Raw genomic sequence first — 70335 nt, 5'->3', positions numbered from 1 at the left:
TAATATCAATTAAGGAAAAAAACCAAATATTTTGCTTTTAAAAAAACAAAGGCTGGGGGTAGGGGGAAATACTTGGAAAGTTAACATTCACAGTGTAGATGTGAATTAGTAGTTTCGTGTAACATTCCTTGTTTAGTTTGAAAAACCAAACCCATTTGGTACCTCAAAAAAAACCTTAATAATGGAAATTGACTTAATCTGCCTTATTTTTTAAAAATCAATTACTGCTGCCCCTCTGGATCCTCTACCTCTACAGAGGAGTTGGGATGGGGTTTTTATTTCTTCTTCTCTTAGTAATTTTGCAGCATTTTGATTGTTTTTGTGGTTCTTTCCATTGACGTTGTAGTCATTGTGTATTTTGTTTTCTAGTTCTTACCTCACTCATGTAAATCTTTCTATGCTTCTGTTTTCATCTATTCCATTATATTCCATTATATTCATGTTCTTTGCTACCACAAAAAGTACTGCTGCTCCTTTGGGCTTTAAGACTAGTGTTAGAATATTTGGGTCAATGAGTATCTGTCCTGCCCATTGTTTGAGTGAGAAATGAAGATAAAAGTGATCTTACTGTTAAAGTGAAGATAAGAGATCCAACTCTGATCTCACTCTGAACGGGATTCTCCAGGTAGCCATCAAAATGTCCAGTTTTATTTCATACTTCAGAAGATGTTTTAGTCAGTGTGAGTATTTTGTACACAAATGCAGAATTTCCGATTAGTTATTTACATGGTAAATAATGACATGTTTATGTTTCTTTCCATTTGAAGGTTTCCCAAATGTGGGCAAAAGCAGCCTAATCAATAGTTTAAAACAAGCATATGTGTGTCCTACTGGACCAGCCATGGGTCTTACAAGGTAAGTGTCTGAAGAGCGTGAGAGATACTGGGGATTTTCCACGAAGTTGCAGCTTTTTTGGTGTGTTCTTTTAAACTGGACATGATTAAGGGCGTCCCAATTTTTCATTCCAGAGTTTTAGTTAAAGGGAGATTTCCTCATGGCTTTGGGAGAACCTGTACTCCTTTGTCAGTTTTTCTGGTTACAGAAACACCAGAAGGCATGCTATATTTTCCCTATAAATGAGGTTTCGTTTTCTGTGTGAAAATATTTATGGGTTTCAAATGTCATCCACACATGAAGCATGTGATGACAGACTGGATCTGATGTTCTGTGTTGAACTTATTCAATCCAACCCTGAGCTTCATGTTTGCTTAGCTTCTCTTTATCTCTTAATTCTTTGAAGGTTTTAAAGTTTTTGCCCATTGATGTTCTTCTTTAGATGTATGCAAACTGTCCATCTTGACAAGAGGATCACCATGCTGGATAGTCCAAGTGTTATTGCATCTCCTTCTAACTCTGCAGTTGCTCTTGCTTTGAGAAGTGCCACAAATGCTGACAAAAGAGAACTGCTTGATTCAGTAACTGCAGTCGTGGAACACTGTAACAAACAGCAGGTAATAGAGGCTTTTCCAGTTTTTCTTGCATCTTCATGAGGCTCTGCTTTTATTCAGAGTTCTTGAATAGTAATATAATGCAGCCGGAGATAGATGTTCTTGGAACCACTTGATTGAAGACAGAGTTGGTTTGTTTACTAGATGAGAATTTATTCAGTAATTTTGTTGTTTTTTTTCTCCTGACACTGAAAAGGCTCTCTTCATTTGTAAGGAAATGAATAACAGGGCTGTTTGACAGTCCTGTGTAACCAGATAGTGCAGTTCCTATCCAGTCATTTCCTTTTGTCTTGCATACCTGCATATCTAATGATATTGTACTTGGTTGGTTTTAACAACATTGCCACCATATAACTTGACAAAACTTAAGCTGAATCAGATAGAGATGACTCACTTTCTTGTTTCAGCTAATGTTACGATACAACATCCCAAGCTATAGAGATTCTCAAGAATTCCTGACTCTGCTAGCACAGAAGAAAGGGATGGTGCAGAAAGGTGGCCTACCCAAAGTGGAGGAGGCGGCTAAACTGTTCTGGTCTCATTGGACTGGGTAAAGGCTTTATTCCCACTATTGAAAATATTTTTAGTGTTGTATTGGATTAGCTATTAATTTTTAATCTTTTTTTCCATACTAGCCCCAAAATGAGTTACTATTGTCAGGCTCCTCCATCATTGACTCTTTCTCCGCATCTTACTGAGAGTATTATAGGAGATATGCAGCAGGGTCTTAATCTAGAGGAGCTAGAAAAACACAACCTGGATGCCATTAAAGGTTAGTAAGAACCTATGTTTTCTTGTGTTTTTGTTTTGTTTTGTTTTTAGATTTCATGCTAATCTGTTAAAGATTAATTAGATTTCTTTTCCTAGCCATCAGGTGTCCCAGGTTGTCAAGTAGCCTGCTATTTGAATGTTCCGGTCTGACTGATGGTATAACAGAAGAGAGGGACCTGCCTGAGGAATCTCTGAGACAGGAAGAGGAGGAGGATTTTCTATGTGAAGAGGAAGAGGATGAGGACAGGGATGATGAAAATGTTGATGTAAGATTGGTTTTAGAAGTCCTTCAGGTTTTAAGCAATCAGTAGAAACCCACTCAAGTATTTCTAAGATCCTTCAATGTCACCTTTGGAATTTTAAGATTCCAAAGAAAAGGGAATCTAGCTTTGTTATGTATCTTACATGGAATGAGAGAAGATGCATGAAAGATATTGTAGCTGTGGGCAGTGATGGGAAGATTTGTCTTTGCCACTTATCCACTGGGACACCCAAATAAGAGCCCTTGGTCCCTTCCATTTGCAAAATGAAGAAACTAGATTATAGAGTACCAGAAGAAGCTATCTAGTTTAGGAGTTTTTAGCCTAGGGTATTTGGATACATCTCAGGGCATCCATGAACTTGGATGAGGGGAAAAAATATTTTTCTGATCTATAACTGAAATTGAACGTTTTGTTAACTTAATAAGCATAGGCAACAAAGGTATTCTGAAAAGGGGTCCTCACCTCAGCCTTCACCAGACTGCAAAAACTTTTGATTTTTAGTTTACTCTCAATATGATGTACTATACTGAGATCATCAAATCATTACTCAAAGACCTCCATACCCCGATACTTTTTTCCAAGGTGGCCTATCTTCTTTTGGAGATGGTTCTTGCTTCTGTTTCTCCATTTCTTTTAGAAGAAATACTTGAATATAGCTGTTTGGGTGTTCCCTAAGCAAGCCTTAACTTTGTCAGACCAAGCCTCCCAGTTCCTAAAGCCGTGATCTCAAGGTCTTTCCCTTTTCTGGTTGGTCTCTTACTGTCAACACTCTCTTAAGACATGGCACCATCGCTGGAGAGGTAGGAGGACTGCCTCCAGCTAGGCTGTCACCTTTTTAAACAACACTTGTTCTGGCAGCAAAGTTGGCGTTTACTTTGGGGACAGTTTTACCACTTGTTGATTCATTGAGTTTCCTCCACTTAACTTTTTGAATTGTGGAAATTATACAGACAGATCAAATAATTATTAGCTGTTCTACTCTAGGTAGAAAAATTCTACTCTAGGTGATGTCTAGATAATTGAAATTCTCAATCATATTTCTGTCTAAAACTTGTGTACCTCAAACTTCTCTCTAACCTTTTGAACAAAGTGCCTTTCTGGAGTCATAATCATCTTAATCTTTTTAAAATTTCTCCCCTTCCCAGTATTACAAGCTCCACTGAGAAGGATCAATTGAACCTTTACTATGTATTTCCTCACAGGAAAGGAGCAGGTTAGGAGCCAAAAGATTTAAAGTTGAAGAACCAATGGAAGAAGAGCTCCAACCAGGTATGTCGAGAGCTAATGGGTCCTACATTTTGGAATACCAGGATTTGGTAGACATTTTCACCATGGTGTTCTCTCTCTTTATGAAGGTAAAGAGTTTGGTGCTGGAGCAAAAGAAAAGTCTTTTCATGTGGATAAGATGATGCAAGAAGATGATGACACTTACAATTTTAATACAGATTATGTATAATGAAACCTAGTCCCTTATGAATTTCCTGAATTGTTGTTAACTTGATTGCTGAATTATCTCGATACAAGATATTATGTATTACTGCAGCAAAACTGGATATGGCATGACAAACATGTACAGTAATTATTTGTAAATATGTAAAACTTTTGGACAGATGTGTAGCAGATGGGATGTCTTTTTTTTTTCTCCCAAAAATGAACTAATGAAAGACGGTACTTGTCATAAAATACTTTGTCACTGCTGACTTATTTATTTGTGTCATTTGGGCTTCATAATGGTATCCTGAGGCATTATCCCCATTTTACAAATCGAGAAATTGGAGTTCAGTTTAAGTGACTTGTCTAAGACAAAAGGAATAGATAATTTGTAGATAATAACCATGTTTCTGAATTTTATTTTTAGAACAAGATGAAAAACCATCTTTAAATAATGATTTAATATTGGGGAATTCTAACTAAGTCAACAAAAGTAGGAGGCATAACTTTTTGAACAGAAACAAGAAACCATAACTGTAGTGTATTCTAAAAAGTAACTTATAAAGAATGTAAACATGCTTCAAGTGGGTTTCATGCAAAAGTAAAGTGTCATATACAAAGCCACAGGTTACAGGAACAGAACAAAAACAGGGTCTAACTAACTGCAAGATGGCTCATCAGTCCTAGGAAGAGAAGGTACACCATTCACTTCTGCTGGTCAAATTCTCTCTGTGGTAGCAACAAGAATTAACTATTAAAATACTTTTTCTCAAGTAAGGCAGGTGTAAATTGGCTTTCATCTTATAGTTGAGAGAACTTACAAGAGACTTCATGATAGTTGAGTCTAAGTTCATTTTCCAATGTTGGACACAGAGAAGTTCTCAATTTCACATGGAAGACATTTTCCCAACTAGTATCATCCTTTAGTGTTTCCTGAGAAAATAATAGTAGTCTGTTTTCTACTTTATTGTGCATTTGCAATTTCTCCACGTCTTCTAATTAGGCTGAATTTTCCCGTTGGATCTGGAATATACCATTTTTCCCAAACATCAGCATAAGAAGCAGTTCTTCCCCATGGCTTAAAGTGTCCATTCCAGTGGAGTAGTTTCGCAGCCTTCACAAACTGAGGTGAATATCGCTTTCCAGCACTAGAGCCTTCCATTAACAAAACAAAAACACACACATACACATATCAACAATTGCTAGTAACTAAAAATTTAGGCTTGAGTGTCATGGGTTCTAAAATTTGTAAACATGATTACTTACCAAGGTGTCGGACATTCCACATGGGGTCAATATTTGAATGTTGTTTATAAAACACTATGAGTAAGGGGGGTGTTGTAATGCTGCCTGCCAGTGTTCTACTGTATAATTCTTCTCTAGAGGGACAAAAAAAAAGCCATTAAGGTAGTGTAAGCCCCAGATGCTGAATTAATTTAAATGCTCACTCTTAATAACTGTCTCTACACTTACTCTACATTAAGTTTCATCCACTTTTCCAGTTGATAAGTAATGTTTTGTTGTTTCCATTCTGTTAAATTTGCTACAAAAACCCCAGGATTAAAAGAGCAGGTGCTAGCTTTCATGGCAAGATTTCGAATCCTTTTTTTCTTATAGTCCAAAAATCCAATATAATTATACTGTGAACAGAATTAAAATGCAGCTTGTTTAAACAGAACAATGAACAGGGGTTTTTTTGTGTTAAATCACTGATCCAATCAACAAAAGGAACAAGATGATAATCGATGGCTACATTGTTGAAATATTATACAGTCCAACCTCATTTAACAATCCTGAAAATGTGTAACATGAAATTCTGTAATAAGAGGAAAGAAATGGCTCCCTAGGCAATTACTGATGCTCTTAGACATAAAATAATGAAAAAGGACGGAAATAGACTGAGAATGAACCTGAGTGAAAGACTTTCACAATGGTGATGGTGGTAGTTTCTGAAGTCTGGAGAGCAGCAAAATGAAAAAGGAAATCGAACACTGCTTTTAAGGCTTTGGTGACTGCCATTTTGATGACATTGATCTCAATAATTAAAACTATCTTTAGTTACTGTTTAGATTATATTTTGATGGGTGATTCACCTGATTCCCTGCTCCATGGACAATAACTTTGGCAGAAGTTGAATCGCAGTCTTCTGAAAAAGCAGCTGCATGCCCAGGCTTTAAAGGTGTATTATAAAGGGCAAGAATATCACCTGGAAGAGTAAAAAGATGCCTCAGAAGAGGCCCTGAATGCATCCAGTTTTCATTTCCACCCATAGTTAACAATTAAGTGTCCTAAAGATTTAAAATGAAATTTCAGACAAATTCAGTTAGATGGATTAAAAGAGCATGAGGGGGGGACTTACCTTGTACTATTACATCATCATCCATATATATTGCCTTTTCTGCATTCGGAACCAAGTTAGGTAGGTAGAATCTTGCGAAGGTTAGCTGTTAAAAGAAATGTATAAATATTGATAATAGCATTTTAAAGATGGGGTGCTAGTTTTCTAGGGCTCGATGAACATGTCGAAAAGATTTTTCTGCACTGGTACAGGGCTGGTCCCAGGAAGTTGCCCCATGTCACAGTTGTGACAAGATCTTTATTTTTATGTCTGTGTGTACACATGTACATGACAGCCTTTAGCAACTCTAATGTTAAGAGTTTTGTACTGCCTTGAAAAGTTCCAAGCATCCCTGTGTCATGTGAACCCCACAAGTTACTATTGTGTACTAGCTTCAGGCCTCTCCTAGATACAAATGATGGATAGTACTCACTGGCTTCACGGAGTCCACCTGTTTAGGATCCACCTTTACTTTCCCTTCCACAAGTTGAGGGTCAAAATCCACAATTTTGTATTTGATGTTTTTCAGAGAGCCACTATTGAGCCAGGATCTGACCATGGTAAAGCACCAAATGTCATGTCAGTCTTAGTATGTAAATGATCATGTTTCAATAAAAATCAGACAGATGTGTCCTGTTCTTTAGCAACAGTACCAAACATTTCAGTGTGCATTCTAATGGACCTGTGCAGGGGACAGTATTCCACCCACCCACCCGTAGTCTAGAGTCCTGAAGAAGTACCAGGAGCTCCCTTGTAGAAAGTATTCTTAAAAGGGAGGGAGGCATCATGGTAAAAGGGAAAGGGCACTAATTCTTGAGTTAGGACCTGATTTCAAATCCCATCTCTGATGCTTGCTACCTTGTGTGACCTATCCCTCACTTTTCTGTAAACGAGACTGGACTAGATGGCCTTTGGGGATCCTGCCATGATGCCATGAAATGCTGATTCTTCCTGTAAACACATGCAAGTCTGAGTCTAAAATGTGACAAGCCCCATGGGGAAATTCTAGTCAGCAAACTGAGACCTAAGACAAGGACACACTGGAGTTGAGAAAAACAGGGTTCCTCTAGTCCCACTCTCTCACTAACTTCCCAAGTGAATTTGATCAAGTAGCTTCCCCTTTCTAGGTCTCACTTCTAAAATGAGGGGCTCAGCTTTTATCTGAAAATGAAAAAAGAACTGGGGGAAGAGGGGAGTGTGTTTGCTACATTTGTGGCATGTAAATGTTAATGGACCATTACTGTGAGAAAAGGCAAATATGTGAATGCAGAGAAGCATCTTAAGACTTACATTGTTTATATAAAATAAATGAACATTTTTTTAAAAAACAATGATGCAAAGTGAAATAAGCTGAGCAAGGAAACTACCTACAACAATATAAGTGGAAAGAACAATCAAAACAATTCAGAATAAATGTAAAGTCTCAGAGAACCGATTTGGCCCCAAAGAAAAGCTATAAGAAGATGCCTCTTGCTATTTGTAGAGAGATGGAAGGGGGTGGGGAGTAGTGGTCTCATGGGTATGGAACGTTACATATGGTAAATGTTGTCGATGTATTAGTTTTACTGAAGGTTATTTTTAATGTAAGGATTGACTCAGAGAGGAAATGGAACAGAGAAGTTGAGGCAATATAAAAACAAAGTAAAAATCTTGGGGTGGAAGCAGAAAGAAAATAGAAGTATTAACTACCAATTTCTTCTTATATATTCAACAAACTGCCTCCTAATTATGCTCTCTGGCCCAGGAAAAAGTGGGTGTAAAAGCATCTACAATCCTCAAAGTGTCTTCCTACATTTATAATTAGTTTATAGCACACCCTGGGTATTTAGTACATGCAATTTTAATAGTCTTAAAGCTGTATTTGTTCCTGGGCTGGATTGGAGGGGGAGGGGAAAGAAGCAGGGATAGGAGTCAACACTTCAAAATATCACTAAAGACTGCCTAAGATACCGTGTCATGAGTGAGAGGTGAGAATCCTGCTACCAGGCTAGTTGTGACACTGGGCGGGCCAGGCATTCCATTTCCTTATTTGGTAATATATCCTATCACTGTGTGACATTCACTGTATTATGGTGAGGAAAGAATAGAAAGAGTTAGCTTTAGAGGAAGAGAGACACATTTCCCAATTCAAATGAGCTTTTAGTTTTCTTTTTACTAAGAATTTTTCTTTAGGAGATCGCTCTTGTCATTTATATTTTTTTTATTTTTATTTGTATTTTTTTGCCTTTTGGAAGGCAAATGGGGTTAAGTGACTTGTCCAAGGTCACACGGCTAGTCTTTCTGTTAAGTATCTGAGGCTGGATTTGAACTCAGGTCCTCCTGACTCCAGGGCCGTGCTCTATTCACTACGCCACCTAGTAGCCCCTAGCTCTTGTCATTTAGGGCCTCAGGTAAGGACTCCTAATGCCTTATGCCTGCACACATGAGGTGGCATGGCCTTCCAGGCCTTCCCATTCCTCTTCTTAAGCATAGTATTTAGGACTGAGACAGGAACTTACCTGAGATGATCTGCAGTATCATTCAAAGTAACGATGTAGAAAACCACATTGGAGCGGGTATTATGGTAAATACTATTCATCACTGCAATTGTGCCCCCAAGTCTGTCTTCAGAGGCTGCAATGACTACAGGAATCTCCTCTTCACTCCTATAGATCAAACTTTCAGGAGCATTAGGCACAAAGGCTAGTGGCTGAAATCCCACAAGATTTGGATCTGTAGAGGACAGAAAGGCAAGGGTAAAGGGAAGCAAGTATGGTTAATACCGTTGGATACAAAACCCAAGAAATGGAGAGGTGTGGAAGACAGAGGGAACAGGAATGGTTAATATGCCATAAATCCTCTCTGCAAGTTGCTAAGGTAGTCTTGTTTGTTTTTTGCTCTGGCTTTGTATTCTAAAGCACTGATCATCTATCTAAGCCTCAGCAGACTTGAAAAACAATTCACAAGCTAATAGAGATTGTCCTGAGGGGTATCTGTGGAAATAAGATTTGAGGAACAATCCTATACTTATTAATATACATGTAGTGCTTTACGATCTGCAAATGAGATTAGGTAACACCCCCATTTTAAAGATGAGCAAACCAAAGTTGTGAAATATGAGAGCACCTCTCTCCTTTTTTTCCAAAGTCTATGAGATCTATAAGCATAAAAGTTTCTTCTTCCTTTCCCCTCCCTCTCTCCTGTAGAAGTAACTTGGCATGTAGTAAGTAAAAGATCATAGAACTATATTTATCATCTTTTAACCCATCATATCAATGGAAGAGACTGGCAATCTGAGTTGTGATTTACTTTAGAAGACCAATAAGTCACTGTACCTGAGACTTCCCTTTTCAACAAATCACTCAGACCAAGGAAGTTATGATGTAAAACTAGTAAAAAGAGAGTGACAGCAAGGACTAGGATGATGATGTTCACTAAAACAAAAAAAGAAAAAAAAAGAGTTAAATGTCTTTTTTGCTATTTAGCCAGTTTCAAAAAGAAACAACTTGGAGAAAGAATGTACCTTTACGGAATGACATTTTTCCTTTCAGCCTTAAAGTCACTTCTTAAACCTGCAAGAAAAAAATACCAAAATGATTATGTGCACCTAGCCCTAACAGTTCAATTTTCTGGTGGCATTTCCATGAAGTTCGGCAGTAAAGATCCCAACCCATGGTATTTCTCTAAGTAATCTAGTGTCCAAGTATGAGCTTGAAGTACTGCTCCAGTGGTAAAGTCAACCAAAAAATAAAAGCATGCTTATTATCAAGCAATTTACAATATTCTTTGGTACTATATTGTATTTACCTTAAAATTCTGAGTCGTCTACTTTATAGTGGCGCTGAAGTACAATTCTGTTATATGTCTTACCAACCTTCACAAAACTGATCCAACTAAATTGGTATCAGTGGCTATGCTAGTAATTCTGGCCTAGGTTTTGTTAGAGCAATAAAAAAAACAAACAAAAAAAACCCATCGTTGAAGGAAAGGAGATCACCTTAAGAATCAAACAAAAAATTACGGAGGGAGTAGGAGAAGATGCAGTAGAGGAAAGCAAATTCAAAAACAGTCCAGGTACTAATATACCTAGATTCACCAAGGACGATATGATGCCTCCTCCTTATTAACTGAAGGTGACACTGCTGGGACCAGCTTATCATATGGCTGAAGATGGAGGTTCTGGATTCCCTTCAATGTTGAGTGCTAAGTACCTACTTTATGCCAGGCTCAGCTGGAGATGTGAATATGAACAACATGCATTGGTGGAGCTCGTAACTTAGATGCTGGGAGATAAGCTGCTCACAAACAACAATTAGGGTGATATGTGATAAACACAAGAAAACAAGCAAAAGACGGGGAGTGAGGAGCTCACTTGTCCTTTACCAAGCGATTACAAAATCTTGGGGCATTTTTCCCTATCTTATTGTTCCTGCTTACTATTCTTCTTCCGCCTCATAACCGAGGGGTATCCCGGGGCTCTACCCTGTGTACCCTCTTCTGTCTATCCTCATGATTTAATCCTTCCCACATATTCAACTCATATTTTATGCGGATGATTCTGGCCCACTTCTCGCTCCTAAACTCTATCCCACCTCTCCAACTACTTGCTGGACATTTCCCACCTGAATATTTCCTGGGTATCTCCAACTGAACATACACAAACCAGTCAGTCAGTCAGTCAAAAACTCTTTATTATGCACCTGCTCTGTGCCAGAGCCTGTGATGAGTGCTGGGGACATTAAAGAACAACAAAAAGCAGAGGAGCTCACAATCTAATGGAAGAGACAACCCATAAACAAGACATATGCAGGATAAGCTGGCAACAGTAAATGGGGAAGGCACTAGAATTAAGAGGGACAGGAAAGGCTTCGGTAGAAGGTGGGATTTTATCTGGGACTTGAAGCAACTAGGAGGTGGAGATAAGGAGGGAAAGGGCAGTCCAGGCATGGGAAACAGTCAGCAAAAATGCCTGGAGTCAAGAGATGGGATGCCTTGTTCAGAAACAAGGAGGCAAGTGTCACTAGATCATGGGAGAAAGGTATAGAATACTGGAAATCGGGGGGTGGGGTGGGGTGGGGTGAGAAGGTAAGTTATGAAGGTTATTTGATCCTGGAGGTAACAAGTTGTTGGTGTTTATTGAGTAGAGGGGTGATAGGGTCAAACCTGTACTTTAGGAGGTTTACAGCTGAGTGGAAGATGGATTGCAATGTGGAAAGACTTGTGGCAGATGACCCAACCAGCAGGCTACTGCAACTGTCAGACAAAAGGTGCCAAGGGCTTGCACCAGAGTGGTGGCAGTGGTGTGAGGGGAGAGAAGAGGGCACATGGGAGAGATAGCATGAAGGTAAAACAGGCTTTGGGGAGTAAGAAACAGTGAGAAGTCAAGGATGGACACCTAGGTTGTGAGCCTGAATGACTGGGAGGATGGTGGTGCCCTTGGCGGTAACAGAAAAAGTTGGAAGGGGAAGGTTTTAGACTTGTTGAGTTTACGATTTCTATAGGATGTACAACTCTATACTAGAGATCAGCAGAGGGGTTATGACTGAATATGTAAAACTGACAATCAACAACAGAGATAACTGATTCCATGGGAGTAGATGAGATCACTAAACTGAAAGTGTGAGAAGGTAGGAGAACCAGGAGAGAGTAGTGTCATGAAAACAGAGAATAGCGTCTTAAGAAGAAGAAGGTAATGGCCAGTGCCAAAGGCTAGAGAGAAGTCAAGAAAGATGAGCAGTAAGAAAGAGACAAACTCGTTATCTTCCCCCTAAACCGTTCCTTCCTAATTTCTCTATTTCTGTGAAGGGCATCACCATTTCCAGTCACCCAGGTTCATAACTTAGTCCTTTAAGTCTCATACTCCACAGCCAATCAGTTTCCAAGACTTGATTCCATCTCCTTGATGTCTCTCATCTCTAACCCTTTTTCTACTCATATCATAAGTACCTGGACTATTGCAACAAACCCATAACTGGTTTCCTTATATCCTGTCTCTTCCCTCTCCAATTTATCCTATACACAGCTGCCAAACTGTCATTTCTAAAGCACAAGTTGGACTATGCCATTCCCTTGCTGAAGAAACTTCAGTAACTCCCACTGCTTCTAAGATAAAATACAAACTCCTTTAGTGTGGTATTTAAAGTCCTTCAGTCTGTTTCCAGCCTATCTCTCTATTCTAAAAAATTATTCTCCCTCAATCTACATTCCAATTAAACTGGCCCACTTAATGTTCCTTGTACATAATACCCCTTCTCCTGTGTCTGAGGCTCTTTACATGTCTGACACCCCTCATGCCTGCAACGCTCTCTTCTCCCATCTCTAGTGCCTGAAAACACTAGCTCCTCTCAAAGCTCAATTCAGGTGCCACCTCATTCAAAAGGCTTTCCCTCTTTCATCTCTCTGTCTCTGAACACACACACACTTTTATTTTATTTTCAGTTCCAGGTTCTCTCCCTTCCTCAGCCCCCTTCCTCATCCCACTGAGAAGGCAAGAAACACAAAAACCCATTACAAATATGAAGTCACGCAAAACTAATTTCTATATTAGTCATGTTCTGGGGAAAAAAATGAAAGAAAAAGGAAAAAAATATCCTTCAATATGTACTACGAGTCCATAAGTTCTCTCTCTGGAGGTGGATAGCATGTTTAAGTCCTTTGGAATTGCAGTGGATCATTCTGTTGATCAGTCACTAAGTCTGTTACAGCTGATTGTCTTCACAGTATTGCTGTTACTGTGTGGGTATTCTTTTGGTTCTACTCACTTCAACTTTACATCAGTTCATATGTCTTCCCAGGTTTCTTTAAAATACCTTCATCATTTCTTACAGCATAATAGTAATTTATTCAGTCATTCTCAACTGATGTGCAGGCTCTCAGTTTCCAATTCTTTGCCACCACCACAAAAAAAAAAGCTGCTATAATTTTTTTTATACATGTCCTTAGAAAACAAATACTTTCAAAGGGACTTGGCAGCTACAGGGATTTGCCACTGATTCCTCTACAGGTAGCACATGCTTTTTGACTAGAAGAATAACTTAAAAAACAGCCTCTATTGCTATGAAACAAAAATGCTTGTCATGTACAGAACAATACAAAAACTGTATTGGAGTACCTAAGATTTGACAAAGGTAATTTTTACTGATGAAACTCACTTTTCATTCAGGCTTATATCAAAATCACTGTCAGAAGTGCTGGTGAGCCTGAAAGATCTGGGCATCTTCATGAGACTAAGACATTAGACCCCAAAAATATTCTGGAGATTTTTCACTTTCAGTGGGCCTGGAAGTCTTTTCCCCATTGAGATAATGATGAACTCTGATAAACATAAAGGTATACTAAGAAGCAGAACTGTTCCAAAATTACACAAATTCCCAAATGGAATATGGGAACAAATCCTACAAGTTGTGAAAGGTTAATTTATCTGAGGTGGAGATAAGCATGTTTCTTTGGCTTGCAAAATCCCCTGATTTAACCTCCCGTGAAAATTAATGAGACTTGACAAAAAAAGTATCATTCATAAAACATACATGTAATATGTAATGTGATGAAAGTGTATTTTTATGATGAAGAATTAAAAGAATGCATGGTAAAATCTTGTGAACTCAATGTCAAATCCTGTAAAACAAGAGACTGTGGCAAAAAAAATCCAGCAAATCAAGCATTTTTAATGTAAAAGTCATGTTTGTTGTATATCAATAATTTAACTATTTTGCTATATCCCAAATAATCTGCATACAATTAAATGCTAAACCTAAATTTAAAGACCATATGCACAGCATAATTGTCAGGATTTTTAAACTTTGTATGAACTTTCATTTGAAGAGAAATCTTCACAAAAATGCTATACTTATCTTTAATCACGGAGATAATGCCACAGTCTCAAAGGCTATCCCAGCAGAACACAAGTTCTCACTGGAAAGATACTGAGCAGTATCAACATTGAACTAAATGCTACATGATGTAATTCAATAGGTACAAACATCAAGTTTCCTAATAGTGAATCTGACTGAACCCAAATGTAAGATAAGGGAACCTCATCTGAAAAAATATTTGGGGATTTTAGTGGACTCGAAACTTAATGAATCAACAATGTGATGTTGCAGAGGAAAAAGCTAATTCAATCTAAGGCTGAATTAAAAGAGGAAAACTGAGGAAAACTCAGTGAACATTTACTGAGTACCTATCACCTGAAATTTGTTACATAGCAAAATTCCATTGCTAGGAAAGATATGGCTTTTCAAGAAACTTGAGCAAATCAGTATCTTTTTTCCAATTCGACATTTCAATGAAGCATTATAAATTCCTGCTCTGTATATTTAATTTTGTAATATAATGTAGGATAGGCTATGCAAAGAGGCAATTCTATGGTAACAGTTCACATTTATATAATGAACATAAGCGGTACAAACACTATTATCCTTCAATCCAAGAAATGAACTCAGATGCGATTGCAGGGTTATGCCACCTGCAGATAGATGTCAGATATGGCACTCACCAATGCTTTCTTTCACACCACAGTTTTCTTTTCCTTCAACACAGAGATGCCATCAGGGCAAGCTGAGAATACGCTATTTACAATGATATGTGGTCCCTCAGTATTGTTTCTTTAAGAACTTTAAGCGACTCACCTGTTTACAGGTGATGGTCCTGAAGGATGGAGATTTCCTGAAGCTGTCAGGCAGTTATCTGTAGAAGGCCAAGAAAGAACACTTGGCTGTGACGGGAGGACTCGTCTGTCTGAGGTCTGGGGCTTCCCTCCTGTGTGTCAAGAGGATGAAGGTCCCCCGGGGGTTTATCGAGTCTTCTGGCGGTGGCCTTTTGGGAATCCCTGTCCGGGCTGCGCTCTCAGAGGTCCCCAGCGCGGGTCTTGCAGAAGTGGGCAATTCACTTCTATACATTGGGGGCAAAAACAACAGAGGGGACAGCTGGTTCCAGCTCTGACATCGTAGGAGTCTAAGCCCAGGGAGGGAGGGATCAGTGGGTGGGGAGCCTCCCCAAGGCCCAGGACTCCTCTGATGGGGGGGGGGGGGGGGGGGGGAAGGGGCCTCGAGCCCTCCTTTGGGAACCGGGAGTCTCCGTGGGGTTCGCGGAGGGGGAGGGGCCTCTTCTGGGGGTTCCTCGGCCGCCACGAGTCCCTTTCCCGTGTGTGCCAGGCGACGTGGGGGGCTTCCTGACCGAGCAGAGGAGGCTGTGGCTATGCCAGCCTTCTCCCCACAGCCTAGCCCGTCCTAGTCACAGCCCCTCGACCTGGGTCCCAGCTCAACACAGAGCACAGTCATGCCAGCCCCACTCCCTCACCTGAGACTCGTAGAGCGTCCCTCGAGCCCGAGCCTGGCCCCGCCCCCCGAGCCTGGTTCCGCCCCGGCCCTCCCAGCGCGCACGAAGTCCAACCCCCGCCACCTCAGCGCCTGCCGACCTCAGCTCAACGTTCGGAAGGGCTCGAGGCCGTCCTGGATACTGCCTTATAGAAAGAGGAAAATGCCTCTCCTAAATCAGAAGAAAGGACCCTGGAGTCCTCATCCCTCACCTGTCGCATACCTGAACCCCTCCCCTCACCCCTTGTAGTCACGGTAACTGCGGCTATAGCAGTGAGAGGGCTCCCGCTCAAGCAGGCAGAGTGTTTGGCTGCCCTCACTGCAAGGGGTCCTTGCAGCAGCGAGAAGACTGTGGCCATGGCGACGCGACGCGAGCCAGCGGCAGTTGGGCCGCCGAGTAGCTTTCGGGATCGAGTCAGTTGTCCGGGGCTGTAGCACCCCGCTTGGAGTCGGCACTGGCGGCGACTCCTCCCCGAGGACGCAATGCCTCCCTCCGGCAGGCCCAGCAACCGCCGCCCGCGTCGCAGCAGCGCCAGGTCCAAACCAGCCCCGAAAGCACACGTGGCTTAGCGATGGGGCGGGGCGGGCCGAGCGGGCCGGCCTGCGTGTCGCGGACATCCGCTTCCGGGATCCAGGTCTCTGCGCAGCCGGGCCGCGCCACTCGGCCCTATCCCCAGAATCCGCCGCTGCTGCAGCAGCCGACGGCCCTGCGAGGCCTCTCGTCCGGCGTCGAGCCCAGCCGCTCCCAGTCCCGATCCCCGAAGCGTAGCTCCTCGGCGCCCCTGCACCGCCGCCTGCCCCAGAAGGCAGTCATGTTGGACGGACTGAGCTCCTTGCCCACGCAGATGGTGAGTGCGCCCAGCGCAGCGCTTCCAGCCCGAGCGGACAGCGAGAGCCGGAGCTTCATGCGCCCAGCCTGTCCTGGAACATCTGACGTCCTCTCGGGCACTGGAACGTGCTGGGGGGAGGGGGCCTCTCCGAGGCCTCCTAAGGCCCCATACCTGTTTGGGGAAGGGACGGGAGGGAAGGGGGGGGGGCTTTGCATGGCTTGGTTGTAGCTCCCTTCGCATCCCTTGGCCCTCTCCCCTTTTCCTTCTGTCTTCTGGATTTGTGGGGTTTTCCTTCTCTCGACCGTAATGCTGTCAGCTCGTTTGCAGTCGTTTGGTCAAGCTCCCAGCTCCTTTGCCACGGCTCGCCATTTGAGTACTGTTTAGCTGCATGGCTGATCGGGGCAAGATCCAAAACCAGAGTATTATGAAGAAATAGTTGACTTTTCTTTTTCTCTTTTCATTTCTGTAGGACTATAAGGGTCAGAAGTTAGCAGAACAGATGTTTCAGGGAATTATTCTTTTTTCTGCAGTAAGTATCCACCTTCTTTCATTTCGCTTTCCTAAGCTTAGCTTTTCCTAATAAGACCTGTCTCTCTCCTAGGTGATTGGCTTTATCTATGGATATGTGGCTGAACAGTTTGGTTGGACAGTCTATATTGTTATGGCTGGATTTGCTTTTTCATGCCTGGTAAGAAATGCCTCCTTGGATCCCGGGCTTCTTATACTGGTTATTCATTTACTTTTCTGAATTTTGTAGCCCTGATGGAAGAGGGTGAGATGAAACTTGGTACTGGCCACCTTCAGTATCTCCATTATTGTCATCGTAAGATAGTCTAACATGTATTAATCCCAGATGCTGTGCTGTATGTACATCAGAATCAGCAGCAGACCAGATTTAGCTCCATCCTAGACAATATTTTTTTAAATCATGGGTTTGAAAGGATTTCTTGTGCTCCCCCTCCCCCCACTCAGGACCCTCCCTCTATGGCATTGGCACAGGCTGACCCTTCTACCTAAAATGCCTCACCTAGTCCTCTGGACTTAGCTCAAGTGCCCTTTTCGACATGAGGCCTTTCTCAGGATTTCTTTTTCTCAGAATTATTATCAGAATAATAAGCTTATCTATGAATATGTTGTTTCCCCTGGATAGATTCTTCTGTTCTTGAAGGCAGTGGCTTTTTTCACTTTTGTTTTTGAATCCCCAATAATTATTGTGGTGCCTGGCACGAAATCAAACTTTTCTGTACTTTTTGGTGAAGGGACAATCAATGTAGAGGAAACTTTCAAATATAAAAGATTAATCACCTCAACAAAAACAGTTTAACTGGAATAGTACCTGAGAACACCTTGCAGGCTTAGGCATAAGGATGTGTATATATGCAGTTTAAATATGACATAGGTAAGTGTGCACATTTTGTGCATGTAGAGTTGTATAAAATGCTTCCTATCCTTCCATTTATAAAGTATATCTATTGCTACAATCAATCAACAGATATTTATTAAGCACCCACTGTGTCAGACACTGTATAAGGTGATAGGGATACAGAGACAGAAATGAGACAGTTCTTGTTCTCAAGGTGTTTGTGCTGTACACATGGTGACACACATACATATAAGGGTATATAAAATAAATCCAAGGTAATGGTGCCAGGGGAGCAGGGAGCAGTAGCAGCAAGGGAGTTGGGAATCAGGGAATGCCATAGGTATTTGAGCTAGGAATGTGAAGTAGTGGAGGTGAAGGGGAAGTGCATGCCAGGTCTGGAGGGTGGTCTGTATAAGTGCAGAGATGGTAAGTGGAATATTGTGTGTGGGGAACAGTAAGAAGGCCAGTGTGGTTAGACTGAAATGTATAGTAACTAGGGAGAAGACTAAAAAGGTAGGTTGGAACTAGGTGGCCAAATGCTAAATAGAGGAATTTGTGTTTGATCCTAGAAGGGATGGGGAACCACCAGAAAATTCCTGAACAGGGTAATTACCCAATTCATCCTGTGCTTTAGAAATGTTGTTTTGCCATTTATTTCAAGGCTGGCTTAGAATGGGAGAGATGAGGTGAGACCAACCAGGCCATTGCAGTAGACCCACAAGATGTTATGAGGGCCATAATTAGGATGTGAAAAGAAAGATGTGGTTAACTCATTAGATTTGTAGGGTGAGGAGTCAGGATGATGCTGAGGTTGCCAACCTGTGTAATAGGAGGAGGATGGTATCCTCAGCCGAGATAGGGGATTGGGTTTGGAGACCAGTTCAGAATGTGCAGTATGCAGTTGCCGTGGGGATGGAGATAAGGACCGAGGTGAGGACTTAAAATGATACATGGATTTGGGAGTCATCTGCACAGAGATGATAATTAAACTATAGGAGCTGACTAGGTTTCCAGGTCAGAGAGTATAGAGCTTTAAGAAGGCCCAGGACATAGTCTTGAGATAGCACCAGTTAGGGGCAGGATTTGAATGATGACACGGTAAAGGAAACCCAAGAGTGGTCAGACAGGAGAAGCAAGAGAAAATAGTGCCATGAAAACCCAGAGAGGAGAAAGTATCCAAGATGATAAAGTGTCAACAGTGTCATTTATTCCAGAGAAGTCAAAAAGGAATGAGAAGCAGCTGTCAGATCATAGTTGGCAAATAAGAGATGACTGGTAACCTGGAAAGAGGACTGTTAGTTGAATGATGAGATTAGAAGCTATACTCCCAAGTTGCTGGGGAGAGGAAATGTGGAAGAAATGGGTGTAGAAAGCTTTTTTAGGAATTTGTGAAGGAAGGAGAAACATGCAACAGTAGTTTGGGGGGATGATGAGGCCTTATGAGGTTTTTGTTTTATTTTTTAAAAGTATAGGGAGACCTGGATAGGTTTGTAGGCAACAGGAAAGGAACCAGTAGAGAGGAAGAGATTAAAGATTTGAGAAGATGGCGATTGAGTAGAGGTAATAATACAGGAAAAGACAGGAGGGAATGGGATCAAACATACAAGTAAAAGAGTTGGCCTTGGTAAAAAGAGCCATCTCTTCACATACTGGAATGAAGAACACGGAAGATGTCTGGGAGAGAAGAGTGAATGGCTTCTATTTTCTCTGAAAAGTAGAAGGCAGTGGCTTTGGCTGAGGATGTGGGGAGAAGTGGTGTAGGAGGCTGAGGAGAGAATGTTTGGAATAGCCCCTAGAGGGAGTTAGAATAAAACATCAGTTACCATGATAGTCATGATAAAGAAGGTATCAACACTTTTTTCTTACACCTTATTAAATGAGGTCCACATTCCTGTACCCCTACAGCAGGAACTTGGAATCAGTTATAAATTAGTAGAGAAACACTGTAGACCAATGATTCATGTTGTCTTGGACATTTGTATAAGGTGTACATTTTCTCCCTCCCCTCATCAAGCTGACACTTCCTCCGTGGCCCATATATCGCCGACACCCCCTCAAATGGCTCCCTGTTCAAGACTCAGGCTCAGAAGACAAGAAACCAGGAGAGAAAAAAATAAAAAGGCATCCTAAAAATAACTGAAAGACGTTATGGTTCAACCTCACAACACACTCTTTTCTTTGTGAAACATCTTGAAATTTGTCATATCCAAAATGCAAAATAAAACTACCAACATTGTTATTGCAGAGCTGTGCTTAGAATGTGTTATCTATTGTTTACTAACAACTGGGTTTTGTTCATAAACATTTTTGGCTACTGGCTTCATAAATTTCCTGTGAAGTAGAGGAAAGAAAAGTACTTGAATGTGCCCTGCAAATGTGCAAGTTCTTTGTTTGAAGCCCACTAGTATTTCATAGATTATTGCAATTAACTATTTTATACACTCCATTTTGAATAATTAAAGCAGTTCTGTGCTGTTTTTTCAATAAAACAAAGCTGCTCCAATACTACATTGATTAAGGGGTCTTTTGTGCAGTAAGTAGGCAAGAATAATAAGCAGTTTTTATTGTAACTGCTTTTGTGAATGAAAGTAGGCCCGTAGACCATTTTTGTGGCTGACAGTTCAAAATGAAGCTTTTTAAATATTTTTATTAACGTGTAGCTCCCCCTGCCCCAGAAGGCAGTAAGTGGTAGTAACTTTAAAAGATCAGCAGTCAGTCTGAGTAATTATTCTGAGCATTAGCTAACTGGTATTCTGGGATCTATGACTTAGTAAAATATGCTCCTTTTCTAACATTTCTAACTGCTAATTAACCAGTGTTGCTGGCATGTAGAAGTTACTGCATCCATGCTTTCTTTCTGATGTGAGCTAGAGGAATTAGAAAGCTAAGTCCAGGGAACAGGAGGAGGTAGATGGGGTCTAAACCATGGGGTCCAAAATATAACAAGGAATGGACAATTAAAAATATGGTTTCTATATAGTTAAAACTTCATTTTGAGAATGAGCTAATGGTTAGGAAAGTAGAATTTTTTATACTGTGATAAGTCTTTAAATCAAACCTAACAAAATATCTTCAGTTTTTCAGCCTTAGCAGCATCTGGTTCTAAAGTAATAAGCCCAAAACAGGAATGTTTACAAGTCAAGAAACAATTCAGGTGATGAGCTTCAGGTCATCTTACTGGCAGTAGACTAAGGATTCTCTTAATAGAATACAAAGAGGATAATGGTAAGCTGGAGAGAGTAATCAGAAAGGTGAGGTATCTACATAATTTCACTTTTTTTTTTAATCAGCTTGGCATTACGTACCTATATCCAAAGCAATGCATTAGATGCAGGGGAAGATAATGCAGTCTGTCAGAATGTTTAGTCTGAAGAAGATAAAAGACCTGTAGGAAGACATAGCTGCCTTCATGTATCCTACAGATCATGGAAGAAAGAATAGTCTATATAGTTGCCAAAGATAGATTGAAAACCAATGGAAAGATGTCAAATGTCATTTCCATATAGGAAAATTACACCTGTCTTGAAAGGGAATAATAGGCCTCATAGAGAAGGAAGCTCTCCATGCTGGAGTTAAAAGGAAAGGCTAAGTGACCACCTCTCAAGAATATGTAGAAAAAATTATTTTCATGGAAGGAAGATTGAACTAGATGACAAATCGGAAGGCTGGAGCTGGAATAGGTCTTGGAGAAGGACTCTAAAAGAAAAAGGGATTCTAGTTCTAAATCCTGGGTCGAGAGACCCAGAAACGGAGAATTAGTAACCTTACTGTCCCACATCAACCTAATGAAGACATTGTTAGAATGAGCAAATCATCAAAAGGCAAGAGTTGGAGGAGCTAGGCATTTGGAGTTGGAAGCACATTTAAGAGCATCTGTTTCAATTTTGAAAATATAGAAAGGAAGCTAAGATGAAGCCGTGACAAACTTCCTAAGGAGGTTTTACTACAGCAACAAATAAACAGTAAAACAACAGTGTAGTGTATTAATGCATGGATTCAACTATCCCTGCTCTCCATTTCCTTACAGATTGGATGCTTTTATCATCATCCCCTAATGCCTCTTCAAGTTTCTTTGAATTCTATGACAACAGGACTTGTGCTGTTAGTAAAGTTTAGGTCATTCATGTGAGATAGTTGTGGCTTATAAACTGTGAAAGTATTAAAGGAACACCAGACTGCAAATCTGAGATTTTTTACTATGTGTGAGACATGGCTTATGAAAGTCCAAAATAATCTAATAGCACTTGGTTTCAGTTCCCTGAAAGGAGCAAAGTTGTCATATTTATGAAACGAAGAGCCACATTTTAACACGGCAGACTACAAAAAAGTAGAACTGGGAGGGAATGCAGTATTTCAATGTCTTTTATAGTATTTAAAGTGGCAGGTAATTTTCAAAATCTACAAAAAAGAAAAACATCTCCAAGTCAGTATTAAAATGTTAGTACTTATCTAATGCAATTCCCATTTATATAGCATGTTAAGGCTCATAAAGATTTTTCCTTACAAGCCTTCGAGGTAGGTAGTTTAAGTATTATCTCTTATCATAGATGAGGAAACTAAAAGGGTAATGGTCACATGACTACAAGGTGTCAGAAACAGGATTTGAATGCAAGTCTTCCAATCCAAGTCCTGTGCATTTTCTACTACACTGAAAATTTACTTAACAAAATCTATTTTACAAAATGCTATTTATTTACTTTATGGTAATTTTACCTGTTATAAAAAACAATTACTAAAATATACAAAGGAGACCTTTAAAACATGGAGGGATAATAAATGTCATGATACAAAAAAAAAGCAACCAAATAGAATAAGAAGTGACTGCAAGAAAGCTGAATTCTTTATTTCAAGAGACATAAAATGCCTCAAATTCAGCTCAAAAGCACCTGGATTTTACTTACAAATTATTTCATTCCAAAAGGAATTAGTACTCAGGTATGTTTTGGCTGATGAAAAAATGAATTAAAGCCAGTATATAAATATACTGAATAAATAAGCCAAAAGCACAACTTAAATAGGTTCAGTTCTACAAATATCTCGTTCAAATTAAATGCAGTTAATTGTTAAACTGTTAAGTGTATAAAAATTTATGTACAGCTCTATTCAAATCTATAAAGATCATGCACTGACTTCAAATTATCAGCTACCATTGTAGTGTTTACTGTTACCACCACCAGGCATATTATATAAAGCCATTGTTTAGGCAGTTTGTTACACTGCTAGAGTCACCTAGAAAACCCCTGTCCTTACAATGATAGCATTGCTCTGGATACACAATGGTTAGAGACTGCTTAACCAAACAAGTTTCATGTAAAACATGAAATACTTTCCTCACAATGTAGTACCTATTTATTCATTAAAAAAAAAAAAAACCTTCCTTAACCAATCTACAAAGCACTCGTATCCATTTTTATACTCCTGCAAAACAAAAAATACCAAAAAACCAGGCATAGCCAAATTCATAGGCCACCAATCAGATATGTTTGGTTGAGGTAATTCTTTCAGGGAAAAAAAAACAAACTGCCTTTAAAAACAGGTCTTCGGTTCTGACAAAAGATTCGGACAAGTGCTCAAAAATTCACATTTTCTTCAAAAAATTTCAGCAGTCGAGCTTTCGTGCTATAATTTACATATTTTTCGCCCAAATGCTCCTGCAAACGCACCTATGTGAAACAAAGAAAAATCATTATGAAAAATGTGCATACCAGATGACATTATTACAAGTATAAACCAAAGTACTACCAATTTTGACTGTCAAATTTGGGGGTGGATCGGTAGTAAAAGCTAGTGTTACAGCTTTAAGACATATAGAGAAGCAGTGTAGCACAGTAGACAGCAAGCTGGCTTCAAAGTCGACAAGAACTAGGGTCAAGTCTTACTTCTGACATATACTGACTATGTCATCCAGGCACAATGCTTCACCTCAGGGCTCTAGGTAACTTCATAAGACTAAATTCCAAAGAAGGTGCCAACATATACATTGATAAGAGGGAGGTTTTCCTCACCTAGGGATTCCCTATTCTAATGAAATCACTGGTATAGTCCCTAGTTGTATGTGAGTCTGTGTACTGAAAAATAACATTATGGGCTTCCCTTGAGTTTGTCATATGTCATACTTGGGGGGAGGGGAAGCCTAAGTCTATATTCAGACCAATTCAGTCTTGAGTGTCTACTACATGCAAGGTACTGTGCTCTGCAAGGGGAAATAAAAATTAGTTCTGGGAGTGACTGCACTAAAAATTTATGCACTAAAACTTATCTTTAAGCAGATCATCCAGAACTATCTATATACTTACCTCTCTCTTCAGTTCATCATCTTCTTCCATGAGATCATATACTTTCTCTAAAAGCTTCACTCCCAACCCCTGAATTACATCAGCTCTCAAGACTTCAATCATTCTTCTGATCTTTTCAGAACCAGACACAACAGCTAAAAAATAATAAGACACAGGCAATAATAACCTTAATATGCACACTCCAAGGGGTGGCCAGGCAGCTCAGCAAGTAAGAGCACCAGCCCCGGTGTCGGGATGACCTAGGGATCAAATCCGGGCTCAGATACTTAGCACCCAGCCAGAAACACCTGGCCGTGTAACCTTGAGCAAGTTACTTAACCCCAATTGCTTTAAAAAAAATAACCTAATATGCACACTCCATAACAAGAAGAATGTAATATATTTATCTTAAATTCCATAAAAAATACTTTCAGCTTTAATGAATTATTACAGTCTACTTAATGAGTACAATTTCTAGAGATCTATACTTGAGCTCTGTTTACACTGGAAATTGGTACACAAGTGGTTTTAAGCCTTATTGAATAAATGGAAAATTAAGTACTAGCACACTCCATCTGAGCACTGGAGATACAAACAGTGCCTGCTTGTGAGGGGCTCACATTTCAGTAAGGGTAGACAATATATACAGAAGGTTTCATCTGTAAGAAAGATGGAAATGACTCAAATAAGACAGTAGCCCTTTTTATGTGTCCAGAGGTAATTACCAACCTCTAGTCACCAAATCCAAAGGAGATGAGCTTCACTTTAAGAAAAATTATATATATTCAATTAAAAATCAAATCAGGGAGGTGAGTTTATATTACAAAGAAGCCTCAATCAATCAATAAGCATCTAGTAAGGGCTGTGTGAGGCACTGTATAAATGCTTTGGAAACAAAGGCAAAAACACAGTCCCTAATTATGGGGTGCTTGGGTAAAATCAATTTGTAATGCCAATTTGTAACATCAGTAATGATAGGGTACTTGGGATCTATATTTTTGTAACATCAATTTGTAATAACACTGTAACATCAGTCTGTAAAATCATACCCTGCCTCCCCTCCCCCCGCAGTCTCAGAGCATTAACTCTGCCCCTTTCCCCCCACCCCCCAGCTTCAGAGCAATAACTCTGCCGAGCAACAACTATCTCAGCTTGGAACAATAACAAATTATTCCTATGAATCCTTCACAAAAGTATCTATAAACATTCCAGCTTAGGCAACTATTATCTCCCCCTTGTATAGTGTCCCGCTGCCCCCATGAATCCTTCAGGACCCTATCTCTGGGTTAACTCCTTAAGAGCCTTGGTTCCCAGACATCAATCTTGTCAAACATGACACTGATGGGTGGACTGGGCACTTCTCCATCAGCCCTTGACCGCTAGCCAACTTAGTGATGTTTCAAGCCTAAAACCACACCTCTAGGTAGTCCCCCCTTGGACTTTTTTCCCAGTGACTCATGGGCAATACCCCTGTGCAGTTACATTAAAATTGCATGTTCCTTTAAACATTGTCCCCACCTTAACTCCTTCCTAATACCACCCTTAATCACCTAGTTAGCATAATTGGCACGGGTTCTACTATGGATGATTCTATATAAATCTCAATTCTACCCCTTTGTGGTTGCAGGTCCTCTAAAGGACTTTTGCCCACTGTACAGCCTAAGGATCCTTGCCTGCTGTAAAGTATACAATAAACTTTTACAACTCTGACTCCAATTTGGCTTGAGCCTACTGAATTCTTTCAAGACTGAATCGAAGGCTTTCTGGTCTTAGATAAGATCAGAGTTCCTGCTGAACCTATTATGAGCCATCCCTCATCACTACCTTCAAGGAGCTCACATTCTAATGGGTGAGACAACCTGCAAAAAGCTATATATAGAGAAGACATATAATCCCAGTGGGGGTAGGGAGTCAGAAAAGGCTTCTTGCAAAAGATGGGATATAAGTTGAATCTTGAAGGAAGCCAGGAGGTGGAGGTGAAGAGGGAGAGCATTCCAGATATGGAGGACAGCCAGTGAAAAGGGTTGGAGTTGGGAGATGGAGTGTTGTGTGTCAAGATGACACAGCAAGAAGGCCAATATTGCTAGACTGTAGAGTATGTGCATTGGACTAAGGTGTAAGAAGACCAGAAAAGTAGGATGAAGCCAGGCTGTGAAGGCTCTAAAAGCCAGAGAATTATATTTGATCCTGAAGTAATGGGGAGCATGTGTGTGTGCGCATGTGTGCGCACATGCATGTGTGCACATGTGCATGAGAGAGAATGTCAGAGAGATGGACATAGTTAGATCTTCACATTAGGAAGATCATTTTGGTGGATGAAAGGAGGATGGACTGAAGTCAGGAGAAACTGAAGGCAAGATCAACAAGCTATTGCAATAATCTAGCCATGAAGTGATAAGACTCTGTGTCAGGTGGTTGCCATGAGTAGAAAGAAGGGGAGGTATATGAGATTTGTCAGTAGACTTTTATGTGGAGTAAGTATGAGAGGGTACTCAATGGTGACTCTGTTTTGTGAGCCTGGGTAACTAGAAGATGGTGATGCCCTCAACAGTAAGATGAAAGTTATGAAGAAGGGAGGCTTTGGGGGAAAGGTAAGTTCTGACAGGTTCACCACAGGTTCCTTTAAATAGCAAGCTCTCCTAATACATCTTAAATAGCATATTATTTACAAAAACCCAACTTTTCAGACCTGCTGCATAAGGAATGGAATCAATGATACATCTTCACTCAAACAACTGTAATTTCATCTGTAAAAGGTAACATCAAATGTGCAAACTACTATTAAACTACTTTGGCTTTCTCCAATAAAGAGATACTTTCTGGTTTGCTTCAAAAGTAACAGTCACAGACCTGGAGAAAGTTCTTTAAGCCTAAGTTCCTCTGAATCCTCTTCAACCTTCCCATGCAGAATTAGTGTATCTCTGTATTTTCGATGAAGTCTAAACTCTGACATAGGAAGAAGTATTGGAAGATTCTCACAATTCTCTTTAGAGTCCATTTTTAGTGTCTGAGTCATCAGCTGTACCAAATCATTCATTTCATTTGTATGGCCTTTCCTGAAAAAGAATGCATTTATAATTAGGTTGGTCTTAGGAATTTTCATTAAAAAATAGAATATACTCATGTTTACTTTTGTTTGCTTTAATTAGACTTTAATAATTTTGGGGGGATTTTTAATATATCACCATAGTTTCCATAAAGATGCCTCTCCCAGAGAGAGTCATCCCATATAACAAATAACATTTTTTAAGACAAAAATGGGGGGAAACCCAGAATAACTGGTCAGTACACAGAGTTTGAAAAATATGTGCATTGTACAGCTTGTACAGTATTCTGCAAAAGGATGAGAAGGAAGTGTCTTCTCATATCTGAGTCATACTGTGAAACATTTACTTTTGATTTTTTTTGTGGTTCTTTCCATTTACATTATTGTATTTATTATGTATACTGCTTTATTGGTTCTGTTAACTCTGCTTTGCATCAGTTCATACAGATCTTTCCATGCTTCTGTGTATTCATCACATACATCATTTCCTATAGCACAGTAATATTCCATTATATTCACATAACAATTTGCTTAGCTATGCCTTAAATACTCCCACCCCACCCCCCAATTCTTTATCACAAGAAGTATTGTTATTAATATTTTGGTGTAATGATCTCCTTAGGATATAAGCCCAGTAGTGGAATCTCTGGATCAAAGCATATAGATATTTTAGCCACTTTATTTGCATAATTAGAGTGCTTTCCAAAATGGTTTCTTTGATGAATTGCTGTAGTCTATTTTTATTTAAAATTTTGGAATCAATATTCATTAATGATATTGGTTTCTATAGTTCTTTTATGCTTTATCCTTCCCTGGTTTAGATTTTAGGACTATATTTGCCTCATAAAAGGAATCTGATTTTCTTTCTAGAAATATTTTAAATGCTTCTTTTTGTTGAAGTTTTTAAATTCTGCCAATTATTTCTGCTATACACAAAGAATTATGAAAGCAGAAAATAAATATGCTTTTACAATTCTTATTTCTCTTTTAACCTATTCAGAAACATAATGTTGTGGTTCCACACTCCCTTAGGAATCCACAGGATCTTCTTTCCCTCAACTGTTGAATCATTTTCCTTTGTTTTATAATATTTATTCATGGATACCTGGGCTCTCTTAGCTATTCTCATTGTATTCTTCCTCCTGGGATCTTTAGTAATTCCAGACTTTTTTCCTTATATCACCCTATCACTAATTTTATGACTCCTTCTTTGATGGTGATTTCCCTATGGGCTGGCTCCCCCTCCCCCCCTCCCCCATGCAATCTCAGATTCTTTCTATGCTGGGCAATTCATATTTCACAGGCTTCAGTCTCCACACCCAGTGACTTCTGGGGGGCAAAAGAGCTGGACTCAAGTGTATACTGGGCTCTTTTCCCTCAGGCTTAGTGGAGTGCTTCATAGCCACACATCTGTCCTGCCCCAGCTCCTGTTCTTCAGTTCTCTGGCTGAGCACTGCTATAATATGAAGTGCAGCTGAGCTACCTTTCCATCCCACGTAGGCTTCTGCCTTTTGATTCTCTGCCACTGGGAAGAAGTAGGATAAAGGCAGAATAAAGTTTCATTGCAAGCCCATGAGTGGTCCATGCAGCCCTGTATAAGGAGTGCTGAGTGAACAAGTTAGGAGTCATGGATTACTCTTCCGTATTAGCTCACTGAACTGTTACCTCCCCAGGGTTTTTGGTTTCTCAGACTATATAAAGACATTAAGTTGTTTTATCTCCTGCACATAATTCCTATATTAGAGAGCTCTGAAAGGTCATGAGGATCAGAACAGATGTCTAACCCTCCACCTTGTTGGTTATGTGACCCCAGAACACTCATGTTTTATTTTCAAGTCAGAATTAATTTGAGACTAGGACGACTAGCTTTTCAAGCAGAATCTTTAAAATCTTTGCTTATCCAGGCTGCTTTCTTTATGGTCTTTCCCAGTTTGCTTGGTGAAATGGAACTTTGGGTCTCTGGTCAATGGTATGTGTATGTATCTGTGTACACCCATATTTAAAGACTTACTAGTACTAAATGCTACAGGGAAACATATAAAGGAGTAAAAGAAACCTTACAGAGTTTTTATCACTCAACATGGCCCTATATGGATTCATGGGAACCTATCTTGTACTTATTAAATAATGGATATAAATCCCCTCACTTCACATTGCCAACTCTTTCTTTCCTGGAGTCATTTTCCTAAGCTAGATATTAGGCCAATTCTTATCTTTTATCCAGTGGATTAGAGGTTTAATACACCTATTAGTGTCTCAGTTCTTTTAAAATCTGTGTTTTTTCAATTGTAGGTCCAGTTATGGGGGCTTCTGTCCCTTTTATACACTCTATTCTCACTGGACCGACTCTGGGACGTCCAGCCTGTAAAGAACTTGCTATCTGGGCAGCTAGGTGGCACAGTGAATAGAGCACCAGCCCTGGAATCAGGAGGACCTAAGTTCAAATCTGGCCTCAGACACAAAACAAAAAACTAGTCATGTGACTTTGTGCAAGTCACTTAACCCCAATTGCCCTCCATAAAGCAAAAAAAAAAAAAAAAGAAAGAACTTGCTATTGCTTCCCTCATCCAAGTCTCTTTGGATTATGAAATTGAAACATTAAGCTAAAGATATATGGTGGAGATAGAGCCATATGAGTAGGATAATTTAGGTGCAATTATCTGAAGGCAGGGAAGAAACCAATGACCTTTCACAGTCCTATGATTACCATTTCCAATTTAATACCTGCTTTTAATTTTATATTTATCATAGTCATAGATTTTTTTTCTCCATCTATACTCAAGTAAAAAACTAGCAGCTTAAAAGTTATATAATCAAAATGACCAAGTGTGGTCCCACAGAAGAAATGAGAAAATGCAGCTTTCTCCTTTTAGTAAAGAAGTGGATGGCAAGGGGTAAGAACAATGGATAGAGAATGTTGTATAAGCTATGTACTGCCTGTTTTTGCTGAATTTTTAAAATCTTTGTTCCAACAGAAAGCTCCCTGATGGGGGAGTGTGGTGGGTGGTAGGAGGGTCATATTCAGGAATGAATATGATATAAAAGCAAAAAGCATCATTAAAATGTACTTTAGGGGTGGCTAGGTGGCTCAGTGAATAGAACACCAGCCCTGGAGTCAGGAGGACCTGAGTTCAAATCCGGCCTCAGACACTTGATCACACTTACTAGCCATGTGACTTTGGGCAAGTCATTTAACCCAATTGCCCTCCAAAAAGCAAAATAAATAAATAAACAAATATGTAATCAGGCAAAACACATTTCGAAAAAAAAAAAAAAAAGAAAAGCTGCCCTGCTAGCAAGTTAGTACAAAATTACACTAAATTTACTTCTGCAGTATTGTAGAAAAAAGAGCTTTCTCCTACCGTGTTTCCCCGATAATAAGACACTGTCTTATTTTTTTTTGGACAGAAAAACACCAAAGGGCTTATTTTCAGGGGAGGGCTTATTTTAATGAACATTGACAGCAATTTTAATAAACAGGTAAATGTGAACAAAAAAATGTACCAGCAAGCAAATCACTGGGGAAAAACAGGATGATGCGCTCACTGCTGCAGCTCTGATTGGATGCGTCTCAGAGCGCGGTGTGCGTTTCACTGGGGGGGGGGACGGTGCATACAGAGGGTACCGTAGTGTAGCGTGTAGCGGAGGGGATCACCTTCACTACAGTAGCAATCTCAATAGGGCTTATTTTCGGGGGAGGGCTTATTTTAGAGGAATCTTACACAGTAATGGGGAGGGCTTATTTTCGGGATAGGTCTTATTATCAGGGAAGCACGGTATGTGAATAAAAGTACAGAAAAATCAGGTGCATTCACTAGTATGTATAATTAAGATAGAATACAATTTTAAAAACACAGACTTGCACTGGCATATTTAGATTAACCTATAAAGGAAAGTTAAAAAAAGATACCTACCCTTCCTTGGAATCTCCATCTGACTTATCAGTTGAACTTGTAGAAGAACTTAACTCATCCTCAGAGAGACAACAAACTAATTTCTTTTCCTATTGGCAAAACAAAATTCTCAGTAATTACATATAAATGCAATTATATGAAACAGTATCAAGTTAAAGCAACATATATTTAGATAGCTACAATTTAATTCCTCTGACATAATTCATTATTTCTATTACCGTGTTTCCCCGATAATAAGACCTATCCTGAAAATAAGCCCTCCCCTTACTGTGTAAGATTCCTCTAAAATAAGCCCTCCCCCGAAAATAAGCCCTATTGAGATTGCTACTGTAGTGAAGGTGATCCCCTGCGCTACACGCTACATTACGGTACCCTCTGTATGCACCATCACCCCCAGTGAAACGCACGCCGCGCTCCGAGCTGCATCCAATCAGAACTGCAGCAGTGAGCGCTGTCATCCTGTTCTTCCCCAGTGATTTGCTTATTGAATAAAGGTACATTTTTTTTGTTCACATTTACCCTGTTTATTAAAATTGCTGTCAATGTTCATTAAAATAAGCCCTCCCCTGAAAATAAGCCCTCTGGTGTTTTTCTGTCCAAAAAAAATAATAAGACAGTGTCTTATTATCAGGGAAACACGGTAGTAATACCACTATTCCTCTAGACTCCCATGTTTGAAATCTTGGTGTTATATTTGACTCTTCCCTCCCTCACCTTTTATATCCAATTAGTTATGAGGTTCTCACAGTTTTACCTAGGCAATCTCTCTTACATGCATCTCTTACTTTATTTCCACTGCCATCATCTAGGCACAGACCTTCAGCAGTAACACTCACCTGGACAATAAGATCTGCTTAATTTCAGGATTTCCCGTCTCTACTCCTTCCAAACCATCCTTCATACTACTTTCCAGCTAATCTTGATGTATAGATCTGGTCATATAAAAAAATCTGCAGTGGCTCCCTATTATCTAATAAGTAAAGCTCAAACTCCTTAGTCTGAAATTCAAAGCCCTCTACAACCTGACAGCATTCTACCCTTCTAGCCTAATACTGGTCCCCCCTCGAAATACTCTAGATTATAGCCCAATTCAGTGACTTGCTCTTACAAATAGCCTGCATTCTTCTTCCTCCATGCTTCTGCTCATGCTATTTCCTATGCCTAGAATTCCTACTCATCTATTTTTTCCCCTACTTACCTTTTAAAGCCTAAAACTCACAGGGCAACTCCTATGAAACCTTCCTTATTTCCTTGGATTTCATATAACATTCTACTTTGTTGCACCATTTTAAGGGAATTATATAATACTATATATTACAGTTATTTGCATTTGCATCTTATTCCCCTAGACTTTAAGTTTCATGAAGACAAGAACCATGTTTTAACTAATCTCAGTAGCTTCGTCAGACCCTAGGATAGTGCTCTATAAACAAATGAACACTTAATACATATTTGTTGAAGAAGATAAAAATTACTCTGTAAACCGAAATTCTTTACTAGACTGAAAACTAAAGCCCCTCTCACTGAGATCAAAAGTGAAGCCTGAAGGGCAACAAACTGAGATCCCACAGTGCCTCAGGGAAAAGTCAGTCCTAAAGAGAAGTGTTCTTTTCACACAAGGAAGAACAATTCTATACAGTGCTCAGATCCTTCAGTGTGACTAGGACTAACAACATGTGCCCTTGCTTATTAGACTAACCATCAAATTCTATCCAAGTAATGATGGTTAAATGATTGATCATAATGCAAGAATATCTGATAAGTAGGCTCAGAAGGAAGACTAAATTGTATTAAGTGCATTCAAACCTGTAATTTAAACTAATTAGCGCTTAGGTCAGTCTGAATTAGTGAACTATCTTAAATTTTTTTTTTTTGCTTTTTGGAGGGCAATTGGGGTTAAGTGACTTGACCAAGGTCACACGGCTAGGAGGGTGTGTGTGTGTGTGTGTGTGTGTGTTAAGTGTCTGAGGCCAAATCAAACCCAGGTCCTCCTGACTCCAGGGCCGGTGCTCTATTCACTGCACCACCTAGCTGCCCCCTTAACAATTTTTAAAAATGAAACTTTATTATTCTTAAATATAAGTAAATCTTGTTCTTCACTCTAATGTGTACTATCAGAGATTAGAATGACAAAAAACTGCTCTTTCTCCTGTGTGTTGTTATTCAGTTAGAAGTTTATCATGTCAGGAAATCTGTAATTACCATCTTCTCCCACTAGATAACACTCATGCCTCACAAGTAAGGAAAAAGAATGTCCAAGCTCTATTAGAAACATAACAGAAAGAAGAATGTGTAAGAGATTGGTAGAGAAATAAGAAAATAAGGGATTTTTTTTTTGCCAGTTAGATGAGCATATTGGTAAAGAGAGGGAGAGGGAGAGGGAGAGAGAGAGAGAGAGTGTGTGTGTGTGTGTGTGTGTGTGTGTGTGTGTGTGTTCCAAGAACCAAGCTAACAAAGTTACTACCTTGTAGGGACTACTTATTTTAGTGATAAGTTACCAGCATATGACTTAGTTGTGTGTGAACAGATCCTAAAATTTTTTCCCTTACTTCCAATATCATCACCTTCAATAAATGAAAATTTTATTAAGTGCCTACTATGTGTGGGGATACAGAGACAAAAATGAAACAGTACCTGCCCTCAGGTAGTTTATATTCAACTGGAGAAGACAGCATGTGCACACATAAATATATGCACAATCCAGGGTTCAGTTAGGACCCAGGGCTGGCCTGGTGATTTCACTGGCAGATGTAACTCCATAATGCAGGGTATCAACTTCTCTGCCACTCGGTGTTTAAAGGGTGGCGGAGAGCAGCCAGAGCCATCCACCAGCATGAAGCTGAGACAAGATTCTGGCCTGGCTCTTCTGGCTCTAAGGTTAGTTCTCTGGGCATTTGGCCACATGGCCTCTGACTTACATGGCACCCCCACTATTCAGGTTTATCCAGTAAAATGAATGACCAGAAGCTCAGGATTATAATGATATAAAGTAGATATAAGGTGACTGGGGGCCATAGGGAAGGCACTAGCAGTCAGGGAGGGGAATATTTCATATATCAGCTGGTACTTGAGGCATAAAGGAAGTAAAGTATCCTAAGGTCCCTAGGTGAGAAGGAGAAGGCAGATATCAGGCAGAGGGTCAGCAAATCCAAAGGCAGAAGGAATGTTATACACAACAAAAAGCGAGAAGGTCAAGTCTGCCTGGACCACAGAGTGTGTAGAGAATGTATATGTAATATGATTAGGAAGGTAAGTCAGAACCACATTTTAAAGGGTTTAAATACCAAACAGGAGTTTCTATTTGAGCCCAGAGGCAACAGCAATAAATTGGAGTTTACAGAGTAGGGGAGTGACATGGCCAAACCTGTACTTGAAAATACTGGGCACCTGTGCAGAGGATGGATTGGAGAGAGGAGGGAAGTGAAGCTTTGAGACCCATCAGGGAACTCTGCCACAAGTGAGGTAAGAAGTGATAGAAGACTGAACCATGATAGTGGCCATATGAAAGAAGGACATAGGTGTGAGAGATGTTGGAAGGTAGAAATGTAAGACTTGGCAATTGGTGTGATATGTGGGGTGAGAGTGAGGAGTCAACAGTGATAAGGTCATAAACCTGGATAATGGTGTCCTCAACAAAGATAGAGAATTGTGGAAGGGGGCACATTTTGAAGAGAAACATAATGAGTTCAACACTGGATATGCTGATTTTGAGATCTCCATAAGATATCTGGTTAAAAATAAGCAAAAGACAGTTGGTGACATCAGAGCAGTGAGAAGAGAGAATATGGCTGGATATTTAGGTCTGGGGTCATTTGCATAAGGATGACAATTGAATCAATGGGATCTGAAGAGGTCTCTGCTGAGAAAGCAGAGAGAGAGAGAGATAAGGGAGTCTGGGGAACACCTCAAGTTACGGGGCTTAACATGGCTGATGATCCAGCAAAGGAGACTCAGGAGTGGTCAGACAGGAGAAGGAGAGAACCCAAAAAGAAGGGTGTCTCCAGGAGGACATGTGATCAGTAATCTGTAGAGTGATCAAGAAAGATGGGGACTGAGAAAAAGCAATCTGATTTGGCAATTCAGGGGTCAGAAACCAGACTGCAAGTAGCTGAGAATGCAACACAGGGAAAGGGAAGGTAACATGAGTAGATGGCTTCTTCTAGAAGAAGAGAGCTATAACAGCTTAAAGTGTTGGTACAGTCTAATAAGTTTTTGGTTTTGTTTTTTTTAAGGACAGGGGAGACACAGATATGTTTGTAGACAGCTGGAAATGAGCCAATAGATAGGAAGAGACTGAAGATTTGAAAAAGAGGCAATTGTGGGGGCAGTCAGTAGGGGAGGATAGGAAAGGATGAGAACAAAGTTTGGCCCTGACAAGAAAGGTTACTTCTTCATCAGAGACTGAAGTAAAGAGGAGAAGACCTCCCATTATTATTTAAGAAACTCTTTATAGATAGGGCAAAAGCAAACTTTATCCTGGTCTCCTCTAATTAAATGGAATTCTCATTAGTGAGGTTTTACTGTTTTAAAAAATGAATTTAAACATTTCCATGTTAAGGAATGTGACTTGTAGCTTACCTGAGAGGTATCCACATCTGAAGATAACTGATGAGCAATTATGTGCTCATCTTCTATGTGCAATTTCACTCCTTCTCCTGCATCCAGGGAACCTCTTCTCACTGAAGGACCTGAAAAAGCTATCAAAGTCCATTTGGCTTAAAACTAGGGACAACAGTCAAGCAGAATGAGAAGCAGCTAAGAGAAAGAGCACTGGCCTTGGACTTGAAGAATCACAGACATAGAGCTTAGAAGCCGTCTAGCACAACCCCTTCATTTTACAGAGGAGGAAACTGAGACATAGAGGAGTAGAGAAGGCTCAGATCTGAGTATCTGGCATGACATTAGCCATTTGGTTATGGGTAAAGCAGCTAACTTCTGAGTCTTGGTTTTCTTATTTGTAAAATGGGGATATTTATACTACTCATCTCAAGAATTGTGTTGCACTCTGTAATGTACAACATAATATCTGTTTAAACATCTTGCCCATTTTCTTAATAATTCCTAGCTATGGACCACCATCCCTCCCCAATAGCCTTAACTCTACATTCATGGTCTTGAACACAATGGGTTGAACCTAGACAAGTTAAGACAAAGTTTAAAAGTGCAAATACAATAAAATTCACTTGAAAAACTAATATTATGTGTACTTAGGTGGACTACATTTTCCCAAAACCAAAACAGGTAAGGACTGTGTTAAGACTATCTAAATTATGCTGTACTACCAAAATCCTAAACTGCATCTTGAAAGTTCTTATACCTCATCGAGTACAATTACTTTTCTTCATATCTTCACTTAGAAAAAAATTTAAATAGATGTACTCCCTCCCCCATCCTTTGCCCCAGGATTAAGGGAGGGGAAAAGATCTTACCAGTGGGAAATATCTCTTCCTGTGATCGCTTTAGTCTCCTCCTTTCTCTGGCAGACAAAGGTCGATCCTTTTAAGGAATGAGAGTTAACAGTTACTCCACCACTAACACATGAAAATGTTTTGCACCAGCCTTCAAGAGGCACTTTGAAACCAGCCTCTTTCAATGTCAAAGCTACTGCAGCTAGACACAAATACTTAGGAGGTCTGCACAAGAATAGTTTTCAAGGTGTTAAAAAAAAACAAACACCTACCTAAACTTCCTTAATTTCAAATTTTTATATTGGAAGTAGCAGGGGACCTGAACCAAGGTAACTGCTAGCCTGCTAAAACTAAGCAATCCCAGAGGCCCCCATTCTATAATTTGCCAAAGTTCTTTCTCATTATGGAATTGAGATACCTTTCCGTCTTTCAATAAACTATTCTGCAAACCAGGGCTAGGAGAATATAGTACATTTTCCCATAGCAGTTTAAGGTTTACAAAATGCTTTTCCTGAAAATATTGTGAGGTAGGTATGGTATTATTAAAATCATTCTATAGCTGAAGAAACTGAGGATTTCGTGACTTACTTAGGGTCACACAACTATTAAGAGGGATTTGAATCAAAGTATTTTGCCTCTCAATCTAGTGTTCCTTCCACTATAGTATGCTGTCCTCAGCTTCACAATTTACCGATTCTACATCAAAAAGCATTACAAAGGATAAGTCAATTTTTAAAAAATTCCTGCAAACCTTGGAGGACGTGACCTCACTGCTTCTTGAACTGTCCACAGACACCATCACTTCTGTGCTATGTTTATCAGCAACCCTATGTGTCATCTTCTCAACTACTTTACTAGCAATGGGAGGAGAAGGCAAAGGTCTAGGAGGTACTTCCTGGAACTTAAAAAGAAGAAAATATCAGATAAGTTCAGTCTCATATTCGTCCCTTTCCATTTTTCACTTCACATTATAATCCCCTAAGACCGTTTTCCAAAAGCTTGCTTTAAAAAGCTATAAATGTTTGTATTTTTTACAAAAATAATCCAGCCAATATTAGCCATTCTCTAAGAAGCCTAGAAGGAAGAATACTAGAGGAAACTCCTTCAAGAAGTCATCCATCTCCATTTAAGGAGAAACTTAATTATTGATACCTCACTAAAGAGAATTGCACATTTAGCCATGCTGGCCTATTCCCCTGCACACCCACAATGATCTTTTCATCTTCTCCCAAAAGGAAACATTTCCCCTACTATGTCTAACTGGTTCATATTTTAAAACTAATTTTAGCGTGCCATCTTTTCCAAACATTTCCTGCTCTTCTGCTGATAGCCTTTACATATCTTATGGACAACTGTTAATTTAACTGAATCTAAAACAACTTGCCCAAAGCCTATCATAGGTGAGACAAGTTTCTTACTTCAAGAATGTGTGATTTTATCAGTGGAGGTGCTACATCCTCTGATTCAGATCACAATCCCTTTTTATCCTAGTAGATGATCTTCAAAGAGTTGCTATGACCCCTAGCAGTACCACATTTCAAACTATATTACAGAGAGACAATCATGAAAACAATCTAGTACTGGCTAAGAAATACAGTGGTGGATCAGTGGAATGGATTAGGTACACAATACATAGGAATAAATGACCAGAGTAATCTAGTGTTTGATAAACCCAAAGAGCCAAGTTTTGGGGTTAAGAACTCAACATTTAACAAAAATTGGTGGGAAAACCGTAGAACAGTTTGGTGGAAACTTGGCAGAGAATATCTCACACCATACACCAAGATAAGGTCAAAATGGGTAGATGATTTAGACATAAAAGGTGATATCATAAGTAAAGTTGGGGAACATGGAAAAATGAACCTGTCAGGTCTATGGATAAAGACCATACAAGACATAGTGAGCTCATGGGAAGTAAAATGTATTTTGATTAAATGAAATGAAAAAGGTATTGCACAAACAAAATCAATGTAGCCAAAATCAGAAAAGCAGGAAATGGAAAAAATTCCCACAGCAAGTTTCTTTGATAAAGGTCCCATTTCTCAAGTATATAGGGAACCAAGCCAGATTTATAAAAATAAGAGCCATTCCCCAACTGACAAATGGTCAAAGGTTATGAACAGCCAACTTTCAGAAGAAGAAATCAAAGCTACCAATAATCATAAGGAAAAAAATGCTCTAACTTACTACTGATTATAGAAATGCAAATTAAAACAACTCTGAGGGACTACCTCATACCTATTCAAATGAAAGAAAAGAAAAGGACAAATACTTGGAGGGGTTGTGGAAAAATACGGACACTAATGCACTGCTGGTTGAGCATTATGGAGAAAAATTTACAACTATGCTCAAAAGCCTATAAAACTGGTGCATACCCTTTGTTTGACTCAAAAACACTACTACTAAGGTGTGTATCCCAAAGAGAGAAAAGAAAAGGAAAAAGGATCTATTTGTACAAAAATATTTATAACATTTTTGTAGTGGCAAAAATTGGAAATTAAGGGGATGCTTATCAATTGGAAGACCGCTAAATGTGGTATATCATTGTGATAGAATGCTATTGAGCCATAAGAAATGACCGGCAAGGGGCGGCTAGGTGGTACAGTGAATAGAGCACCGGCCCTGGAGTCAGGAGGACCTGAGTTCAAATCCGGCCTCAGACACTTAACACAAAAACTAGCTGTGTGACCTTGGGCAAGTCACTTAACCCCAATTGCCCTTCAAAAAGCAAAAGAAAAAAAGAAATGACCAGCAGGATGGTTTCAGAAGAACCTGAGAAGACTTTTATGCGAAGTGCACAGAACCAAAAGAACAGTGTACAAAGTAGCAGCAATAGTGTGAAAGACTTATCTACTCTAATCAACACAATTATCCAAGACAATTCCAAAAGATGTATGTTAAAAAATGCTACCTATCTCCAGAGAGAGAAGCGATGAACTCTGAGTGCAGATTGCAGCATATTTTTTTCACTTTTTAAAATTTTTCTTGGTTTGGTGTACTTTCTTTTGCAACACAGCTAATATGAAAATGTTTTGCATAACTTCATATATATAATCAATACCATATTGCTTTCCTTCTCAGTGGGATAGGAAGGAGAGAGAGAATTTTAAATTCAACATTTTTAAAAAATGTATATTAAAAATATTTTAATGTAATTGGGAAATATTTAACAAGACAAAATGCACACACACACACGTGTGTGTGTGTGAGAATATATTTTAAAGAGTTGCCATGAACAAAAAATTTATCCTTCTGAGGCCACCATGGCGATGAGCATCTAGAGACCAGGTTGGTCCTCAGGTGGATAAACCCCCAGTCCATCACCAGGACTGTATGTGAAATATTTTTAGCTTGGAGAAACTATCAGAACTTCTTCTCTGCTGAAAATTCAAAGCTTCCTTCACACCACAATGAAGCAGAGCAGTATGCAATTTTTGTGTAGTTGTGAAAATTTTCCTGTTAAATATACAAGACAAATAAATTATCCCAAAGAAGTTTCTGCCTACCTGTCCATTATCTCTATTTTGTTCAACTCGTTCCCTTCTTTTCTGCCTTCGTTGCCGTGAATGGAAAGGCTCAGACACAGAACTATGAGGCTGTAAGTATGGGTTTATTCTATCCTAAAAATGAAAAAAAAATTCTTGTGTACATGGAATGAAGTGGGATTTTAGTCTTCTAAATGGCTAAGCCTTCTTAGTTCACATCCAAAAAAGTGTTCCTGGGCCTTAGAAAGAACAAATTTCCCTTGGCACATGCAGAAATTCTGAAAATAAATGTATACTTTGGACTACAATTAAAACAATATCAGTCTACACCATCCCAATTCAGAATTCTTTGTTTCTCTTTGCCCAATTACAAGAACAGATTATTCTGGACTATTTGTTCCCTGAATGCTACTTTCCATCCATCTCCCACCTCTGTGAATCTGCACAGGACCATCTTGGGAATGCACTTCATCTTCACTTCAACACCAGAGAATCTGTATGTTTCTTCAAGGTTTAGTTAAGGTATCTTTGATACTCTCAGCGGTTAGTGCCTGCTCTTTCATGCTCCCTCTGTACTACACTCTGTCTCTCTCCCTTTAAATTTCCCTCACTGTGAGTAAGCATGGAAATTTTATTTCTGTCTTAGTATCCTCAGCACTTGGCACAGTTCCACCTACTGAATAAACATTTGTTGAACTTAAACTGAACTCTTTGGACTAAGCATTTTCTACAACTTTTTAATGGAAAAAGTAATTGTAAATGTGTGGTTCAGCAAAATATCACTTGTTTCTTTTAAACTAAGAATTTAGCTCCTGATAAAAACCGATGATTTGGATGCAAATATATAACCTACTTTCAAAAATTTAATTTCGTTAAGTACATAAAAAAGCCTTCTTTCAGTATTTCCATGGAACAACTTTCAGGTGTAAAAATCTCCAGATGCTGAGGATTAAATTTAGACAGTTATACAAAGAATCATTGTGTATCTTATCCACTAAAAAATGGATAAGAAAATGCATTTCCCTCCCTTCTTCGCAGAATGGGGAGCTATGAATGTGAACTGTATTTACTCTCAGACTTGAATGAGAAATTGCTTCATTTTGCTGAACTAATTTTTTCCTTTTTTTGGTGTGTGTTGCAAGGAAAGATTCACTGGGTAAGATATGAGGGAAGATGTATTCAGAAATTAAGGTAATATGAAAGCAAAATATATCTCTAAAATTACAAATGAAAAAAATGTTTAGTTGAAAGATAACAAATTAAAATAAAATAGTCTTATATCAAATTTATTGTTTACAATGTCTGTGTTTTCTAATAACTAACGCTATGGGACATTGATAGTTTGATAAAAAAAATTTTTTTAAAGTAAATAATTCAATGGTAACACAAGGTAAGGCTCAGCTATTAAGTAAAGATAGCATTTAACCAGCAATTTCACATCTACTAGCAACCAACAAACCATGAGACTACAGAAAAAATATCTTCTATTCTTTGTCTCTTTTGTCACTACATTCAATATTAGGCAGAGAATAGTCACAAAAGATGAAAAGCTTGAGTGATTTTTACAAAACTTATACACTGCTTCATCAGAAATTAAATGAGATAAGTCAGCTGATCAAATTCTAAAAAGACCAAAAAAACATAATTTATCAGTTGGAACAAGTAAGATATGTTCACTAGAAGGTTTAGAGACTTACCAGGACAACAGGAACAAATGATGCTAAAAGTTTTTCGGTGGAGTCCAAACTATCCTGAAACAAGAAAGTTTTGCATTTTCATGAACAAACAAAACCCATAGAGATAATAATCAACTTAAAACTCATAACAAAAGTAGTTCTCGGTAAACAGGACCTCAACGTGGCTCCCACTTCCACATCCTCCAATTCATGTAAAAAAGTGACTCTAAACAAACTTTGAAGCTACAGAACCCACAAAATGACAGAGAGAAGGTAACTTCCTGCTGAAGACAGCCCAGCAGGCCAGCAGGAAGGGGCCAGCGTAGTGCCCTGGGAGCCAAGCCCAGCCCCGCTTGAGCCTGAGGTTTTAGGCTCAGGGCAGTCACAACCAGCCTCCGGCTGGAGGGACTTCAGGTCACCAGCAGCTGTGGCGGTTTCTAGAATTATCAATCCATAGGTACTATGGACAAAGTGAGAGGTCAGTGCAGACTTTGGGAACTGGGAGTTCAGGAGTTCATGGCCTTTACCCCTGGAGGGACAAGCAGCTGAGGTGCCCCGGCCATGCAGCTGCCCCCACGGGGCTACTTCAGAGCTCCTGGACTGCAGATTGTAGGGGGACCAAGTGACCAGTCTGAGGGGTAATCACTCTTGCTTTAAACTGCTTGGATCTGGATTGCTGTCTAGGGTGGAGTGACCAGTTTGCCAGAGCATGGGGAGGCTTCAGAGAGGGCACCCAACTAACAGCTCCAGCAAATGAGAAAACCCCAGAAATTTCGGACAAAGCTCCCCTCTCTGGTAGCAGAGTTCTACTGTGGCAAAAAGCTCAAAAGTCAAGTAATTGAGTGGCAATATGAGCAAGTAAAAGAAGCAAAGCAATCCAACATTAGACTCCTATTTTGGGGACAAAAAGGATCAAAACATGGAACAGGAGGAAGACAGTGAAGTCAGAACTCCTGCACCAAAAGCTTCCAAAAAAATATGAGCTGGTTATAGGCCATAGAGGAGCTTAAGAAGGATTTTGAAAACCAAGTAAGAGGAGTAGAGGAAAAATTGGTAAGAGAAATGAGAATGATGCAAGAAAATTATAAAATGCGAGTCAACAATCTGATTGAAGAAAATAATACCTTAAAAAATAGACTAACTCAAATGGCAAAAGAGGAGTAGAATGCCTTAAAAAGCCAAATTTGCCAGATGGAAAAAGAATTTCAAAAGCTCACTGAAGAGAATCATTCCTTCAGAATTAGAATGGAGCAAATGGAAGCTAATGACTTTATGAAAAATCAAGATACTATTAAACAGATCCAAACAAATGAAAAAATAGAAGGCAATGTGAAATATCTCATTGGAAAACCACTGACCTGGAAAATAGATCCAGGAGATATAATTTAAAAATTATTGGACTACCTGAAAGCCAGGATCCAAAAAAGAACCTAGAAATCACCCTTCAAGAAATTCTCAAGGAAAATTGCCCTGATGTTTTAGAACCAGAGGGCAAAACAGAGGTTGAAAGAATCCATTGATCACCTCCTGAAAAAGATCCCACAAAGAAAACTCCTAGGAATATTATAGCCAGGTTCCAGAGTTCCCATATCAAGGAGAAAATATTACATGCAGCCAAGAAGAAAAAATTTGGATATTGTGGAAACACAATCAGGATAACACAGGATCTGGCAGCTTCTACACTGAGGGATCGAAGGGCTTGTAATATGATATTCCGGAGGGCAAAGGAGTTAGGATTAAAACCAAGAATCACCTACCCAGCAAAACTGAGTATCATGTTTCAGGGGGAAATATAGTCATCCAATGAAATAGAAGACTTTCAAGCATTCTTGATGAAAAAACCAGAGTTGAATAGAAAATATGACATTCAGATACAAGAAGCAAGAGAAGCATGAGAAGGTAAACAAATCATGAGGAACTTATCAAAGTTGTTCCTACATGGAAAAACGATAATTGTAATTTATGAAACTTTTCTCAGTATGAGAATAGCTGAAGGGAATAGAAATGTGTGTGTATATATATATATGTGTGTGTGTGTGTGTGTGTGTGTGTGTGTCTATATAGGAAAGTATATGAGCATATGAATACATATGTGAATGTGTGTATATGTGTTTACAGATATACATAGACAGAGGGCACAGGACCAATTTAATAGGAAGGGATGATACTTAAAAGGTGAAATTAAGAGGTGAGAGAGGAATATAATGAGAGGAGATGAGGAGAGACAGAATGGGGTAAATTATCTCATATAGAAGAGGCACGGAAAACTATTACAATGGAGGGGAAGAACAGGAAGGCAAAAGGGAATGAGTCAACCTTATTCTCAATGAATTTTGGCTTAGAGAGGGAATGACATACACACTAAATAAGGTATCTCACCCTACAGGAGAGTAGGAGGTAAGGGGATGAGAGGGAGGATGATGGAAGGGAAGACAGACTGGGGCGGGGAGGGAAGTTGGAAGCACCCACTTTTGAAAAGGGACAGGAACCTATATTGAATTGCCTATCTTCTGAGGAAGGGTGGGTGATGAGGGAGAAAGGGAAAGAATCTGGAATTCAAAGTTTTAAAATCAAATGTTTAAAAAAAATATTATATATATATATATATTATATATATAATTATTATTATTTTACATGTAACTGGGAAATAAGATGTACAGGCACTGGGGCATAGAGATCCACTGTGCCCTACTGGAAAGTTGGAGTGGGGATGGGGGAAGATATGGGAGAGAGCAGATTGGGGGAGGCGATATTCAGTGGGATTGCTGTTTTAGGGTGGCGGGTAGGGGAAAAATGGGGAGAAAATTTGTAACTCAAAATCTTTGTGGAAATGAATGATGTAAACTAAAAAATAAAAAAGAGAGAAACATCAAAAAAAAAACCCAAACCAAAAGTAGTTCTCAAAACTTATGTGAATATAATGTGACAGTCAAATAAGGAATAAGAATTATCATTTTAGTCCTATATGTCACTTTATCTTCAAAGTCTTTGGACATCAATTTTAAAAATCTTTTCCTCTCTATTATTACACTTTACCTTTCCAAGCCTTAATCTTCTGATAACTTCTTTTTCTTAATTAAATAATATAATCAATCTATTATTCACTATACATCTTCTCTAGAAGTTGATCAAAACTTGCCCAAATGGTGGTGAAAATGCACTGAGGACCAAGGAAAAATATATGTTAAAAAGTCAGAACTAGACAGTGAGGGATTGTGCAGGAGGGAGGGAGGAAAAGATGATGGAAAGGAGGTAAGAAAGATGGGAGAGAGGGAGGGAGGATGGACATCTAAGCAGTTGTGGAGTTTCTCCTGCTTCACTACCATCAGTGGTAGAGAATAGGATAGAGATAGCTAAGAGTCTTTCAGTCCAAATCCCTTGTTTTAGTTTTTATATAAAATGATATATGGAATAGCTGATTTTCCTTTAACTTCTTTTTAAAACAGACCTAAGGGGCGGCCAGGTGGCTCAGAGAGGAAGAGCACCAGCTCCAGTGTTGGGATGACCTGGAGATCGAATCCCGGGCTCAGACACTCAGCACCACACCCAGAAATAACTGGCCGTGTAACCTTGAGCAAGTTACTTAACCCCGATTGCTTTTAAAAGAAAAATGTTAAAACAGACCTATATGGGGCGGCTAGGTGGTGAAGTGAATAGAGCACCAGCCCTGGAGTCAGGAGGACCTGAGTTCAAATCCATCCTCAGACACTTAACACAAAAACTAGCCATGTGACCTTGGGCAAGTCACTTAACTTTTTAACAATTGCCCTCCAAAAAGCAAAACAAAAAAACCCAGACCTGCATAAGATAACTTGTATTAGATTCAATTAGTATTTCCTATGGTATTCTGAAACTGAGAGCTGACACTAGCCAAAAGGCTCACCTGGTCCACTGGCTTGAGGTCCTGGTGTAGGGGCTGAAGAAGTTTCATCGTGTCATTCTCTTCATCAGTGATCTCACCAGAAATCTGAGAGGGAGCTAAATCTTCAGGTTCTGCGTTAAGTTGCTGCTCCTCTCCCTTCACTGGGGCCACATTGAATGTAGCTTCTGGCTCATCGGAAACATCGGAGTGTTTCAGTTTGTCATCTTGCAGTGAATTGTCGCTCTTTGAGTTGCTCCTTTCAGAGGCAGGGAAGATGTTAATGTCCACCTTGCTGATTGTTGCTAAAGAGTCTCCAGGGCTGTGCATGTCATTCTTGTTGGGACTGCTTTTAGGATATGCTGCTTCTGAGTGGCAAGCATCCATGGGTTTATCCTGTGACAAACATTTTCCTTCAACCTGCAAACATGCTTTAAGAATTACTATAGTACTAATATCTTAAGTGTTTTAACAATCCACATTAATTAAAGTGTTCTAAGTAAACTTCATTATCATGTTATCTTTTGAGTGTGGTTTTAGAATTCATTTTTTTACAAGACATTCTTTAGTACATTTTAGTACATTCTTTGTACAAATATTTCACAATAAACTGATAGCCTGATATAACAACCTATTATTTTAACAGTTGTTTTAAAATGCATCCTTTTAATGGGAACATACCTCTGTAGGTATCTTAGAAGGCTTTGAGAAATATTGCTGAGAGATGACCCTTTCAGTGTCTGATTCTGGTTTTACTGAAATAACTTCAGCAGCAGGTCTGGTTTTAGAGTTACCATTTTTCATATGGCTTTTGGAAGTTCTCCTTCATAAAGAGGAAATACAGGAAATACATTAAAAAGTTGTTTCATCAATGTGGCAAGATTCGAATATTTATCAAGTGACTACCACGTGGCATACTTTGTGCCAGGTGTGCTGGAGAAACAAAGACAGAGAAAGAAAAAAGTATACTCTATTAAAATATTAAATACAGATAGTTTGGCTAGAATTCAGAGTATATGAAGGAGGGGGAACATTAAAAATGTAAGTGTGTTAGACTGTATTAAAAGAACACACATGCCACACCACCACTCCCATCCTGGGGGTCAGCTTCTCAAAGTCTGTCCGCAATCTTTTTAAAGCCATGGAGTGGGCTAAGAGCTAGTGTGACATAGCAGAAAGCATCCTGGACTTGGACTGACAAGGAGTGGTTTCCAATCTCATCTCTGTGGAACCATGGGCAAGCCAATTAATCTCTCAAAGTCTCTGGTGCATATATTTAGTTCTAGAAAGGGCCCCAGAAGTTGTCTAGTCCAGCTCCCTTATTTTCAGATAAAAAAATCTGAGACTCAGAGTAGTGAGCCATCCAATGTCACAAAGACAGGAGGCATACCCATCTCTTCAAAAGTTAATATAGGTTACACTGTGAGAGAGAGAGACCAAAGCTACAGATCAAGTGATCGCTGTTTGGGAGAAAAGCAGATACGAGACAAAATGGGAGCTCACTTTTCTGAGGGATCCCTCATGGGATCCTTCGGAGGTCTGAAAATAATTTATTAGATCTGAACAAATCCTATTCAGCCAAACAATTTAGTCTTTGTCTTGGCCCTTTAGGTTTTCAATTTTAACAAAAATAGACAAAAATTAAAAATTTGTCTATGAAAAAATAGACAAAAGTTAAAAGACAAGATAATTTAGTACTTCAGTCATTTGCTATGAAAATTTGTATTTAGACTCCTACCCAGAGAAATATTAAAAATATAGATGCCTTACTTTACTGAAACTATTAACTTTTTAGCCCAGATTCTTGTATAGGAAATATCTTACGCCTTTGTGACCTCCAAAAACAAAGAAATGTGGCGTTTTATGTAGGGTTGCCTAAGTATGCTTCTCACAGAGGGCCTTTCCTCAGGCTTCTTGCACAGCATGGTTCTTATCAGTTCTGCCAATTGTGGGCTATAGTCCTTTGGCATTGGTGGCAGCTGTAGGAAGAAAAACAGGACAAATAAGACTCAGTGTTGCATGGAAAAAAAGTAAATAATCACCAACAGTTTCCAACATGCATTTACAGCGACCAAGCTAACCTAAACAGGGTTATCTGTATAAGGTAGCAATGGCTAAGCTGTTTTGGATGGAATGACAAGTTTAAATATTTACAATGTCATGATTTTTACATCTAGTCCATGGTTTAATAAGATAATGGGAAGAGATGAGCTAGTCATGTGGTGAGGACAAGGGATGGAAGATGGAGAGCCACAGTGTAGCAGGGGAGTCTCCCCTTCACCCAGCTTTGGTGCAAAGGGTATTATGCTGTGATGAAATGCTGTGATATTAAGGGATTGCTACAATGACATCCATATATTATATAATAACATTTTCTACAATTCTAAACTTATGAATATATATAAGTTGTTGCAGATGATGGTTATTGTAGAAAATAAAGTCAAACTGACAAGGTAAATTATTTTCAATGGCTTTCATTTAATATCTACTTAATATCAAACTGTTTTTTATGGACCAGACACCCTCCCAAAGTTCCATCAAATCTGTATCGTTGCAGGGTACCTGTTTTCAAAAAAACACCCTATAATATTTTTCTAAAGCCATTAAGCTAGCCTTGCAAAATGAAACTAAAAAGTATTATCAGTTCATTTTCCCTACTCTAAGCTCACCTTTCCCCAGATGAGGTCCATGTTTTTTCTACTCACTCAGTGTAAATTAATACTTGTCCTGGACAAGTGGTTATTTGCAAAACTGAGCTAAACAGATCTTGTTCGCAATGCTAAATACAATCAGTTCTATACTTGTTTTTACCTTTCCTTCAATAATTCGATAAACTAAAGAATTCATGTCTTTTGCATTGAAAGCATGTTTCAGTGTAGCCATTTCGTAGACACAGCATCCCAAAGCCCAAACGTCAGACTGGAAAAAAGAAAAAAAGAAAGTGTCAGCATGGTTTCACCATATGCCTAATTTTTATAGTAAAAGATAATTTTCCCTATACAAATTCAAAGACAATTTTGCCCTTTTGTTCAATCTGGCTCTAAAAGTACAAACAATCAGAAGCAGGGTAAATTGATAAATGGTAGCCCTTTCCCACCTTATAGTTGTAGGGTCTATTTGAGAATAATTCAGGACTCATGTAGTACGGTGTTCCGATGAGTGTACTGGCCATGTCATATTGATTTTCTAGCACTCGGGCAATCCCCAGATCGCCTACTTTGATGATGTTTGTTCTTGTTAAGAAGACATTCTGAGTTTTCAGATCTCGATGAAGGATGTGTTTTTCATGTAAATACTGATAGAAAGAAAACTTCATCAATAGCACATAAAAACTCAAATTTCTTTCAGATCATTCTTGTGGAGTTCCTTGGTTATAAAGATACAACAAAACTTTCTTTGTAATCATTATTATATAAAAGGCCTAATGTAGACCCCTCAAAAGTAAGAAAATCAAATCCCAAACATGTTTCTCCCGAAGTTTTCACAATTTCTAGGCATTTAGATTTAAGACGTGACTTTTTCTTTTCAGGTAAGAAAGAAAACAATGGTTTTCAAAAAGTCACCATTTTAGTATTACACAAACCCAGTTAAAACCATTCTATTTCTTCCCACCAAAGGCAGGAAATATAATTTATATTGGAGTAGATTTATATTTCAAGATAGCATCACAGATTTAGAGATAAAAAGAACCTAGTTAATTTTTAATTTTACAAAGGGGACAAGAGAAGAAAATAACTTACCCAAGGCCACACAGGTTAGTAAGCAGTAGAAATGCTAAGAATTACACCTGGAGCTTTTTCCAAGCCACTATGCTGCCTCTGTTCTTTCCGCTTTACCGATCATGAAGCTGGGGCACAGAGGTTAAGTTCCTTGCCTGGCTGACACAGATAGCCAGTGTCAGAGCTACAACCAGAATTATCTTGAACCCAAGTGTTTTAATTATTGGCCCATAGTTATTTGCATTAGACTCAAGGAAGTAGAAAGAAAGACAAAGTTGGAGTCAGGAAGACCTGTGTTCCAATCATGTCTCTGATACTTTCTGTGTGACAACAAGCAAGTCACTTAACTTCTGAACCTCAGTTTCCCCATTTGTAAAAAGAGGCAATAATATGTAGAGGACTCACAGGGTCACTGAGAAGCTCATATGAAAGTGCTTTGTAAATGTGAAGGAGCTCTATTCACGTGAGCCTCTAATTTTATCAGATCACAACATCCAAAATCAAGTCTTTCTTGCCAGTGTGGGCTGTCCCTATGCTGTCTCTGCTGTTCTGTTTTCTATGAGCAATTTTTTTTAGTCCAGACATGGAAAGGCTGACTGTAGAAGAGAGATGTGGGAATCCACAAGGTCAGTCTCTAAGCAGGGCCACAGGTGCATTTCTATTTACAGTGTCCTTGAAAATCTAGTTGGGCCATTCAAAGAAAATTTGCTCAGATCCAGAATCATGCTTCCAGTTAGCTCACTGTCACATTTGCATCTATTAAATATACGCTTATTTTTCCATTCTTAAACTGCTCTATCCATCTGTAGGAGGAAGCCCAGACTGTTATACTTTCACATGTGTTAATTAGCACCTCAAACCTTGCTACCTCAAGACAAATCTTTTTTAGGGGAAATGGATAACATTATGTGTCATAGAGACCCAGTCATATCTATAAAAGTAAATTTTATTCCTAAGATGAATAAAGAACTGTGTCTGAAATATCTCCCTCATATTATCTTCTGTGACCTGAAAAGTTATGACTATAAATTTGTTCAGACAGAAATACCACTGGGGTAAAAATGCAAAAACAGTTTTCTATGGCAAAAGTGATATCTAATATATCTGGCATTACAGGAAAACAGGAAAAGTTCTTTTAAGTGCTAAAGTGCCCTTTATTTTAAAGGATGGAAATATTTCTAAAACATAGTATACATATTTCCAATATAATAGGTATTTCCCTATTTCTTTAAATAAACTACATTAAACATTAACAATCATTTATTCATGCCTGGATCATGCATTACTATCTAGAGGCCACACATAATAGCCTGAGACCACTGTAGCTTTTAAGTATAGGTGGCAGTGGCGGGGTACAGTGCATAGAGCACTGGGTCTGAAATCAGGAAGACCTGAATACAAATCCAGACTCAGGCACTCACTAGCTCTGTGACCTTGAAAAAATCATCTCACGTCTACCTGCCTCAGTTTCCTCAACTGTTAAAATGGAGATATCAACAGCACCCATTTCCCAGGGTTGTTGTGAGGATGAGAAAGTATTTCTAAAGCACTTGGCTTAGGGCCCAGAACTCTGCAGGGGCTCTATAAATGCTAGCTGGTTTTATTTCATTTATTCTTTTTATAGTTTTTATCTCCTTTCTAGCCGTCAGCTGCTATTTCCAGCTAATGTTCAGCGTGCCTGTCATTAACAGCCTTCCTCTACCACCTTTCTAAGTTTCTGCCTCTAATCTATTGGATAGAGGGAACTCAGATAACCAAGTGTACTAGAAGTGTGTCTAAATTAAGAATCAGTAAGTTCTGAGGGAGGGCTTTCGTAAAGAGCAGGAGGTTTAGGTCATGGGCTTTATGATATCTAGTCTAACCACTCATCTCCTTTAGCACACAAGGCAGTCAGTGTACCTAAATGAGGCAGGCTCTCAATAGGTAGTCCTTTAATTGCATTTTTTACTAACTTTCAGGTTCTTGTCAGTGTTTCTACTAGCTGATGTTGCTGGATAGCTGCATTATACACATATTGCTATATTTAGGAGGAGAGCTCCCAAAGCAAGAACCAGGCAGTTCCCCTGTGTTTCCTTTAAAGTCAAGCACCCTGAGGGTTTAATAATTTGTGGCTCAGGAATAATTTGCAGGGGTTTTTTGGCAAAGAATTTTAAAAGCTGTACTTTAACTGTGGCATAAGCCAAATGTTTATGCCATGATTATAAATATCCTTGCTTACAATATAAAACTTTTCTTTTTTACTTTTTGGAGGGCAACTGGGGTTAAGTGACTTGCCCAAGGTCACACGGCTAGTTTTGTGTTAAGTGTCTGAGGCCAGATTTGAACTCAGGTCCTACTGACTCCAGGGCCAGTGCTCTACTCACTGTGCCACCTAGCCTCCCCGACAATACAAAATTTTAACTAGTCTTCCACACACATTTGACAAAATTGCAATTCAGCTGAAAGCTTCCACAAAAAGCAATTTGAAGTTCTAAGGTCACAAAGAATGACCTAGAAGATGAGAGGCTGCCACATTAATACCTGCAGGGCCATAGCGATCTGAACAAACCACTCCACCACCTGGTTCTCAGGAAGAAGTTTGCCTTTCCGTTCTTTGAGTTTTCGATAGAGATCCCCTCCTTCACAGAAGCCCATGACTATGTAGAGCAGGCCATCTCCTCCTTCCCAAGACTCACGATAGGTAACGATGTTGGGGTGCTTCAGCTGAGACAAAAGCTGGGCCTCTTGCTCAGCAGCTTTACGCTCTCGGCTGGAAGCATTTCGGACATTTAGTTTTTTGATGACATACTGCAAAGAAACACATTTTCAGATATGTATACATGTACACACATGCATGAATACACACATACTATTTCTAATCCTCGTAAGTGTTTGTAAGGTGCTAAAACAGATTCCTATAAAACCTACCTTCTAAGACTATTTCATTGTAAAAATAAACTACTCTATGCAACAAGGAGACTAATTCACATAGCACAGAGGTGGGGAACCTGTGGCCTTGAGGCCACATGTAGCCCTCTGGGTCCAAAAGTGTGGCCCTTAAGGGCCTTGAGGTAGAAGTTTCCCCACCTCTGACAAAGCACATCTCAAATGGGGAAAATGTATAGGAATTGTGTAATAACAGTAGAGAGAAAACAGCAGAGCTTCAAAAATAAACTGCTAAAAAAGATTCCAACTTGACCTCACTAGTTCCACTACAATGTATACTATGTAATTCTCCTTTATGAAAAGTGAACTTCTACCCAAATCCTCTTCACATGTCTCACAACAGCATGGAGGTTGTGACCTGGGTTCTTGGAAAGCAATGCCATTGGAAGACAAGCTCTGGCAAATCCTGCATAAAGTGGAAAAGCTTTATGTTTGAACCTTGTGACCATCTTCCTGCTTGTCATATGGGAGCCAATTTAAGTTTGGAGGGGCTCAAAAAAGGACTCAAACCACTCTAGTGGTTTGAGCTCAAGGAAGACTTAGTCAAGCAAGAGTGGTTATACTTTGCCCACAGGAACTCATGAAACTATGTACTAAGTTGTGGAAGTGATTGTGATCTGTTAGTGGAGGGAAAACTATGGAATCAGACAACCTTGAAGAAAACTCAGAATCCCCTAATACTGGATATTTTCCATTTTAGTTTTTTAAAATGAAAAATAATTCTTTATGATTACATATGAATCAGTCATGCTTATCATCTTATATGATGCAAGGGATATTACTATATATTCATAGAGCAAGTACAGTTTTATTTTTTGAATTTATTTAGTATTTTATTTTTCCCCAGTTTCATGTAAAAACAATTTTTTACACTGGTTTTTAAAACTTTGAGTTCCAAACTCTCTCCCTTCTTCCCTACTCCTCCCTCCCCCATTGAGAAGGCAAACAATTCTATATAGGTTACACATGTGTGGTTATGCAAACCATTTCCATATTAGTCACATTGTGAAAGGAAACAGACCAAAAAAAAAACCACTTCAAGAAAGATAAAGAAAGTACAAAAAAAAGTATACTTCAATCTACATTCAGACATTACATTCAGTCCTTTCTCTGGGAATGGATAGCATTTTTCATCATAAGCCCTTCAGCATTGTCTTGGATCACTGTATTGCTGAGAATAGCTAAGTCACTCACAGCTGATCACCTTTACAATATTGCTGGCACTCTGTACACAGTACATTTCACTCTGCATCAGCTCATGTAAGTCTTTTCAGGTTTTTCTGAGAGCATCCTACTCATCATTTCTTATAGCACAATAGCATTCCATCACAATCACATACCATGATTTGTTCAGCCATTTTCCAAATGAAGATCATCCCCACAATTTCCAATTCTTTGCCACCAGAAAAGAGCTGCTATAAATATTTTTGTACAAATAGATACTTTTCCTTTTTTGTTTTTTACCTCTTTCGGGATACGGACCTAGTAGTGGTACTGCTAGGTCAGAGGGTTTGCATGGTTTTATAGCCATTTGGGCATGGTTCCAAAATGCTCTACAGAATGGTTGAATCAGTTCACAAGTCCATCAACAGTGTATGAATGTCTCATTTTCCCCCCCCACATCCCCTCCAGCATTTGTCATTTTCTTTTTCTGTCCTATTAACCAATCTAATAGACATGAGGTAGTACCTCAGAACTGTTTTAGTTTGCATTTCTCCAATCAATGGTGAGTTAAGAGTATTTTTTCCATATGGCTATACATAACTTTGATAACTTCATCTGAAAACTGTTCATATCTTTTGATAATTTATCAATTTGGATATGGTTCTTATTTTTTTTATAAATTTGACTCAGTTCTCTATGTTAGAGAAATGAGGCCTTTATCAGAGAAACTTGCCTCAAAATCTTTTTCACAGTTACTGTTTTCCCTTCCATCCTATTTCCCTCCCACTTATTCTATTCTTTCTCCTTTTACCCTGCCCCTCATCAGAACTGTTTTGCTTCTGATTACTCCCTTCCCCAATCTGTCCTCTCTTCTATCACCTCTCCCTTTTCCCTCCTATTTTCCTGTAGAGTAAGATGGATTTCTATACCCAATTGAGTATGTTATTCCTTTGAGTCAATTCTGATGAGAGTAAGGTTCACTCACTGCCCCTCACCTCTCCTTCTTCCCCTCCACTTTAAAGCTTTTTTCTTGCCTCTTTTATGTGAGGTAGTTTATCCCATTCTACCTCTCCCTTTCTCTTTCTCCCAGTACATTCCTCTTTTACACCTTAATTTTTATTTTGTTTTTAGCTCATTTATATTCAACTCACAATTGTGCCCTCTGTCTAGATATACTCCTTTAAACTGCTCTAAAAATGAGAAAGTTCTTATGAGTTACAAGTATCATCTTCCCAGGTAGGAATGTAAACAGTTTAACCTTATAAAGTCCTTTATGATTTCCCTTTCCTGTTCTCCTTTTTATGCTTCTCTTGAGTCTTGTATTTGAAAGTCAAATTTTCTATTCAGCTCGGCTCTTTTCATCAAGAATGCTTGAATGTCCTCTATTTCACTGAATGTTCATTTTTCCCTGTGAAGAATTTTACTCAGTTTTGCCGGGTGGGTGATTCTTGGTTGTAATCCTAGTTCCTTTGCCCTCCAGAATATCATATCCCAAGCCCCTGATTTTTTAATACAGAAGTTGCTAAATCTCGTGTCATACTGACTGTGGCTCCATGATACTTGAACAGTTTCTTTCTGGATGTTAGCAATATTTTCTCCTTGACCTGGGAGCTCTGGAATTTAGCTATAATATTCCTGGGAGTTTTCATTTTGAGATCTCTTTCGGAGGTGATCAATGGATTCTTTCAATTTCTATTTTTATCCTCTGGTTCTAGAATATCAAGGCAGTTTTCCTTGATAATTTCTTGAAAGAGGAGGTCTAGGCTCTTTTTTGATCATGGCTTTCAGGTAGTCCAATAATTGTTAAATTATCTCTCCTGGATCTATTTTCCAGGTTAGTTGTTTTGCCAATGAGCTATTTTGTATTGTCTTCTATTTTTAATTTTTTTCCTTTATTGTTTCTTGACTTCTCATAGTCATTAGTTTTCTTTTGCTCCATTCTAATTTTTAAAAAAATGTTTTTCTTCTATAGCTCCTTTCCTTTGGCTGACTCTTTTTGAGAGCTTTTTTCTTTAGTAAATTTTCATGCCTCTTTTTCCATTTGGCCAATTCTGATTTTTAAGGCATTCTTCTCTTCACTGGCTTGTTGTGCCTCATATCATTTGGTCTAGTCTGTTTTTTAAGGTGTTACTTTCTTCAGTATTTTTTGTGCCTCCTTTACCAAGCTGCTGACTCGTTTTTCATGACTTTCTTGCATTACTCTCATCCCTCTTCCCGATTTTTCCTCTATCTTTCTCACCTGATTTTCAAAATCCTTTTTGAGCTCTTCCATGGCCTGAGACCAATTCATATTTTTCTTGAAGGTTTTGTATGTAGGAGCTTTGACTCGGTCATTTTCGTCTGAATATTTTGATCTTCCTTGTCGCCATAGTAACTTTGTTGTTTGCTCATTTTCCCAGTCTATTTCTTGACTTTTAACTCTTTGTTAGAAGTAGGGCTCTGCTTCCAGGGTGGAAGGTACACTGTCCTAAGTTTCAGGGTTTTGTGCAGCTATTTTTTAATTTTTTATTTTTAAGCAATTGGGGTTAAGTAACTTGCTCAAGGTTACATGGCCAGTTATTTCTGGGTGTGGTGCTGAGTGTCTGAGCCCGGGATTCCATCTCCAGGTCGTCCCAACACTGGAGGCAGTGCTCTTACTCGCTGAACCACCTGGCTGCCCCTAAGCAATTGGGGTTAAGTAACTTGCTCAAGGTTACACGGCCAGGTGTTTCTGGGTGGATGCTAAGTGTCCGAGCCTGGGATTCGATCTCCAGGTCTTCTCAACACTGGAGCCGGTGCTCTTACTTGCTGTGCTACCTGGCCGCCCCTTGTGCAGCTATTTTCAGAGATACTTCTAGAAAGCCTGAAGTTTTCATTTCTTCCAAGCTGGTATGATCTAAGGAGACTTGTGTTTACTATTCTCCTGGCCTGTCCTCTAGTCTGTGAGTGACCACAAGCACTCTTTTCTGCCCTGGAACTAGGATGAAGGTCCCAGCCGTGCTCCCAAGCTCTATTGTGTTAATGCTCCTCCTCACCCCAGGACTGCCAACCAGGGCTGCAACCCAGATCCGAGTATGGGCAAAGCAACAGAGTCCTATCCTTGGTGCCAGCAAAGGGATCCCTGTAATTTCCTTGTGACAAGTTGTTCAACCCCCTTACTGTCTGTGAGCTGAGCTCTGGAAGCAGAGGCTGCTGCTGCTGATTCAAAGGCTTCTAAGGCCTTGTTCCTGGTTTGCTGGGGCTGTGGTGGCACAGCCTGCACTGGCTTGTGCTTCACTCTCACCGGGGTGTGACAGACATTTCCTGCTGACCTTCTAAGTTGTCTTTGGTTGGAAAATTATTTCACCCCATCTTTTGTGGGTGTCTTGTGGAATTATTTTATGGCATTATTTAAAGGTGTTCAGAGGAGTTTTGGGGAGAATTCAGGTGAGTGGCTGCCTTTTCTTCATCATCTTGGCTCCACCCTCACATTTACAGTTTTTAAAGCCCTTCTGCCTCTAATTCTTTTTAAAATGCTGCTTATTCTGAACTTATCACCAAAAGCATTTTTAATACAAGAGGACTGTATATGAAAGTATGTAATTTTCACATCTCTTGATTTATTTTAAAAGTACATAATAAATTCAACTCATTACTTTCAAAACTGCCCTGCTTGTTTGTACTTCTTTCTGAACTTCTTTCCATACTCCTGTGTGTATTTTAAAAATGGTTTAATGGCCTTCCTTTTTTTTCTTTTTTGGCATCATCATAATCACTCCTCCCTCTACTCCCTTCCTCCACTGCAACTTTAACACCTGCAGTTGATCTAACTTTGGGAATTCCATCTGGGGTCAAATTAATTCCCTCACAGAAGAAGAACCTCTATAAATCAGAGAAATCCAATCCAAGAACTATCCCTCATCTCTGCCTCCCACTTCATAGTCTTTTAGCTTGTATTTTCAACCCAAATCCCCACTCTCTTAATCCTTTATCCCTGCTCTTATATACCCTTACCCTTTTCCTAGTATCCCCACTAACAGTTCCCACCTAGCCCATCTCTGTCCAACTCATCTTTTGCCTGGACTTCAGCTGTTTATGAGGGCAGCTAGGTGGCACAGTGGATAAAGCAATGAGCTAGGAGTCAAGAAGACTCCTCTTCCTGGGTTCAAATTTGGCCTCAGACACTAGCTGTGTGACCCTGGATGTGTCACTTAACCCTGTTTGCCTCAGTTTCCTCATCTGTAAAATGAGCTAGAGAAAGAAATGACAAATCACTCCAGTATCTTTGCCAAGAAAACCCCAAATGGGGTCTAAGAGAGTCAGGCATGACTGAAACAACTGAACAACTCCATCTCTGCCACTTCCTCCAATAGAAGTAGGACTTCCCACAGTAGCTCTTCCTTGTTTCATCTCCACTTCTGTCCTAACCCGCACTGTTCAATCATCTCCACCAACTCTCCCAACTGGGCTTCTGTCTCTCCCTTCATTACCATTCTCCACCCAGGTGTCTCCAGCCGGAGAACCCATTCCACTTCCTTCACTCCTGTGTTCACCTCCCCCTCACACTGTGTGTGGATAAGACTAATACTAGACTAATAAAAATTACAAACTGTACTGTAAGGTTTGGAAAGCACCGAATCTCCTGTAATCCACACAACAACACGAGGTAGGTAGCACTACAGATAAGGTAAATGGCGTTGAAGTAAGTGACTTGTCCAGGGTCACACCACTGTTAGGTGTCTGAGACAAGATCTAGAGCTCTATCCACCCTCTTGGAAGCCCCTAGCCCCGGCCCCTTACCATCACTGGGGATGGGGGTGGGGGCGTTGCCAGTCCTGCTCCTCAGGTCGCCAGGCTCCGGACCCCCGCCCAGCCCCTTCTGCTCATCTACACGAACCCTTCATTCCTGGCCCAGCTTCTCACTTCTCCTGGCCCAACACAACACGCACTTATTAAGGCCTATTACCTGCACGAAACTGGGGGTACGAAAAACGAGCAAAACAGAGGAAAAACACGCCTTGCCTTCTTTCACTCTACATTAAACACGGACACACGCATGATAATGTGAGGAAGAGGGAGAAAACACCGACACCCCCAAGGGGTCTGTCTGCAGGTGTAGGCCCGGGCGCTGAGCCCTGAACGCCGCTCCGTTGCGCTCCCCTCCTCCCTCCTCCCCTCCCTTCTCCTTCTCTCGTCTCTTCCCCCTCCCCTTCCCCCTTCCCACCTGGCTCCCCGCCCCCCCTCGCGGGTCACCTGCTTGCCGTCCTGCCGGTGCCGGACAAGCGTCACCTCCCCGTAGCTGCCCTTGCCCACGGCCCGCAGGAAGCAGTAGGCGGCCAGGGGCATGGTCTCCACGGGCGGCGGAGGCTGCGGCTGGGGCCGAGGCGCCGCACATTCCCCGGCAGGAGCAGCGGGAAGCCTAGGCGCTCATTCACAGGCTGGTGGAGGCGGCCGGGCCTAACGGGAGCCCCGCGGTCGGGGCCAAGCCGACGCCGCTGCCATAGCGATCCCTGCCCCGCCGCTGCGCATGCCCGGAGGACCAGCCATAGAGAACACTCGGGCCGTTCTTCCCGCCGGTAGCCAGAGCGTCTCCTGGGCTCGTTGGCCCGATTATGTTTGGGCACCGCCCCCTTCCGTGTGGGGAACTTGACACACTTATAGATAAAAGTAGTGATGAGTCGGTCCTACGGCCACAGCTCAGTCCTACTAAAGCACTGAAACCTAGGTGAATAACAGCGTCTCAAACCTCTCTGACTCTACCGGAGAGGGAAGGAGCAGTGGGGGGCAGAGGGGAGCAGCCACGCCTCCAGACCCCGCGGGGGACCATTCCCAGCACCTCCCGGCTTCTCCCTCCTTCTGCACGAAGCCTTCCCCAATGCCCCTTAATCCTGTGGGTCACCTCCATTCTATCCTGGCCAGAGTGCGTTAGTCCTTCCTGGTCTCCAGGTGGTCCGCGTTAGACCGTGAGCTCCCGGAGGGCAGGCGCCGTCTTTTTGCCTTTCCTCGTGTCCCTAGGGCTTAGCCCGGCCCCTAGTAAGGCGCTGAGTGCACACTTACTGACCTTCGGACAGACTGTCCGCCCCCTCCTCCCCCTGTCCCTCCCAGCCACCGGAGCCCTTCCAGTGTTGGGTCCTTTTGTGTTTGCTTTATATTTTATTTCAACCTACCTACACACATGCGTATGTGTATATGTTTCTACAAATGTATACACACATATTTAGACACACGTACACACACATTAAGTTTTGTGCTTCGTGCTGTTTCCTCCCCCCTCCTCCGTTAGAATGTAAGCCCCTTGAGGGCAGGGACAATTTTACTTTTGTCTTTGTATCCCCAGAGGCCACTGTGGTGTCTGGCTAAAGGATGACTTGAAAATAATCCCAACCATTAAAACTCTGCGAGACTGTTTTCAATCCAGGAGGCACAGGAGACCCCTCAAGGATGAAATGATGAAAGCACGAAGGAGGAGGATAAAGGGGGAGCTGTCTGAAGAGAATGTGTGGAAACAAGAACTCAGCACCCCATTTAGATTTTTTTTACAGAAAGGTGTGAAGGGAAAACGGAAGGTACCAGGTGGATACAGAAGTATGGTAATAATGTAGATACAAACGGTGCACTAAGGGTTAAAAGGAATTGTAAAGGTCACTTTCCCAGGACCCCTGAGGGGGTTTCAGGCACATTCCGTGGCCCATCCTGTAATTCGAGATCCTGTAACTTAGGGTTTAATGCCCTTTTCTCTCCTTGTCTTGAAATACCATAAAACTATCCCCCTTATGCTGGACCATAAAGTTCCTTGCCTCCCCACATCCTGGGTCTGGGTCATAAAATTTCCTGTGTCCCTTATCTTGTGTCTCCTATCCTGTCCCTAGTCTTCAGTTCCTATAAAAACCTCTGAAACTACTTAGCCATTTTGAAACCTTTTTATAGCATAACTCCCCCCAATATTGTAGTCTCACTTAGCTTGCTTGCTAGGAACCCCGTACTGCTTTTGCATCAATAAAGCTCCTAATGGCTACAGAGGTTTAAGTGAATTCTTTCACACCTGAACCAACTCAATCAACTCTAGTTGATTGTACAGTAAAACTCTAGTAGTACAGTAAAAAGAGCGTCCAAAAAAAAAAAAAAAGAGTGTCTGATTGCTCAGACTCAGAGACCTGCCCTGTGAGAAGAATTTAGAGTAGGAATTGAGGGGAAAGGTCCAGGCTGCCGTTCTCCATTATGGCTTTGTCTCTTGCTTCTTCATCTTGGTGCCAGAACTCCTTATCTTGATCCAAGAGCCCTGCCGTCTCTCTCCTTGGGAGTAGGTCCAGGAACTCTCACTAATCCACTACTGCTTTCAGTTGCTGCCATTTCTCAGGCCAAGAAACGGGCCTCTCCTGGAGCCACATGAGCCCCTCTCCAGAAACGAGCAGTGCTTTGCTGCTGTCTCTAGGACTGAGATATTCTGCCAGAGCATCTCTAGGGCTAAGGGCCTCCCTGGAAAAGTTTGTGCCCAAAGTCTGAGTCCACTTTCTGAACTAGTGTCCCTTTTCTTGGTTCTGGTCTTTGACTAAGCTCTCTGAATCTTTCATTTCTGGTCTCTGTTCTCTTCCCCAACAAAGATCTTATCCTTTGACTTTGCTATGTTATTTAACACTGGCATTGCACTTAGGGGACCTGAGTTCAAATACTGCCTTTGTTATTTATTCTTAACCACATTGGAGCTCAGTTTCCTCATTTGTAAAATGAAGGGGTTGGATTAGTTAGTCTCTAAGGACTTTTCCAGCTCTGTCTATGACCCCATGATATTTCCCTCTACATTTGTAACATTTTGATACCTAATCCTCTGTGAGAACCATTGAGGCCACCATTTGGTCTAAATTGAACAACCTTAGAATTCTAGGTTCTCCGAATCAGGGGGTATTTCAGCAGTCCAATCCTTATTTAAAGCATACATCTCTTTTAGAGCAGTCCCAACAATATTTCTTCCCTGAATTAAATTGTTCTTTGTTTTTGATTGCTCAGATCTATTTGGCTACTTGTTTGGTTGTCATTTTGACATAGCCTTAATGAACCCTCCACAATGTACTTTTCCAGTCTTAGTTCATCCTTCATGTATTTTACACTCTACACCCCAACCAAAGTAGACTACTCTCAGATCTCATTATACCCTTTTCTGTCTGTCTTAGCTCACACTGTCCACCCAAAATCTTTGTTTTCAGGGTCCAACTCAGATCCTATGTCTTCCTGTGAATGAAAAGTGAAAACAATCTTTTCATCTTCAGATTTCTCATAATACCTTATCTGAACCTCTGTCCTTACCACACTCTTGTGTCTTAACTATCTGTGTATTGTACCTTCCCCATCTCCAGCTCCTATTATCTGCAGGGTTTGCAAGAACCTTGAGAGAACAAGGTCTGTGTTACATCTACCTTTCTAACCCTAGCAGCTGGAAAGATATCTTACACATAGAAGGTGATGCTTAAATATTTGTTGAAAAGTCACCCTATATTACTTTTGAAGGCTACAGTAGTCACTCACTGACATTGAGATGAATTTAGCAGGGGTACTTGATTTACTCAGTCATTTTAACTTATTACTTCAAAAGCCTGTTTCTCATCTTGGTAGGAGACAATTGGGAGGATGAATTCAGACTCACAGGGCCATTCCCTGAAATGTAATCCCCAATTACTGGTTTTAGAAGCTAAGCTGAAAGCAGGATTTTCTGTCAGTGGCCCTGTGTCCCACAAAATGGTTGCTCACCTTAGACTCATCTTGAGATTTTTGCTGTCTGACAAAAAACAAAAACCAAGTAGATGGAGAAAGGAATCAAAGACACTTTTAAAAATCCTAAAATAATTTTGAATTGATTATTTTGGCATTACCTACATTTCCCAGTGTATTCTCCTTCTTTTCCCCCTTCTTCTCCTCCAACCATCCCTTATACTGAAAAATAAAAATGAGAGGGGCGGCCAGGTAGCACAGTGAGTAAGAGCACTGGCCCCAGAGTCGAGATAACCTGGGATTGAATCCGGGCTCAGACACTTAGCACCCACCTTAAGCAAGTTAGCCGTGTAACCTTAAGCAAGTTACTTAACCCCAATTGCTTTAAAAAAAAAAAAACAGAATAAAAATGAGAGGGGAAAATCTCAGCATAACCAACCAACGTATCAAAAAGTATGATATTATATATAGTGCTCCACTCTCATAGTCTCCCACTTTAAGAAAGAACTATATTCCCATATCTTTTCATCAGGGCCAAACTTAATCATTATAATTCCACAGCATTAAATTTCAACAGACACTTTTATATACAAAATTTAAAAAAAAACATTCAGCATGTGTAGGACACCTAGTTTAGCTAGCCAAACTAGTTCTCTCTGTCCTTCTGTTTCTCTCTGTCTCTATCTCTCTTTCTTTTCTTTCTCCTTTGTCCTCTGAACCCTGGCTCCCAGGAGGCCCATTTTGGTGCCAGAGTTAGTGTGGTCATCTGGTTGATGTTAGCCCTGCTTCCACTCAGAACTCCTAAGCTCAAGTGATCCACCAGCTTCAGATTCCCCAGCAGCAGGAATTACAGCTGTGTACCACTATACCCGGTCATTACAAGCTATTCTGATGAATCATATTGGAAATTTTTATGTCCTAGGAAGAGAATCTAGGGAAGGCACTAATCATTTAATCAATCAAAAAACATTTATCAAGTACTTATTATCGATCAATAAACATTTATTAAATGTCTACTATATACCAGGCACTGTACTAAGCACTGTGCTAGTACTGGAGATTCAGAGCTCTCAAGGAACTCAATGGAATACTTGGAGTTGGGACTAAATTCAAGCAAGCCACTTCAGCCCCAGCACACTGACACACTCAGATGAGTAGTTCAAGTCTTAGCAAGCCATCTGGTGGCTTGTGCAGGGATTGCATCCTGAGTGGCTGTACCAGCTTTGCTCCTGGAAGGTAAGTGGGTACTGCTATTGTCCTTTACATACCTGTCTTTTTCTCTCTGTCCATGCACAGTAAGTACCACTCACTGCTCAATGGAGAAGCCTCTGGGCTACATAGTCATTCAAGAAACATTTGTAAAGCATATCATACCTGTGACACCCTGAGCTGGAGAAGGTAGCAAAAGTCACATGAAAAACACCCAACCTCATTGGTAATTTAAGAAATGCAATTTAAACCAACTTTGAAGTACAATTACTCATGAATTAGCAAAACTCAGTGTTGGCATGTTCATTTATTCATGGTTGGCGCCAAAAGTTGGCTATAGAACTGTTCTCGCTAAAAGATTTTTTGGGAGGCTGGTGGGGGGAGAAGAATCTTTGGTCACCTACTGGGATTATAATCAAAGGAAGGTGCTAAAAGAAAAGTAATTTGTACCAAAGATGCTCTTAGAAGCTCTATTTATAATAGAAAAATTTAAATTACAATGATTCCAAAGCAAAGGATAATGCGTTGACATGGAGTAATATAGAGTTATTAAAAATGAAAATTATATGGACCATAGTACTATGACAACTGAGTAAAAGTATCTATATGTACATTAACCAAGATTAGGAGAAAAATAGGAGAGATACAAATAGTTTAATGTTTTATTAGGATCTTTTCCCTGTAAAATTGCTTTAATTTATATCTATTTAGTAGAAATAGCCTATCTCTCTCCATCTACTCCTTTCAATTTCTGTTTCCTAGCTTCTTGTTTTCTTTCCTGGAAATAGTAATACCCTCCTAAAGGACCTCCTTACCTTTAATCTCTCCCCTTTCAGACCATCCTTCCAGAGTAATTTTCCTAATGCACTGCTCTGATTATATTTCCCTGCTCAGAAATCTTCTTTATTTGTTTCCTATTACCTGAGTAGATGGACAAAAGAATCAAAGATACTTTTTAAAAAAACTTAAAATAAAGGCCATATGATCTAGTCTCCACCCATTCATTTCCTGCTGCTCCCTTACATCTATCATACTTTCTGGCCAAATTGAACCTACTTGCTCTTTCCCAAACATACTCTATGCTACCACTATTTGTCTTAGCTCATCATGTTTCTTCTGCTTTTAATGCTCTTTCTTGAGTCCCCTAGCCTCTCTAGTAGGATTATTGCCTTCTTGGTTGCAGGCACTATAAATCTATTAACAGCCCAAATCACTTTAATTTTTTTGGGTAATTGTTAGCTAAAATTGAATTTGTAAAATTAAAAATTCCAAGTTTTTTCTTCATGTGAGCTGCTATTGATCTAGATCTTCTGAACTTGTCCATTATCGAAGTATAAGACTTTAATTATTGTAATAGGGGAGTTCTTTAGTCAACTTGATGACCTTATCATATGATGACTTTTAGTTGGACTTTTGAAAGTGTCTCCCTATGGATGATTTGGACATGTCCAATGGCACCTTGTTGAGAGGGTAAACAATGTCTCCTGGTAGTGGTTCAATAACTAAGGTTGCCCCAAACATGAATTTTTGGGTTTGGAGCTACTCCTTGGTACCTCTGGAGGTTGTATTACTCTGATAGGGGCTGCTTCTGGGATGAATTGCTTGGCTCAAACTCAGGAGAATGGACTCTGTTGAGAGGCACCCTTTAACCTCACCTATAAAAGTGACTTGATAAAGCTTTTTTTTTTCCCCAACTTTTTTCTTTTCCACCTTTCAGGAGAGATCCTAAGGTGCAGAAGTTGATGGGGTAGGGTTCCCCTCTCTACACTCCAGGACTACTAATGGTAATTTTGTAAAGCCATGTGATTGAAACAGATGTATACTCATCTATGAAGTCCAATTGGGGAATGTCTGGATAATATTGTTCCTGAACTTTAACCTTCTAATTGGGGTGGGACCAGGGATTTCTTAGGCACCCAACTAATAGCCCCAGCAGCTGTGAAAATCCCAGAGATTTGGGGCAAAGCTCTCCTCTCTGGAAGCAGAGTTCTATTGTGGCAAAAATCTCAAAAGTCAAGTGATTGAGTGGCAACATGAGCAAGCAAAGGAAGCAAAGCAAACACAGTAGTCAAACCTTAGATTCCTTTTTTGGGGACAAAAAGGATCAAAGTATGGAACAGCAGAAAGACAACAAAGTCAGAACTCCTGCACCAAAAGCTTCCAAGAAAAATATGAATTGGTTATAGGCCATAGAGGAGCTCAAGAAGGATTTTGAAAACCAAGTAAGAGAAATGGAGGAAAAATTGGGAAGAGAAATGAGAATGATGAAATAAAATCATGAAAAGAGAGTCAACAACCTGACTGAAGAAAATAACACCTTAAAAAATAGACTAACTAACTCAAATGGCAAAAGAGGCCCAAAAGGCCAATGAGGAGAATGCCTTAAAAAGCTGAATTTGCCAGATGAAAAAAGGGATTTCAAAAGTTCATTGAAAAGAATAATTCTTTCAGAATTAGATTGGAGCAAATGGAAGCTAGTGACTTTATGAGAAATCAAGATACTATGAAACAGATCCAAACAAATGACAAAATAGAAGGCAATGTGAAATATCTCATTGGAAAATTCCACTAACCTGGAAAATAGATCCAGGAGATATAATTTAAAAATTATTGGACTACCTGAAAGCCATGATCCAAAAAAGAACCTAGAAATCATCCTTCAAGAAATTCTTAAGGAAAATTGCCCTAATGTTTTAGAACCAGAGGGCAAAATAGAGGTTAAAAGAATCCACTGATCACCTCCTGAAAACAATCCCCAAAAGAAAACTCCTAGGAATATTATAGCCAGGTTCCAGAGTTCCCAGATCAAGGAGAGAATATTACATGCAGCCAGGAAAAACAATTTGAATATTGTGGAAACACAATCAGGATAACCCAGGATCTGGCAGCTTCTACACTGAGGGATCGAAGGGCTTGGAATATGATATTCCAGAGGGAAAAGGAGCTAGGATTAAAACCAAGAATCACCTACCCAGCAAAACTGAGTATCATGTTTCAGGGGGAAATATAGTCATCCAATGAAATAGAGGACTTTCAAGCATTCTTGATGAAAAAACCAGAGTTGAATAGAAAATATGACATTCAGATACAAGAAGCAAGAGAAACATGAGAAGGTAAACAGGGAAAAAAATCATAAGGAACTTATCAAAGTTGAACTATTTACATGCCTACATGGAAAAATGATAATTTTAACTTATGAAACCTTTCTCAGTATGAGGATAGTTGAAGGGAATATAAATGTGTATATATATATATATATATATACATACATATATGTCTACATAGGAGGGTATGTGTGCGTATGAATACATATGTGATTGTATGTATATATATATGTGTGTGTGTGTGTGTACAGGTATACATAGACAGAGGGCACAGGATCAATTGAATAGGAAGGGATGATATTTAAAAATAAAATTAAGAAGTGAGAGATGAACATAATGAGAGGAGATAGAGACAGAATAGGGTAAATTATCTCATATAGAAGAGGCAAGGAAAAACTGTTACAATGGAGGGGAAGAACAGGAAGGCAAAAGGGAATGGATCAACCTTACTCTCATTGAATTTGGCTTAAGGAGGGAATGAATTACACACTAAATTGGGTATCTTGCCTTACAGGAAAGCAGGGGGGAAGGGGATAAGAAGGGGGATGATAGAAGAGAGGGCAGATTAGGGGGAGGGTAGTTAGAAGATACACTTTTGAAAAGGGACAGGGTCAAAGTAGAAAATAGAACAAATGGGGGGTGGGATAGGATGGAGGGATATATAGTCAGTCTTTCACAATATATCCACTATGGAAATGTTTTGTGCAACTACACATATACAACCTATATTGAATTGCTTTTCCTCTTAGCAGGGGTGGGTGATGAGGGAAGAAGGAAAAGAATCTGGAATTCAAAGTTTTAAAATCAAATGTTTAAAAATATTATATATTTTTTACATGCACTGGAAAACAAGATATACAGGCACTGGGGTATGGAGATCCATCTTGGCCCACTGGAAAGTTGGAGGGGGAATAGAGGAGGATATAGGAGAGAATAAATTGGGGGAGGGGGTATTCAGTGGGATCGCTGTTCTGAGGTGATGGGTAGGGGAAAGATGGGGAGAAAATTTGTAACTCAAAGTCTTGTGGAAATGAATGTTGTAAACTAAAAATAATTTTTTTTTAGTTTGGTAAACTTGTATTTCTGTGACTTATGTACATACACACTAGTTTTTTTCTATAGGAAACCTTTACAATGTAGGAAACCTTTACAGAAGTTTCAACTTATGTTAATCATAGTTAAAAGCAAGATCTACCTGCCTTTAAAAATTCCATATGCAACTTTAGTATCATAGAAATAATTACAAGCATCAGAAAATACTGTTTAGCAGTTAACAATTATCTGCTTTGAAATATTAAACAAAATATAACATTTTCTGGAATAGCTTTTTGGTATTCCAGTTGGCATTCCAGTACCAAAAGTACAGACTTCCCACAAATAAAAGCTTCAGTGTGATTTAAGCTCCTTCTTTTGGCAGTGGCACCACAGGATTATAAAGAGAGCTAGGTACCTAGGATTTATATTTCAAATTAGACTAGAAATTAAATCAAATGATCCACCAATATGCATTGTAAAAAAAAAAGACTTGTTTGTGGTCAATTACTGCAATAAAAAGATGCAATTAACTATTTTACAATTAAATAATCTGACATATCATGCTATACAATTATTGATGCATGATTCAGTCACATGGCAATTTTTGCATAAGCTAATTAATTAAGCATTCTGTGAAATGCTTAAAAGATGCAAATAGTTGTTAGTTGCAATTTTATGATGCTTTTAAATTCAGGTAATAACTTTATTCTTAATTTTGGTTCCTCTTCAAATTTCAAAGTGAACATCACATGCTCACCATTCAGCATCCTAAATCATATATACTCCTACAAATGCAAAATCAAGATAGATCGTGTTTGTATCATATCACAAAATTTTGGCAAATCAATACAGTACTCTTTAATATCATGCAATCAGGTTTACACTGGGAGTTATATCACTTTATTGATAGTGTTCACTACAAAAATATCACTTTAGTACCAATTCAGAAAGCCATAGATTTTCAAAGCCAGTTACTTTTGTGCAAATAAAAGACTTGCATTTGGATTTCAAATAATATACTTTCCTTCTTTCCAAAGAAAGTTATTACAACATGAAAACTGCTTGGGCAATCATACTAGAAAAGGCAGCTATGCTTCATTTTGGAATTGGTCCAAAACCAGGTAGTCTCATGAATTAAATGCCATAATATTCAACCTTATGGAGATTCAACATGCCAGTTTCTGGTCAAGGTATCCATTTGAAATATCCTTAAATCTTCAAATATGCATGGTATTTTCAGGTAATGTTAATTCCAGTTGATCCCAAATGCTAGGAAGCCCTGAACCTTCTCTTTTTCCATCAAAAGTCACAGTCTTTCTCCAAGCTAACTGAATACCTATCTAATATACAGATATGCTTCTTAAATACCAAATACGAATAAATATGTTACCAGCCTGGAGAGACCCTGGTGGACCTATTAATGTTTCATATAAATAGAGATTATCATTTCTCTACAAATGCTGCTGCAGCCATAGGTGTCCTCATGCTTCCTCTTGCTGAAGCAGTCAACTCTTCAATCTCAGCATTTAATTTGTTAATTACCCACTCCGTTGCTTCTCGACCTTTATTAGCATTAGATGATATTGTACTTTCTATCAGTCTTTCTAGATAACTGCTAAGGCTCACTCCTTTGACAGTGATTATGGCTTCTTGAATCAAATGGTCTTTCCTGGTTCCTGAGGATGTGGTTTATATATGTCTCTCATCTACCAAAACTATAATTGTAAATGAAATAGTAGTGGATTTAATTTCCATTGTTTTCTCTATGGGATCAACTACAGAATGTTCCTGAACATATGTTTTGGTTCTTGCTGCACCAATAAGTGATTTTACAATAGAAGGCATTCCCCACTGTATGCTGAGAAGTCTATGGCTATGCAATTTCCCGGTAGGATCTATATGTCTGTCTAAAAAATCAACTCCAACCACACTTGGATTCATAGGATTTGGATATTTCTGCATAACAGCGGTTGTAACTGTTTCTCATGGGTGGTTGAAAACATGTTCTGATGTCCAAATCTTCATGGTGCCAGCGACCAGCACGATGTCCGGGTGATGCTAAGGGACACTAGGGGAAAAGAGCTAAACATAAAAATTTTTTAAAGTAAAAGAAAAAAAAGTAAATTATAAAGAAAAACTTCCCTGATATCTTAGTCACAGAGGGGGAAAATAGAAATTGAAAGAATTCACCAAACACTTCCTGAAAGGAATCACAAAATGAAAATTCCCAAGAATGTTATAGCCAAATTCCAGAGCTCTCAAGTCAAGGAGAAAATATTGCAAGTAGCTAGAAAGAAACAATTCACACATCACGGTGTCTTGGTCAGGATTGTCCAAGATTTAGCAGCTTCTACATTAAAGGAGCAGAAAGCTTGGAATATGATATTCTGGAGGGCAAAGGAGCTAGGATTACAACCAAGAGTAGCTTACCCAGCAAAACTGAGTATAATCCTTCCAGGGGAAAAATGATATTTAATGAAGTAGAGGACTTTTAAATATTCCTGATGAAAAGACCAGAGCTGAACAAAAAATCTGACATTCAGAAAAGAGACTCAAAAGAAGCATATAAAGGTAAATATGAAAGAGAAATCATAAGACACTTAGTAAGATTAAACTATTTACATTCATTCCTATATGGAAAGATGATTCATGTAACTCCTAAGAACTTTATCATTATTAAGGCAGTTAGAAGATACATACACATACACATATACATATAGACATACATATACCCGTATGTATACATATGCCTATACATATACATACACACACATATATACAGAGGGCATGAGTATGGGTCAATTATGTTGGGATGATCTAAAAAAATTGAAGGGGTAAGAGAGAAGTTTGCACTGTGAAATGGGGGAAGGGAAAGGAAGAATGGTGGAAATTAATTTGTTAAAAAAGAGGCACACAAGGAAGAACCTTTACAGGGGAAGGGAAAAGTGGGAGGAGAGTGCAATGCTAGAACCTTTCTCTCATTGGAATTGGTTCAGAGAGGGAAGAATATTTATACACATTTGGGTAGGAATAGAAGTTTTATCTTACACAACAGGGAAGTAGAAAGGAAAGGGGATGAGAGAAAAGGGAAGGGGGGCAATAAGAGGGAGAGTGGATT

General features: G+C 39.5%; 4 protein-coding genes, 2 non-coding genes and 1 pseudogene across 9 annotated transcripts in view; 4 read left to right on the top strand and 3 right to left on the bottom strand.

Annotated features, from left to right (window-relative positions):
• The window catches only part of GNL3 (G protein nucleolar 3), an 11985-nt gene extending 7820 nt beyond the window's left edge, over positions 1-4165 (top strand). The window contains exons 9-15 of the mRNA XM_069095492.1: positions 768-855; positions 1277-1451; positions 1856-1998; positions 2084-2220; positions 2316-2485; positions 3685-3751; positions 3838-4165. Of these exons, the coding sequence (XP_068951593.1) occupies positions 768-855; positions 1277-1451; positions 1856-1998; positions 2084-2220; positions 2316-2485; positions 3685-3751; positions 3838-3938 (881 nt within the window). The 3' untranslated portion in view covers positions 3939-4165. The remainder of the gene's footprint in view (positions 1-767; positions 856-1276; positions 1452-1855; positions 1999-2083; positions 2221-2315; positions 2486-3684; positions 3752-3837) is intronic.
• LOC138167189 (small nucleolar RNA SNORD19) lies at positions 542-613 on the top strand. Its single transcript, XR_011169817.1, has one exon. It is a non-coding gene; the product is annotated as a small nucleolar RNA SNORD19 (small nucleolar RNA).
• LOC138167190 (small nucleolar RNA SNORD69) lies at positions 1129-1205 on the top strand. The gene has a single exon (XR_011169818.1). It is a non-coding gene; the product is annotated as a small nucleolar RNA SNORD69 (small nucleolar RNA).
• Positions 4166-4301: 136 nt separating the features above from the next.
• On the bottom strand, positions 4302-15661 carry GLT8D1 (glycosyltransferase 8 domain containing 1). The gene is made up of 11 exons (XM_069095493.1): positions 15528-15661; positions 14858-15119; positions 9754-9802; positions 9566-9664; positions 8750-8963; positions 6685-6802; positions 6273-6357; positions 6007-6119; positions 5387-5553; positions 5180-5292; positions 4302-5068 (listed from the first exon to the last, which is right to left on the bottom strand). The coding sequence occupies exons 3-11, from the start codon at positions 9767-9769 to the stop codon at positions 4878-4880; spliced, it is 1116 nt and encodes a 371-aa protein (XP_068951594.1). The 5' UTR covers positions 9770-9802; positions 14858-15119; positions 15528-15661; the 3' UTR covers positions 4302-4877.
• A 243-nt stretch (positions 15662-15904) lies between these two features.
• Positions 15905-19981, top strand: SPCS1 (signal peptidase complex subunit 1). The gene is made up of 4 exons (XM_069095494.1): positions 15905-16392; positions 16844-16903; positions 16976-17062; positions 19752-19981. Exons 1-4 carry the CDS (start codon positions 16117-16119, stop codon positions 19875-19877), a joined length of 549 nt encoding a protein of 182 aa, XP_068951595.1. The 5' UTR covers positions 15905-16116; the 3' UTR covers positions 19878-19981.
• Positions 19982-22555: 2574 nt separating this feature from the next.
• Positions 22556-58711, bottom strand: NEK4 (NIMA related kinase 4). 4 transcript variants are annotated; one of them, XM_069095487.1, is made up of 16 exons: positions 58391-58711; positions 51640-51906; positions 48498-48695; positions 48212-48319; positions 47225-47379; positions 46082-46223; positions 45425-45820; positions 41563-41616; positions 39887-40000; positions 37132-37281; positions 36402-36468; positions 35551-35669; positions 30973-31061; positions 26863-27068; positions 24034-24167; positions 22556-23400 (listed from the first exon to the last, which is right to left on the bottom strand). In XM_069095487.1, exons 1-16 carry the CDS (start codon positions 58559-58561, stop codon positions 23308-23310), a joined length of 2463 nt encoding a protein of 820 aa, XP_068951588.1. In that variant the 5' UTR covers positions 58562-58711; the 3' UTR covers positions 22556-23307. The 4 variants fall into 4 exon arrangements, with proteins under 4 accessions (XP_068951588.1, XP_068951589.1, XP_068951591.1 ...); XM_069095488.1 differs by having other exon boundaries at positions 45425-45796; XM_069095490.1 differs by having other exon boundaries at positions 58420-58709.
• Positions 58712-67981: 9270 nt separating this feature from the next.
• LOC138166933 (PRELI domain containing protein 3B pseudogene) lies at positions 67982-69242 on the bottom strand (annotated as a pseudogene).
• Positions 69243-70335: the final 1093 nt, after the last annotated feature.

The sequence above is a fragment of the Petaurus breviceps genome, unplaced genomic scaffold, assembly GCF_028583685.1.
Source record: "Petaurus breviceps papuanus isolate PSGF00001 unplaced genomic scaffold, PetGlider_PUasm1.0 227, whole genome shotgun sequence".
Classification (NCBI taxonomy): domain Eukaryota; kingdom Metazoa; phylum Chordata; class Mammalia; order Diprotodontia; family Petauridae; genus Petaurus; species Petaurus breviceps.
The sequence above is the reverse complement of the archived record's forward strand: the minus strand, read 5'-3'. Positions and strand labels throughout refer to the sequence as shown.

Bases quoted from the DNA above. Each gene is read 5' to 3' on its own strand.
- GLT8D1 (XM_069095493.1), bottom strand. The intron at 5,554-6,006 runs GTGAATCACCCA...TTCTGTTCACAG, and splicing joins TCCATGGAGCAGGGAATCAG to TATAATTATATTGGATTTTT. The intron at 5,293-5,386 runs GTAAGTGTAGAG...TTGTCCCTCTAG, and splicing joins TGGATGAAACTTAATGTAGA to AGAAGAATTATACAGTAGAA.
- SPCS1 (XM_069095494.1), top strand. From the start codon at position 16,117: ATGGGGCGGGGCGGGCCGAGCGGGCCGGCCTGCGTGTCGCGGACATCC. The intron at 16,393-16,843 runs GTGAGTGCGCCC...TCATTTCTGTAG, and splicing joins GCTCCTTGCCCACGCAGATG to GACTATAAGGGTCAGAAGTT. The intron at 16,904-16,975 runs GTAAGTATCCAC...TCTCTCTCCTAG, and splicing joins GAATTATTCTTTTTTCTGCA to GTGATTGGCTTTATCTATGG.
- NEK4 (XM_069095487.1), bottom strand. From the start codon at position 58,561: ATGTGCGGCGCCTCGGCCCCAGCCGCAGCCTCCGCCGCCCGTGGAGAC. The intron at 46,224-47,224 runs GTAAGATATTTC...CTCTTTATGAAG, and splicing joins TTTTTGGAGGTCACAAAGGC to GAGAACTTCCAAAAGCCATA. The intron at 24,168-26,862 runs GTCTGTGACTGT...ATTATTTTTTAG, and splicing joins GCTTAAAGAACTTTCTCCAG to CTGTTGTGTCTGGTTCTGAA.